At 36.0% G+C, this 72,089-nt stretch overlaps 4 protein-coding genes, 1 long non-coding RNA gene and 1 other non-coding gene across 8 annotated transcripts; 2 read left to right on the forward strand and 4 right to left on the reverse strand.

The window, feature by feature from the left end:
* Positions 1-588: 588 nt before the first annotated feature.
* On the reverse strand, positions 589-1,839 carry LOC106454923 (probable calcium-binding protein CML22). Its single transcript, XM_013897001.3, has 5 exons — positions 1,739-1,839; positions 1,446-1,646; positions 1,147-1,352; positions 880-1,063; positions 589-775 (listed from the first exon to the last, which is right to left on the reverse strand). The coding sequence occupies exons 1-5, from the start codon at positions 1,740-1,742 to the stop codon at positions 669-671; spliced, it is 702 nt and encodes a 233-aa protein (XP_013752455.1). The 5' UTR covers positions 1,743-1,839; the 3' UTR covers positions 589-668.
* A 151-nt stretch (positions 1,840-1,990) lies between these two features.
* LOC106451495 (protein PHR1-LIKE 2) lies at positions 1,991-5,034 on the reverse strand. 2 transcript variants are annotated; one of them, XM_013893427.3, is made up of 6 exons: positions 4,659-5,034; positions 4,171-4,247; positions 3,908-3,962; positions 3,294-3,372; positions 3,136-3,205; positions 1,991-2,574 (listed from the first exon to the last, which is right to left on the reverse strand). In XM_013893427.3, exons 1-6 carry the CDS (start codon positions 4,840-4,842, stop codon positions 2,161-2,163), a joined length of 879 nt encoding a protein of 292 aa, XP_013748881.1. In that variant the 5' UTR covers positions 4,843-5,034; the 3' UTR covers positions 1,991-2,160. The 2 variants fall into 2 exon arrangements, with proteins under 2 accessions (XP_013748881.1, XP_013748880.1); XM_013893426.3 differs by having other exon boundaries at positions 1,991-2,583; positions 4,659-5,033.
* An 11,567-nt stretch (positions 5,035-16,601) lies between these two features.
* On the reverse strand, positions 16,602-19,249 carry LOC106454922 (probable pectinesterase 29). The gene is made up of 4 exons (XM_013897000.3): positions 18,351-19,249; positions 18,097-18,256; positions 17,786-18,004; positions 16,602-17,610 (listed from the first exon to the last, which is right to left on the reverse strand). The coding sequence occupies exons 1-4, from the start codon at positions 18,566-18,568 to the stop codon at positions 17,197-17,199; spliced, it is 1,011 nt and encodes a 336-aa protein (XP_013752454.1). The 5' UTR covers positions 18,569-19,249; the 3' UTR covers positions 16,602-17,196.
* Positions 19,250-36,041: 16,792 nt separating this feature from the next.
* On the reverse strand, positions 36,042-36,147 carry LOC125581054. The gene has a single exon (XR_007318765.1). It is a non-coding gene; the product is annotated as a small nucleolar RNA R71 (small nucleolar RNA).
* A 13,959-nt stretch (positions 36,148-50,106) lies between these two features.
* Positions 50,107-51,287, forward strand: LOC106434987. 2 transcript variants are annotated; one of them, XM_013875845.3, is made up of 4 exons: positions 50,107-50,428; positions 50,601-50,716; positions 50,861-51,009; positions 51,089-51,287. In XM_013875845.3, exons 1-4 carry the CDS (start codon positions 50,277-50,279, stop codon positions 51,206-51,208), a joined length of 537 nt encoding a protein of 178 aa, XP_013731299.1. In that variant the 5' UTR covers positions 50,107-50,276; the 3' UTR covers positions 51,209-51,287. The 2 variants fall into 2 exon arrangements, with proteins under 2 accessions (XP_013731299.1, XP_013731300.1); XM_013875846.3 differs by having other exon boundaries at positions 50,113-50,428; positions 50,861-50,940.
* A 4,481-nt stretch (positions 51,288-55,768) lies between these two features.
* On the forward strand, positions 55,769-56,682 carry LOC106434986. Its single transcript, XR_001286872.3, has 3 exons — positions 55,769-56,064; positions 56,181-56,225; positions 56,315-56,682. It is a non-coding gene; the product is annotated as an uncharacterized LOC106434986 (long non-coding RNA).
* The last annotated feature ends 15,407 nt before the right edge of the window (positions 56,683-72,089 follow it).

Genomic DNA, 72,089 nt, shown 5'->3' on the forward strand with positions numbered 1-72,089 from the left:
GTAGAGATATCATCTCTTCATGTGTCCCTATGATTACACATTCTGGCCAGACATAAGCTCATGATTACTTGGCAACAATCTTTACTCCGGAGTTTGGACTGGTAATCAATACTATTGCACCGATTGCAGGTTAAACTACATCATGGTTCGTTTATGTTTTCAAGTAACATTTTACTATATGTGCAAGGAACGTAACGTAAGACGAAAAAACTAAAAAAAAATCCATCCAAAACAGAATTGTACGGGATCATACAAGCTAAAGGTACTCCTCGCCGATGGTTTGGGGTTCGCCAATCGTAGAGTAGCGGCTTCTGTGTCTATTCGCGTTCTTTGAAATTTGAAAATTACTATGTTTTTGCTCCATTTCTAGTTTGGTTTATAACTAGTAATAGAGCACTATTATTTATTTATTTCCCACATTTGTAGATCATTTTTTGCTAAATAAATTTTAATTTTCAACTAAAAACATAGCATGTATCATGTAAATACGTTATCAGCTAAACATAGTAGGTATGTTATGCAGCTGTGTGTTAAGATGTATATCTTTTGAAAACAAATTGTATCTTATTCATTATGTATGTATGTTAATTAAACAAGCTTAATGAATCATCTTGATCACAGATTGGTATACATAATACATATTAGTACACAGACATAAGTGTTGTTTCTTAGCTACTGATATAATCATCTGCATCATCAAGACCCACCCAACTCATGAAAGCAAATAGAAACTCTCTAAAACCCACTTTCCCTTTTCTTCCCCAATCCATTTCTTCTGCACCGCACAAACAAAACAAAAACCATAGGCGAGATATAATCCAAATGAGTAATCAACACATTTCATCTGAACAAAAGCATAGACAAGAGATTGTTACGTACCGAATCTCATGTTGGTGACATGTTTAGGAGATATCTCTAGCGGATAGTCTTCATTATTTAATCTCTTTATCACATCAGCCTTGTTCAGTTTCCCTTTACCATCTTTGTCCAAAAACAAGAACACTTCTACTATCGGATCAAATATAGATTCAACCAACTTCGGACCCATCTCACTCGATTCCTCCTAAGAAACAAAACAACAAAATTTAGTTACGCTCAATAGCTAAAACATTAAATCTATCAATCATCACATGTCTTGATTATTACCGAGCTAGATTGAGAGGAAGGTTTAGCTAGAAGATAAATGAGACAAAGAAGGACTATAAACTCATTGAACTGTATCCCTTTGCTTCCATCAACATCACACCATCCGTATAAACCTTTCACTTCTTCTTCCGACAAACTCATCAGCTCCAGTTCCACTAAGCATTTCTTCAGCTCTTCCATATCGATTGTCCCGTTTCCATCGCTATCTGTGGATACCCATGAACCAAAATGTTACAAAAAAAAAAAAAAAAAACTCCAAACCGGTGGAATCTTGAAAGGTAAACTCTAGAAAACGTTACCATAGGATTCGAAGACGGTTCTGATCTTTCTTAATCCTTCTCTTAGCTTAGGAAACTTCATGATCACCGAATCAATGGACTTTAAACTCCGATGTCCCGGATAATATCTCCGGCTCTCCACCATTTTCCGTGCGAGCTTAGCATCCAGCTCAGCATACTTCTTGTTGCTCCCCGAGCTAACGCAGCAGCAGAGCATGCTTCCTACGAGGTTTTTGTATTATAGAAGTACGTGTTAAACCAAATAAACATCGAAAAGTTGTTAGAAATTATGGAAAAGAAAAACAAGAACTCACTCATGTTAATTGTGATGTTCGATGCAAAAGTTGTAAGAGAGGGACAAGGCGTAGCAGATTAAGTAAAGCATAAAGAATCATGAGGAAAGGCATTACGTATAGAAGCAAAGTAAAAGACTCAACCAACCTTTGGTGACACTTTGATCATTTCAATGTGTTTTTTTAATGATTATCATTTTATCTTATTTGTTTCTTTATAGTTTTTGCCTCCAACCCCTTTCAATTGAAATTTTGATGACAAGGCTTCAACACTAAAGCTTCAACATCAAATATATACATAAGTAGGCTAAGCTGAAATGATGATGAAAAGTTTTGTATCCAATAATACAATCCCACCCACACCCCTCAAATCAAGTAAAGAAGGGTTAAATCTTATCTCTACCTTCCTCCCCAAGTTGATATCTTCGGTCCCTAAACTTTCTTTATCCAATGGTACTACTACTAGGCATAATCCACCCTGCTTCATAGCCTAGGCCTACATCGTCTCCGCGAAGCCGCTTCTTCATCGATGCAGCAGAAAGCGAGCTCCCATTGGTGTTGGAAGTCAGAGAGCTTTCAACTGAACAGTTGGTTGTGGTGTTGTTTTTGGTGTCTACTGCTACTGCAAGCTCGGACACAGATGGCATCATCATCATCTTTGTTGTATCGAAGAACGGGACTGCTGTTCCTTGAGAGCTATTGGACACTTTGATGGCTAGCTCTGAGAGCTCTTCCCTAGCTGCCTCGAGCCCAACAAAAGCAGCAGCTTGGTCGTCAAAGGCCTTGCAAGCTTTCTCAAGAATCGATTGTAGGTACTTTCCTTGTGCCTCTATCCTCAGCTGGAGTCTCCGCTGTACCTGCCCATGCTAAAATATCAATCAAAAGGTTTGAACTTTAACAACATTGCAAAAACGCCAACAAAAGTTATGTTTGGGTCTCAAGGTCATATTTGTTCAGTCTTATTGGGCTGGGCAAATAAACCGAATCCGAAAAATCCTAACCAAACCCGATAAAAATAACCCGAACAGATCCGAACCCAACCCGATAAAAATAATATCTGAAACTGAAACTATTTCGGGTTCAACCGGATCTTGGACAAATATCTAAACCCGAACCGAACCTGAACAAGCCCAACCCAAATTTTTATAATATTCGAATGGTGCTGAGATTCATTAACCCGAAAACGCCAAACCCAAATGAACCCGAACCGAACTCCAATTGCCCAGCCCTACTTATTAGGTAGAGCAGATGGAAACAGGGATCACTAACTGTTCATTTCTAAAGCCAAGAAAGAAAAGAAAATTGGTAATAACCACATCCTAATTTTGGATTGTACTCTGGTTAATGTGATTGCAGCACTCAGAGTAGAACATTTTTGTGGTTCAAAAAGTACGACAAGAGAAGTGAAGGAAACTAACCTCCAATTGCTCGTGCAGCCTTCTTTGGACTTCCATCTGAGCGCGCAGAGCTTCCGTGACTTGGTAACCCCTGGGCTCGCAAGCAAATAAAGAGGTTCATAAAATTGTAAGAGTAGCCAGCAGAAAACAGTAGGGATATATATCAAGTGTAACCGTACTCGTTCTGCTCCTGCGCTGCCATTCTCAGTGATGACGATGAAGATGAACCTGTGTCCTGACTCTCCCCAGCACAAGAAGCTGGAGCATCGAGTTCACAGAATCAGTGGAATTCACGAGATGTGGACATACAACTGAGATTTCAGCAAAACAAGTTTCCTAGCTAGATGTTACTCTTTGTTTTATCTTTTCAAAATCAATTTTTTTTTTTTTTTTGGTTTTACAATCAGTTTTGAGACCATGAGTAGTTTACTTATATACTTTTTTTTTTTTTTTTTTTTTTTGAATTATACGCATTTTCCCCAAAGGCTTCCCAGGTCCAAGGGACTAATCTGCGTCGCTGCGGCCCGAATGTTAAATTTCGCAGTGGCCGGGAATCGAATCCAGGTGGCGGTACTCACAGCTGTGAGCCCTTTACCACCAGAGTTAGATGTCCCGGTTGTTTACTTATATACTTTCTGACACCACCAGTGAGAAAACAACAGTATCCCTTGTGCCTTACACATGATATAGGTCTAACAAACGAGGATCCAAATGTGAAACAAAGAGCAAAGACAAAAAGAGATATATAGACCAAGAAGAAAAACAAAAAGGTCAACTGAAAAGATTACATTACCATCCTTGGAGTTGTCGGTTGAATCTTTGCAAGCTTGCCTCCCTAGCCGGAATTTCTGTCGGGCAAAACAGAACACATACAAAGGCGAGAAGCATAACACCATCAAACATGGGAAGCTATACTGTGAAAGCTGAACTTCATTCTACAACTCTTAAAAATTCTAGCAAATCTAAGGTGTTGTTGATGTATATCATTAACGAAATATCTCTGTGAGCAGTTTATTTGAAACCACAGAATCAAAGGGAAACGAAGAATAGAGAAACCTGGAGATGTGATTTGAGGTGGTAGAGGGTGAGGCCTTTCACTCCCATTGTTCTCATGATTGTTTTGGGCGTCGCTTCTATAAAAGATGAACAGGCATAGAGTCAGAAACGTCTCCATTAACAAGTGTCAAGAAAAAAGAAAAAAAAAACAAAAACTGGAGTAGGATCTTAACTACAGGATTCAGACAAAACCAAAATTTCAAAGTTTTGTTTATAAAACAAAATTTCAAAGTTGATACTGACACTGCTTAAATTACTATAATTCTAAAAAGGAAACAAATTTACAGACTGCAGCATATCTTCCTATTTGTAAAGATCTTGTAAGACACAGATTCAAGTCTTAAAAAACAATAATGAGCAAAGAGAGCACAGTAAAAAAAAAACAACCTTTCACTCAGCTCACATTTCATTAAGACAATATCCAAAAAAATTAAAAATAACAAAACTAGAGAGGGAAGACGGAACATAAACAGTAGAAAAGAACTCACTGTCGGGACCTCCGAGCTGCGTGACGGCGTCAACGAACCTCTCATGGAGCTCCGCGGTCCACCGGAGACGGGGTTTGGGGTCAGTGGTTAAGACCAAACAGGCGTCTCCGGGAAGATTAGTACCGTCAAGGGGTCCATGGTAGTCACCGCCGTCGAGAGGAAGCGAGCGAATCGCCGAGTACATTTTTCCCAGTTCCCCCTAAAGAAAGAAAGTTGAGAGAGAAGAGATTTGGGTGGTATGGAGATTGTGAGAAATCGGATCCGGGTCAGGCTCCGGGTTTTATGACAGCGAAGTGACGGGTGGATAAATTTGGACGTACACTCTCTCCCTCCGAGATGCGTGAACATAGAGGGAACATGTTGTTATTCTATTTTATAATGAGTTTGTCCCCAGAGCTACTTTCGTTCATATATTAATTTAATCATCATTTTTATATTGCTTACACCCTTTATTTCATTTAATTAATTAATAATCATCATTTTATATACCCACAATGGGTTTTGGTGAAAACCGGAGAGGCTGGATTCAGAAATGCATTAGATCAGTCGCATACTCAAGCCTTTGGTAACGAATGGAGACATCTGAGTGCGGATTTCAAGTGCGGAATTTCTGAAAACCGCAATCTGCCACCAATCAGTCAATTTTCTTACAAACTGCGTTTTTGTTAAGAAAAAAAATAAAAAGCCGTTTGCGGATTTTGAAAGGCATATATTTACTACAAAACCACAGTCCGTTGTCCAACACCACTTTACCAGCGTATTTTCATAATCCGCACTCAACACTGTAAAATATTATTTATTAAAAGTGTGGTGTTATTCACCAATTTCTCATTAATTATAAATAATAAAAAAGGAAATGCTTGGTGTGGAATTTAAAAACGGTAAAAACTAAAAGCATATCTGGCGTGAACTCAGTAACTTAAATTATTTAATATACTATTATCATATTCTTTTTCTGTTATCTATACTAATCATTTTTATTTAATTTCTTTTAATGATATTCATCAATTATTTGGTTTCATATATATAAATATATATATATCTCTTATTAACTCTATACTTATTTGATATTAATAACTCTATACTTATTTGATTTTAATCAAAACTGACAAAAAGTTATTGAATCAAATATCAAAAAAATAGTTCATATATATATATATATATATATATATATATATATATATATAATATTTCAACTAAACCAAAAATTTAATAGATACCAAATATCTAATATATAAATAATATAATAAATCCTTTATTTATATTATTTTAAGTAAAAATAATAAAAATATCTACACATTTCTTAAAAAATTTATTTCTATTTCAAAAGAATTTTATTAGTTACATTAATATTAACAAGAAATATATAAATTGAAATTTTTTTATTTAAAATTAATTTCAATATCTAATATTATAAAAAGAAAAAGAAAAATATTACATCATTAAGCAAAGAAATTTATTTTCTAAATGTATTAATATATTTATTTTACATTACTTTTTCCTATCAAAACCGCACTACTTTTTCATCAAAACCGCACTACTTTTTTTATCAAATCCACACTTATCCTGCAAACCACATGAATCGCAGTTGGACCGTACCACACTTTAATTCCGCATCGCTTATAATATCAAAACCGCGGTCACCATTCGGAGCCTTAAGACTGAATGGAGAGTCAAGAGAGACCATCTATCCCCAACGAGGTTTCAGACTAAATGATTTTATCTATCTCTATCTATATATCTAAAAAAGTATTTACACTAAAAGGTAGTTTTCATCTTCTTATTAACAAAATATGTCTAGGACACATGATTCTAATCTTCTACATGATTTTAAACTTAGTTTATTCGTAACCATACAACTGACTGACCAAACCAGAGTAATGGCATGAATTATCTTTAACTACGTACAGGGAGCAGATCTAGAAAATAATATAACATGTGGCACAGTAAATATATATATATATATATATATATAATTAAAATATTAAATAATTTAGTGAATTGGATTTTATTATCTTTCTTTAAAAAATTTACATTAGTCACTAAAATTTTAAATGAACATACAATGAAATATTGATTTTCATAATTTTAAATCTTCCTTTTAAGTAACGTTGTAAGTTATATACTGCATATAATAGTCAAAACCTTTATTCCTTTTCGTTTTATTAATCTAATTATTGAAAATTAAAAATAATAGAAATAATTGTTAGAGTGGAATTAGAATAAATTATAGTTCTTATTATGGAAACTTTAGTATTAAAAAAAGTTTTTGAAGAAAGAAATATTAGTTTTATGTAGTAAAAAAAAAAGAAACATATTGTATGAAATGGTAACAAAAGTGCGTAGAAATTTCGAGAAAACAAAAAAATAGTTTTAAGTAACAAAAAGAAGGGGAAAAAGTAATATGCTTTAATTTAAAAAGTAACTAAGAGTGTGAAGAAACAAAGAGCATAAACCGGTTTTATGGGAATCAAGCTTGGAATTAGGTTGGGGCATATGAAGCCACTTCAACCAAAAGAGCTAGACATCTTTTGTGCATGTATAGATCACAAGAAAATTATTTAATCACTATGTGGCACGTGCCACACCCCTTACTAAGGTGGTCCGAATTTTAATTCAAAATTAATTTTATGAAAATTTTGGGAGATTTTTTTTTTTAAGAAATATAAAATTTTATTTTTTTAAAGAAAAATAAAATTTTATTTTCAATTTTAATTTCAAAATTAATTTATAAAAAATTTCTTTATTTTTTCAATTTTTTGGAATTTAAAGCTCGTTTTAATTTTATAGAAAATTTTGGAAGAGCTTTTATTTTTTAAAAAGAAAAATAAAATTTATTTTTAATTTTAATTTCAAAATTGATTTTATAAAAAAATTCTTATTTTTCAATTTTTTGGAATTTTAAAGATCATTTTAAGTTTTTAGAGAATATTTTTATATTCAATCGGTACCAAATAAAAGTAAACATGTTAGTAAGTACATTGAAAGTTCTACTAGCCTAGTGGTAAAAGACCTTGTCATTTGATCAAACAACCTGGGTTCGAATCCAGGGGTCTACATATTTTTAATTTCAAATCATGTAAAACGACGTCAAATATTTCTGTTAAATTTGTTGACGGCGTGCTAAATTGGCAAGTCAGCGAAAACATTGTTAATTAATTCTAAAGTCAATGAAAGTTTGGTGTTTTTTGGTCAGCCCAAAAGTTCATGTTTCTTTTGGCAATTCGTGCAAAGTTAAGGTTTTTTTTGGCCGAATTCTCGTAGTTTTTTTCTTTAATTAAATTTGTTATAAATTTTAAAATCCCGAGTAAAAGGATATAAAATATTGAGTTCAAACTGGCTCGTTCCGTCAGACAATTCCAGAGATACAAATAGGAATAACTTTTAGTAACTTATAAAAATTATCTACAATTGTTCTATTCCAGAAAATCAATTGCGAAACCAGAACTGGATAAAGATCCATATCCCTGAAGGATAAATTATTTAGAAGTATAGATAAAAAGATCCTTTGGAACTTGTCCGATATGCAGAAAGAGAGTGAATGCTAGGTTTGGTTCCATGCAAATGAGACAAACTTGAAGTCCCGAAACTCCACAAGCATAACCTATTGAGGAATTACAAGTTTCAAGCTTGGGATAATATTTGTATGGTGGATGGCTTTGGAAAAATAGTATGGGAAGATCAAACTAATGGAAACGCAAAATCTAAGAAGCCGAGAAGATTTGTTGCACACAGAAATGAAAGCATTGAAATAGGCTATGGAAAGCATGCCACAACACTCGACGTGTCAGAATTTTGGAACAGATTACAAGGACCTGATTACAATAATAAAGAAACCACAAGCTTGACTAAGTTTATCAACAGAGCTAAAGGTGATTCAAACACTTTAGATATGTTTTTCGGATTTCAAAATTTTCTACGTTCCAAAAGCGCAAAACGGAATTGTTAATTCTTTAGCTAAGAATGCTGGTTTTTTTCACAAAGATATTTGTTACAGTAGTTGTTATTCCGGTATGGTTACATTAGTTGTAACACAATATATATACTATATAGTAATAATATGATGTGAAATATATAGCAAAACAAACAGCTAAATTATAGGTGGTTGAAAAGAACAATAAATGAATAGTATATTAGTATGGAATATTGAAATCGAAAACTATCTCAATCCACCAACCCTTTTTGAAAAAATAATTATTGTGAAACATGCGTCCATACTCTTTAGAGCACGTCCATCGGGCGGGCGTTTCTTACTGGAGTTAGTAAAGAAAAAATATATTAAAATAATGAAAAAAAAACAGTAAAGTAGCATTCTTAAATAAGCGCCGCGAAGACCGGTTCTAAAACTAAGCTGTCATATGTCAATTTCTAATTGGTATACTTTTCTTCACAGAAATAAATTTTGACCTCAACATTATACATGATTAAACTATTATTACTTTTTCAATTAGAACCTGTTTTTTAAGAGGTTTGCCGTTGAAGTTGCTCTTAGAGCATCTCCAAAAGAAACTCTATAACTCCAAATATAGAATTTTTTGTTTTCCAAAAAGGAACTTCAAAACTTTAAATTTGAAGTTTCATCTTTTTATTTGCAATTTAGTCTTTACAATTATACATCATATTTATATTTCTTAAATATTTTTTTGTTTAACTTTTTAATTCTTAAAACTTTTATATCTCATAAATATTTCAAATTTGTTTTATAAATTTAAGTTTTACACATGAAATTAAATAAAAATTTTAAAACAAGATTTATAATATTTTAAAACTAAAATTAAACAACAAGAATATGACAAAAAACCATAATAAAAACTTATTAAAAAGACACATGAAGATCAATGGCAGAAGCAACAGTTGAAATGACGGAAAATGAAGATATCCGATTTCAGCAATTTTTGGCTCGTAATCTACAAATAAAAAAATAAAGAGAATCATTTCTTACTTTGAAATGCACTAGTTGATCATATATGAGAGCATTATGAAAATAATTTTATGGAATAATATAATATTTGCTTGCAGTTTAATATTTAATTATGTACTTTTATTTATAATTTTATATTTTAATGTATGATTTTTTTAATTAATATTTCTGTAATATTTATATATATATATATATATATATATATATATATATATATATATATATTATATATGTACTAGTTATTTATAGAAGTTTTATGAATTTACATTAACTATGACAAATATAATGACTATAGTGTAAAATATAAATAATTTTGAAGTTAGGTTTGAAGTTTTACTTTTGGAGAAAAACAAATTGAAACTTCAAATATAGAGTTTTGGAAACTTCAAAATAGAGTTTCTTTTAGGAAATGCTTTTAAAGTTACATATTGCAAATAGTTATATATATATACGCAGTGGCCCTTGGACAAAGTCAAAGAAGCACCTGCTTCCAGCCGATAATTTTATGTATTAATTTCGGCCACATTTTGCCATAGGTTCTCATTAATCCAGTGGTATCTTTGGGTCCATGTTACAGTCAAACAACCCGGGTTCGAGGCTTATATTGACCATATCATCTTTTGTTTTTTTTTTCAATTTTACTTTCTAAAAAGTGGCCAATTTTTTTCATTTTTATTTTCTTGAAAAGTTTGAGCTTCTCCAGTTAGTAGAGTTTGGATTTTAAATCAACTGCTAAATATTAAAAAATATTTTATTTATTAGTAATTTTTATCATCATCAGTATTTGTGATAAATATTTTTTTATCACAGGTAGGTAATCTATGTGTGATCATATATCTTCTACAACTTTTTTATAGATACAATTTTTGGATTAAAACTAAATTTTGAATCTTACGGACCTAAAGGACTAAAACCAAAAATAACTTCGGGTTTTACGTTTTATATGCCCAAAAGTTAGAAGTTCAGGCAAGTTGACGGTTCATATTTTATATAAAGTGACAGTTGACGATTCATATTTTATATAAAGTGACAATGGTACTTAGGCTTCGAATGGGAAATACAAATATAGCGGTTTGAATTTAGTGAATCTAGTGGATTAAGTGGAAAAAAAATGAATCTAACAGTTTAAGTGCAGTTCGAACAGATTTAGTGTTCTAAATGTATATTTAAATGGCGAAAAAATAGTCTAAAGCGTTGTACAAAATTATAATAATATATAGATATATATATATTTAAAACTAAATCAATAGATAAAATAACACATAATTTATATATATATATATATAGTAAAGTGATATAGTTGAATTAAATAAAAAGCCAATTTTTAATAATATATAAATTATATATTATAAACTAGTTTTCTAAGACTATCCATAAATATATAAACTGTACTAGTAAATAAATGGAAAAAATATTATTAAATATATAAACTACAATACGCTGTATAAACAGATTTAATATCAACAGAAAATATAATAACTACATGATAAACTGATATATATATATATATATATATATTAATTTTTAAAGTAAGATAAGTATAGTAAAATAACACAAGCTGCGTAAAACATTTCAAATTGCTAGCACTTAGCAGTCGTTGGCTTATCTTTACAAAAAAAGAACAACAAGCCGTCTATTTTATTTTTATTATTAAAATTTTTTGAACATATAATTTTTTATATATTATTCGAGAAACATTACAACATTTGAAATATTACACGTGTTATAATTATGATGATCTTTATGTTTTTTAGAAAAATAAGTTGGTTCAAGATATAGTTATGAAAACTACCGCTGAAATTGACCAAAAACAACTGCTGAAATAGCTAAGAGTTAGAATATTTAGTTGATGAATTATCAAAAGCAAGGAGCTAAAAAGTGTTTGAAAATGTAATATTTATAATCAGGACTATTACTTTCAAGATTTTTTCAAATCCTAGCCATTGATCAATTCCTACCAAAACAAATAAAGTAATTATCTATAAGGAATTTAAATAGTGTATGAAAATAAGAACGAATATTATCGACTAGTAAATTTGAAACCAATAACAAGAAGAAATTTAATTTACCAACCTTCCTTTTTGTTTTGACATATTATGCATGTTTAATAACAAAAATAGAATAAAAAACATAGATTTTAGTATATAATTATTATAACAAGTTGGAGTCAACCACATGGCCCTGGAGATTATATTGATGTCTCTACCAACTTCGCCGATATTTGAGTAATTACAAGATTTTTTTTTGTTATAGTATATTGTTTAAGTTGTACGATTATAAGAAAACCAACACATGTCTGACGTCTACGACAAAGAAAAACAGGCATGTTTCATGCTTTAGTGTTTTATGCTTTAGTGTTTTATCAGTTCATAAATATATACGATTAAACAAAAATATGGCCATGTTCAGAGAAGATAAATAAATGGTTTACTGATCGCGCAAAAATTGTTATCGAAAATCGAATACGTATGGGCAAAATTAGGCGAACTGACTCGTTGTAAGAGAAATGGGTTTCTGATACTTTGGGTCGGGTCGATTCTAATACGAAGCCCAACAAATACAACACAAATCAGTGAGGACAAATACATCTGCTTCGAGGAAAAGACAATGAATAAAATCACCTGCTTCAAGAAAAAATGATTCTCTATTTTAACTTGAGTGCTTTTGTGGTTTTACAACTACGATTGTATTCTACACAAAATCTTTGATATATTAACAACTCACCATCTATTTTATTTAAGAGTGATTTGCAAGAAAAATAATAACTATAAAGGTCAGTATGTGATTTGATCAAAAAAAAAGTGTCAGTATTTGATTAATGTTAAGAATATCTTCTTTATGACGAACAACTAACTAAAAAAAATAGAATATCCATTAACATTTACTATAATCAAATTTAGAATATTCATCAAGAAATTAGATTTTGGGGCAACAAATAATTTGTATTTTAAGTCAACGTATAATCCAAAAACTTGACTAACCTATTAATTAAGAATCTCTATCAAACTATCAGTATCTACTCTATTAAAATATGAGTTTTTCTTCGGTTCTTCCTAGGAGTAAACCCGTGAGTTCACCATTAAAATGATAGTTAATAAAAATTTGTCAAGTCATATTTTGTTTATTAAAAAAAGTAAAAATTAATTAGAAATTATAGCCGAAAAAAAGAAAACAATTTTTTGATGTTGTTAACGCGGTCAGCAAAATCATAAACTTTAAACGCCGTCAGCAAAATTCTAAACTCTAGGATTTTGGATTTTGGGTTTAGGTTTTAGGATTTAGGGATTTGCTGACAGCATTAATAACTTCAATTTTTTTTTCTTTTTCTGGATAAATTAATACTATCTTCTAATTATTTTTACTCTTTTTTTCATAAACAAATATGAATTGGAAATTTTTTATTAACTATCATTTTGGTGGTGAATGCACAAATTTAAAGGTTAGACCATTAAGTAGTAATATAAAAAATTGAATTAATAATAACATCTTTCCTATAAAGAAGTGAGTGGATGATCATTTTGCATTTTAAAAAATCGTTCAAACTTTATCTAAAGCAATTAAATTATAACAATTTCCGCTATCAACCATATTTAATGGAAATGGTTTATTAATTGTTTATTTAGCTTGGTTCTCACATTGTATATTGGTTAGATTTGATAATTGATTTGTTATAAATATATACACGATTCATATGCTTATTCTATTACTACAATTTTTAAATTTTATCAAACTAGAATGTATAAAAGTGAAGTATCTTTAAGACTTTGTTTAGTCTCGTTAACTTGATATACTTTGTTCCGCTATGTTTATTTCATTGAAATTATATCTCAATATTAAATACTACAATGGTTAGTTTATATTTTTTTTTGTTAACGGTTAATTTATATATAATATCAACTAATAGCTACATATCACCAAACCATCGAAATATTTATATACATTTATGAAAATACAAATATAAAAACAAAAAAATGCTACAAAATAAATTTAAATATTAATTTTATTTGAGAAACACAAAACTTTTTAATTTTAATACAAATTTAATTTTATTACTAAATTGATACAACACCCGCACAAACGTGCAGGTCTAAATATAGTATTAAAATAAAAAGGAACAATTTTAATGATATAGATATGAGTGTATAACACATACTATAAAAATCGAAGTAAAAATTAATCTAATAGTCATTAACCTTGACATGGACACAAGAAAACACAATAACAGAAAAAATTAGTCAAATTTACTACAACTAATAGAGAAAACTTCTCAAGAAAACCTAGTTAAATTCACAAAAGATCAAACATTACATAAGTTCAAACATATAACAGCTTCATTAGAAGTCATCTGGAAAGTCTGGAAGTCTTCTAGAAGACTTTTCGGAATACCAAAATTTAAAGCGGGAAAAGTAAAATATAAACGGGAAATTTAAGCGGAAAATTAAAATTTAAGCGAAAAACTCAAATTTTAAATAAAAATTCAAATTCAAATTTCATGAAAATTAGAAAGTATATATTATGATCTAAGAAGACACATTAAACCATATGACTTACTTAACACTTTTGAAAGTTAAATATATATATTAAAGTTGAAAATACAATTAAGTTTTACAAAAACTTACCAAGAAGACTTCCTGGGAAGCTTTCTAGAATTAGCTAGATACATTAATAAACATGAATGTTGGTAACCTCATAATTAAAATCAATTAACTTATGAATTTCATTAAATAGCCCCAATATCGACTAATATACATAAATTAACAAAAAAAAATGTTTAAAAGTCTCTTTATAATTTTAGAGAAAATGAAAGTTTATTAAACATTTTTGTAGAAGACATCCACAGAAGTTTTCCCTTTAAATCATTTTTGCAATTGAAAATTTACAAAAGAAGACTTGCACGAAAGTCTATTCTACATCAGACTTCTTTGGAAGTCTACTCTACAACACACTTCTTTGGAAGTCTACTCTACAGCACACTTCTTTGGAAGTCTTCGTTTGTAAATATTGGCTTACTTTTCTTTTTAAAAAAATCTTGAAAATACCAGAGAAAATTTCCCTGTAAATCTTCTGGGATAAACATGTTAGTTTTGCAATTGATCGAGTTGTGTCAGAAATTTGACTTTTTCCAAATTTCCAAAACACTTACACGGAAGTCTTCCACCAGAAAAATAAAAATTAATATTTTATTTTTGCTAGAAGACTTCCATGTAAGTCGTCTCAGGTTACTCTTGCAACTGAAAAATAAAACTTAAATATTTAATTTTAACTAGAAGACTTACTCCGACAAAAGACTTACGCGGAAGTCTTCTGTGATAACCAAAGGTTTGACCAGAATCTCGAAATAAAATTCTGGAGAACTTCCGTGTAAGTCTTCTCCCGGAAGACTTAAATGAAAGTCTTCTAAATAAAATTTAAATAACTTGAGACGACTGCCAATGATAGTTAAAAGACTTCCACCGAAAGTTGAGAAGACTTCCTTTGAAGTCTTTTGGTGTAAGACTTCCAGGTAAGTCTTCTAGAAAGAGTCAAATTTCTGACACAATTTGGTCAATTGCAAAACTAATCTCCTTATCCAAGAAGACTTACGTGTAATTCTTCTCTGATATTTTCGATATTTTTTGTTAATAAAGAAAAATTGGAATACTTTCAGGGAAGTCGTCTCTACGAAACAGACATAAAAATCAACTGCAAAACTAACCTCTGCGTTGGCTAGAAGATTTCCATATACGTCTTAGACCATAAGACTTATACGGAAGTCTTCTAGTGAACAGATCTAGAAAAAAATTGATTTCATATAGAACTTACTTAACTTCTCTAAGCACACAGAAGTTCAACACGAAAGCGACCTACTTGTTAATGACCAAGAATCTTGAGCTTGAATGGCTCTATGAACCTTAAATCTTAGGTCTTTTGGATGAATAAAGAGAGAAAATGAAAGAGATGTGGTTTTAGTGCATAAGAAATGAGATATGAAAAGTGAAAATTGATTTTTAGATGCATTAAGAGCTTCAAATTGGTTGTTCATGATGGTTGGTTTATTGATGGCAATGACAATATTGTAAATACTTGAGTAAGATGAGGCTGGTAGAGTAAAATGCTTATTTCAGAAAAAATAAAAAAAAATACTGACATTTTCGTAAATAATCCAAACTTTTAGGGTGAATAGGCCAAATGAAAATTTCAAAAAAAGTCATGGATTATTTTTTGTATCTGATTTTGAGTTTTGAGTCAAATTTTTCCGACAAGCTCTTAATTCTTTGGAGCTATTCATCAAATTTTAAAACCCAAAATATTTACCCATCTATACAAAGACAATAAAAATCATGTATACAAAGATAAATACAAACACAAGAAAATCAACTAAATACTTAAACTAAATTTCCATAAAACACAATATTATTCAACGAAATAATCATGCGCTTTAGCGCGAATCAAACTATATTTTAGTTTTAAAGTAACATGAACCTAAATATCTAAAACTGAAAATTTAATTTGAATATTTTAATCTAAACGGATCCAAAATTATTCAAAAATGAATTACCCCAATTTTCTAAATATTTCATTTTACATATCTAATACTATGGGTGAGCGTACGGGTACCCGCTCGGGCTCAGTTCAGATCTATTTGGGTTTCGAATTTTTGGGGTTAAAGATTTCAGCCCCATTTGAGTATTTCTAAATTTCAATCCGGATTCGGTTCGGATCTTTGCGGGTTCGGTTCGGGTTTGGATAACTCATTTAAATTATTTTGAAAATTTTAAAATTCATTATATACTTTAAATTTCTCAAAATCTATAACAAAATAATATATTACATATAAATTTGAATAAAATATCTCAAAATACTTAAACTTAACATATAAATTGGGTTGGTTTGAATATAGGGATAGAGAATCAATAGATATTTTAAGTTTTTTTGGTGTTTTGAGTATACTTTAGCTATTTTATACATGTACTTTTGATTTTTTGTATATTTTTAAGTATTTTGGACAAATTAAAAGTATCTTATATATTTTGAAAGTTTTTTAATATACATCAAATCTAAAGATAATGGATATATTTAAGTATATAAATCTATTTCGGATACATTCGGGTACCCAAAATATTTCGATTCGGGTGGGGTTTGGTTTCGGTTTTTTTAATTCCAAAATTTTGAACCCGTTTGGATATTTAATTAATTTTGATTCGGGTTTGGTACTACTTTTTCGGGTCAGATTCGTTCGGTTCTTCGGATGTAGGTTTTAATTATATGAAAAGTTTAAGTTATCTTATCTTTTGTTAATTGTATTTGTAGGTTATTTTTTGTGATGCTTCCGGAGAAGCTGTAGGCACCGTCGGTGAGTATTTGAGGGCTTCTCTAGTTCTCTTGGTAACGCTGTGAAACTTAATACTGTATTGCACAAGTCTTACCAGTTACAAGCTAAAGGTGAAACTTGCATGAAGCAATTAATATGGGTATTCATATGCAAACCGAATCCTTATAACCGATAGTAAATTTTGCAGATCCTTTATTTACCTTTATGCATAACTTGATAAACGCAAATCCACGTAGTCAAACTAAAAACTTGGGAATAATAAATAAGAAAAAAAAAAAAAAGATAAACAGAAGCAATGAGATCAATCAAATACGAATGGGCAAATCTTGAACCCACCCACCATTGTTAATGAAGTTGAGACTACTCAAACTTTCAACCATGGGTCCATTCAGCTTCTTAACCCAGCTCACACGTCTCGTCGTACTAGATCCACTTCCAAAGCATCCAACTTCTGCATACGTCAGCTGTGATTCGTGGCCCACTAAGTTCCATGCGTCCCAACCTTCGGGAACAACCACGTTGGTCAAGTTAGTGTTGTAAAAGATCACTCGAGCGTAACTACGCCACGGTCTGCCCAAGTAAGCCATCCCGGTTCCGTGAACGAGGCTGTCCATGAACACGAACCCGTTCGCGTCGTACGGGTTTGTCCGTCCTTGAGCCGTTATGTATCCAGCTAGCCCCGGTTCTAGTGTCGCTCCTAGCACTTGAATTACACATTTCTAGAAAACGAGCAATCACATTAAACTCGGACCATAATTTGTTAGGGGATTATTATATCAAAATTCGTTTTCCACTCATTGTATTGGCATAGAGAAAATAAAGAGTTATTGAAGAAAACAGTTTGACTATTATTATCCTACATGTAATTATGTGAAGAGTCAGAATGTGACAAACCTTGTAAATAGATTGGCCGTTACCAAAGATGAAATCAACGGCGCCTTGGATAGTGCAACGGTGAAACAAGTGTCGACCATCCGAATCCCACAAGGTATCTTGAATTCCGGCAAACCCTACCGAGTAAAAAGCACACTTATCACCGTCGATCAACGCCGCCACCGCTGGAGTCCTAGGGTTCTTGTTCACTTTTCCATTATTCGGGAAATTATACGTATTCTAGACAAAAAGGAATAAAAACCCTTTTTCATGTTCTAATAAAAAATGAATCAAATCAACAGAAGAAAAAGACAGCAAAACCTCCACCGTACCACGAAAGTGAGGCTCTTAACGACGGTGCTATCTGCGATAGTAGCAAAAGTAGGACTTTGTGCAACTGAGTAATGGTCGTCCCATTCAACTCTAGTTTTCCTCTTTCCAGCCCCCACTATTACAATGAAGGGTTTATCATATGGTATCTTTATTTTCTCCCTAAGGCATAAGAGAAAAACGTTACTAATCATATTTCGCATATACTGTATATGAAAACCTTCATTTGAAGTCAGCTAAATGTAACTATACTGACTTGTAAAGGCCGGCTGCAACGTTGATGAAGAACCAATTACGATTGTTGGCTGGAACCGAATCGATCGCTTTTTGTATTTTCGTGAAATTTCCATTGCCAGATTGATCCACGAACACTTGTTGGCGGTACACTCCGTATCGTTTAGGTTCGATTAGATGAGGTAGACAGAAACAACAAAAAAGAGTGACAAAAGCGATGAAAAGTTGATGAGTTCCCATTAGAGGATATATCAAAACGTAAGAGATTAAGTGGGGGAAGACAAATGAGAGTAGTGGAGGAAATGGATTATTTAACCAGTCGGTAAGATTAATGCCTTTTAATTATTTTTATAAATATTTGTGCCAAGATTTATTTCTGTTTTCTTTTGATCACGTACGGAATCAAAGTAGAATTTAAACGAAACTGGCAAGTTCAGCTTTGTTTCCGGATTTGGTGGTCAGATTTGCTTTTGTGTGAGATGTCGCAAACCAAACATGGAAGTTGTGATCTTGGTGATTGTGGAAAGTGGGTAAAAATAAAGTTAGTCGTCGAGACTTTGGATTCATTTGGAAAGGATTGCAAATATTATGGAGATCTTTTTTTTCGTCAACAAATTATGGAAATTAATAGTGAATTTTCTTTAGTAGAAATTACATTGGATTGGCAGGAAATTAGGAAAGAGTCGTATATACAAACGAAAAAAATAAGTAGTAATCTTTGTAATTGTGGTAACTGTAAAGTTAGTGGTCCACACTATACATTCATTTCAAAGTTATTACAGAGAAAAAATTAATAGTGATAAATAGGATAGTAATTTGTATATGTTAAGGTTTCTACAACCGTAACATCCATAATTCCCCAAATCGTTTTATTACATTTTAAAGAACTTTAAGATTTTTTTAACATCGAACCGCTGATCTATTATTGAAGTTTGAGATCCCCTATATATTAATCCTAGAGCATTACAAAATGTTTTCGTAGCTACGTGTCATCACTCGAATGATTCTTAGAATTATTTTAAAAATAAGCTTGTCCATAAAAATATATATATTATATTTTTTCTTAAACTAACTATCAAATTGATTACCAGTATACAAAATAATATTTTCAATTCTTTCTTTAAATAAAAACTACAGAATTACCTAATATGGTTAACATATATATGACAAATAATGATTATGATTAATACATATTTGATAACAATTTGTGTATCATCTTTCCCTTTTTTTGTTTAATTTTATATTATTAATAGAAATTAAAAAATCACATTAAGCATATAATTAAAAAAAAATTAGATTTTTTTGTATATGTTATATTTTGAATTTTTTAAAACGACTATAAATTACTAAAAATGGTAAAAGTTCTACAGTAAAAATTTTGTGATCAACGGTTTAACATTTTTTTATTCAAACAAGACACCAATGATCATAAATCATATGCATATGAAATCTCATTAATAAATACTCATATTATATATATATATATATGAATATCATTTAAATTAAATTATATACTATACAAAAATATAAAAATATATTAATTTCAAAATTTGCATCAAAAAATAATTGAGATATTAATATTTTAATTTTGAAATTTGTACTGAAAAATATCACATTAAAAGTTTTTTGATTAATAATTTAAATTTTTGTTAAAATAAATATACAAATATTAATAAAATTATATGAACAGAAAGTGTCAATAATAAATATTTATATTAAAATATACTATATATATCTATGTCAATATCACTATAGTTTAATTATATACTATATAAAGTAAATAAAATAATTGTTTTGATTTATTTACGAAAAATATGAATGTAAATAAACAAAAAGTATTGATTTTGATTTATGTGCTTATTGTAATGTATATGCTTTTATGTATACAAATAGTTTTTTAAATAAGTGGTTTTTAATATGTTATTTGATCCTGACAATCCCATAAATACACTTCTTCAAATCGAAGTGATTTTTAATATTTGAAGCACTATATATATATATATATTCTTTCATTCATATTAAATAATTTAGTCTTGATTTTTATTCCTAAAAAGCTTTTGATGAAATATTATGACAAGATTCTAATCACCTCTTTTTGAATTTGTTCGAAGAATGAGAGATTTGATCATTCGTCTAATATTTGTTTCTCTTTAATATCATATCTAGCTAATATAATTGTAAGAATGAGAGATTTGAACTATTTATTATAATTTTTCTGGTTTATCATTTAATAAATCAAACAATTCTTAGTTTATATATAGTTTACATATACTAGAATGGTAAAGCATTATATATATATATATAATTTTTATCGGTATACTCTTGAGTAACTAAAACTCAAAAGTGTAGGTTAATAAAATAAGTATTTTGTTTTGTTCTAGATTTAGATGATTTTTAGACCGAACTGGTGAATATATACTAGACAGACATTTATATTTCGAGTCTGCATATTGTTCTAAGATTTTAATTTTCCGTAGTAGTATATTGCTCCATGGAGATAAGTGGAAGAAATATGTGTTTCTACAACTCTACCACCCAGTCAATTCTGTTCCACTTAATCCTTATTTCATGGCCACATATCTTTCCGGCTAAGTAATTAGAAACTTTTCTCCTGTTACATTACATGAATCCTATTTTCATTTCATCCTGAAAAATCCATATTTTTTTCAACTATGTCTTTGTCATTCGATCCAATAGTGTTCCGTTAGATAGGAACATATTTGATAAATACTGCAGTTTGATATATTAGATCTGAACACTAACATGTGAATAGAGTTTGCCGTTGATTATTTTCAAAAAATTGATTCTTAGCTATGTATCTGGAGTGGAACTAATTTTTACATATGTCAATCTTTTTAAATTGACACTTATTTAATTCACCGAATTTACACATGAAGTTAAAAAAAGAAACAAAACTCATATTAGTGAAATAGAAACGAGAACGAAAACACAATTTTATATAAATAGAAAATGAAATCACTTATGGAGAGTCAATAGTAAACAAATCGAGAGCAGAAAACCTATTCCCCTTTTCTCATTTTACAATCGATGTTGCCAATCTGGTTTTGGTGATTTGTGTCAACCGCAAAACTTAATTTCATTTTTGTGCATATGAAGTCTTGAAATAATTAAAATGAACTGTAATACGTTAGCTCTTCAATAATGATGATACTTTTAAGAGACCAATATTTGTATTCGTAATTTTACAATCGATAAAGATTGTTGTGTTGAGAAATGTTAAAACCATTTAATGAATAAACATTAGTATAAAAACTCAACTCGCGCATGCGCGCAGATTATCATCTAGTAGTATCGTAAACAAGACTAGAATATGATAACCAACTAGAGCTTAATAGTATATACATATGAAAGTTTTGACGACATAATATTTAATGGTTTCACAAACATGCATTTGTGTAGGTGTTTGTACGATCAGTTTTTAATTTCTATAATTTATTGATTAATCATATTGCAGTTAGATATAAAAGCAATCAAAATGATATATTATATTACATATTCATCAATTTTTTTTTTATTATTGTAAAATTTTTGATCTATTTATTTATAAATTAAAACACCAATTATTATGTTTACGTATATTAATAAATCTATCTTTTAAAGAAAAAAATAAATCTATCTTTCCAAAATAAAATGTATTTATGTTTTAATAAGGTAGATAGATATGTCTCTAAATTTTTTATATGCCAAATAAATTTCACTTCTATGTTTATTTTTGAGGAAAATATTAAACTGAAATTTATTTTTTGTATTCTTAAAATTCAAATATATATGTGTGAATTATATTAATCATCAAATTATTTAACATATATTTGAAAAGTAACTTTATATGTTTTAGTAAAACATTTATGGTTTATAGTTTGTATGTGCAATGAAATAATAATATACATGAATATATAATATTTAAAGTTTGAAGTCACATTTTAAATAAGTTTTTAATTTTATTGTAAAATTTGTTTAAATAATAAGCCTGTTAGAAATAATTGTAAATTTTGTAATTTAGTAAATTTGGTTAGGGAAGAATCTAACAAAATAAATGGTATGTGGTTAGTAGATTAAGTTTAGTAAGTTTTGCTAGAAAAGAATCTAATAAAAATGATTTGTGGTTAATTAATTAATAGTTGTTTATTCAGTGGCACAAGTTGTAGTTAAATGACGAAGTAAGTGTTATTTTCAAATGGTATTTCAATTGTGATAATAATATAGATCCCTATAACACGATTTTGTTATCTTAGCTTAATTAATCTGTTGTTTCTTTTTTTTTTAAACGATGAGAATGAATATGGAGAAATCTAGAAATCCACTCTTTAGTATTGATGTCTACTTTAATTATGTGGAAAAACTTGGTCACACTTGTGCATCTTCTAATATCAAAATCAAATCCTAGCAATCAGTACAAAATTGTTAGTGCGCCGACATTTGTAGCATACACTCCATAATCCAATAAAGGGTTTCAAGTTCCGCATGAATCGATTATTCTCTTTACTTTTGATTCTTGTCTCCCAAAAGTATTTTGAGTGGATGTTTCCAAGCCTATCCACAACCACTAAAAGTGAGTCATGTGTCCAAAATCCATCAACTATACATATCCCCTGATGGCGTATGGCCTGCGTAGTTGTTGGAATTTTTTCATCCCTTAGATGGTTTTGCTATTTTGATATTGGCATCAAACCATGATTGGCATTCTACATCCGTGTATAACGGTCTCTAAGGGATCTATGTTGATTCCTCTCAAAATTTTATCATTTCATACTTTTCAAATAAACCAGAAGATCCATAGCCGGTAAGGGTCTATATCCATTTCTAGATTTTATTTTTACGCCAATAGAAATAGTCAAAATTGGTATATACTCCTGAGAGAGGAAATATCAATGGAGAAGAACGTGGTGATAAAGTCTATGTTTGTAGTGCTGACGGGCATTTGAAAATAACGTGTATATATTATATTTGTGCTCTGCTCAACATGTAAGACAATAATTATCACATCTCATATGATAGCATGTTAAATTCTTAGTTTGGAGATAAGTGATGATTTTGGAACATTTTGAAGATATTTGGAGTAAGCACCCAAGATGACCATCGAGCTCGACCATCGGTCGATATTGAAGAGGAATAATCTTGATTGATGTTCATGTCTTGACATTGATCGACAGCGAAGCGCACAGAAAGCCAGTTTGGTCACAACCAACTTGAAGCCCAAGTCTTCACCAATTTACAAGATTACCCCTGATGAGTTTTAACCTAATTATATAAGTTTTGTCACCATGTTAGAGGCAAATTGTGCTTTTCTGTGTTTTCTTGTTTTATTATTTTCACAGCTAGGGTTTCTAGGATTTTGATAGATTGGAGAGAAGATCCAAAGTTATAATTTGTGATTGGAACTCCATTAATATCTATTTACTATTATGATGAAGTTTTCTTACCTAATTGCTGTTATGAATTGCTTAGCCATGTCTGAGTAGTTTCATTATTAGATTTTAGGGTTTAAATAGGTTATGAGGGATTAGCCCCAACTATAGATTTCTGAGTTGTGGTAATTGTCATTAGGACTGTTCAATAATGCTTGTTTCTAGATTAGCTACCTAGAACTTTCCCTAGGATTGATAGATAAAAGCGAGAGCTTCATTCTCATCCTGAAAACATTCTAACTGAGCTAAGTTTCTTGCTATGAGTAAGGCGAGAGCTGATCTAGTGAGCTTAGTAAGCTACCATTCAACCCGCGCATAAAACTTAACTAGAAGCGCGTCGATCGATATCATTATTGAATAATCGATCGACGGAGCGAAAGGTGAATCGATCGATATACCTATAGTATCATCGATTGACACTTTCTAATTGATCGACATACGATAGTTGAGATCATTAGATCTAGTTAATAGACAAGTCCAAACATGCGAAAGCTGATAGACTTGTTGTCTAAGTAGTTGAGCTTTACATTATCATGCATGCAACTCATTAGGCATCTGTAGGATTATAATCCCAAGTTTCCTGAATAAAAACCCTAAGTCTAGCTATTTCCTTTTAAGCACCAAAACCTCAATCAATCAATTGAGCAAACACCTTCTTGATTAAAAACTGCAATTTACATTTAAATCATTAAAACATCATGCTTAACAAATCATATTAGGTTTCTTAGGTTCCCTAGCTCTCTGTGAATTCGATCCCTAAGTACTACAACTCGACCTCTTATTTGAGAGAGTATAAATCACTCCTTAGGGTAATTTGAGTGGTATCAAATTTGGCGCCGTTGCCGGGGAGCTTTGATCGCCTATTCAATCTAATTTTTGTTAAGTTTCTGACACAAAATTTTTTTTCTTGGATATTCAGGTACATGCCCAGCAGTACTAGAAGCAACAAGGAAACTCAACTGCTATTCTCACCAGATCCTGCAAGTTTGGAGCGTTCAATCTGCAAAGAAGCGTGCTCTTCATCGATCGACAACAACACCTGTTCGTCGCTTGATTTCGTTCAACCACCGTCGACCCAGACACTAGTCCCATCGACCGACACTCGCTCACCACTGTCGAAGACACTCATCTTCTATCGACCGAGATCGTCCATCCGACATCGATCGATACTCCAGTCCGGACATCGACCGATACTGAGCCGCGAGACATGGTTGTGACTTTGATACTTGTTCGAGATGAGAGAGGAGACCTGCATGACCAGGATGGTCATCTGCGTAATGCAACAAGTCAAAGGATAGATGCTCAGGGGGCTGCAATCCCTGAGTCTGATGTTAATGCTACAGGAACTACTATACCTGTAGATGAGGCTGCGCAACCCAAAACGTTGGCTGACTACAACCGTCCAGATCAGTTCTACACCAACAGATCAGCCATTCGTCCTCCCACTATTCAGAGCGATTTCGAGTTGAAGGCGCAGTACAACACACTCGTGGGACAGATACCCTACTATGGATTATCTCACGAGCATCCTATGGACCATCTAGAGAGGTTCAAGGATCTGATATTTGCTATTAAAGTCAAGGGAGTCCCTGAGGATTATCTCCTATGCAAGCTCTTCAAGTTCTCTCTTGCAAGAGAAGCTTCGCATTGGCTTAAGCAGTTACCACCAGGATCTCTCACATCCTGAAGCGAAATTAAGAATGCATTCTTATGCAATTTCTTTGATGAAGCACGTGCTGAAGACTTGAGGAGCAAGATTGCTACATTCACTCAGGAGCCTGCAGAATCATTCAGAGGTTCTTGAATCAGATTCAAGTCTTATCAGAGAGACTGTCCACACCATGGATTCAATGAAGTACAGCTTCTTAGTACTTTTTACAGAGGTATCGCGGTGCAGTACCAGATGGCTTTTGATGCTTCCAGCAATGGGAACTTCAACACCAGAAATCCAAAGGAGGCAGTAAAGGTCATTGAAAACCTAGCATCTAGCAACAACACCAAGAACACTGATTTTGAAAGGAAAAAGTCTGCCACCATCCTTGAGACTGATCAGATGGATGAGGTGAAGGCAAAGCTGGATAGTGTTCACAAGCTTCTTAGGAAGCAGGTCTGCTTGGTTGAAGATGCAGAAGCTGTAGACACAGAGGGTAGAGCAGAGGAAGAAGAAGAAGTGAACTTCATTGGTGGAACTGGATTCCAAGGTTCTGGAAACCAGGGTGGAAACAAAAATTCCTATGGAAATAGGGGAAATTTCAAGCGGAGTTCGCAGTACCAGAAACCCTACAGCAACAACTACAGCAACAACATGAGTTATGGAAATTCCTACTAACAGAAGCCACCGCCGCCTGCTCAAGAGAGCAAGATTGAATAGATGCTTGATAGGGTTCTTGAGGCACAACAGCGCATGACAGTGGACTTTAATGGGAAGATTGATTCTGTCTACACCAACCTGAACACAAAGTTTAAAACTTTGAGCACCCATGTGAAGAATCTGGAGATGCAGGTTGTTCAGACAGGAGAAGTTGTTAAGAGGCAGGAAGCCTTGACAAGAGGGGTAGGAGATGATGTGATGAAACACCACGTGAAAGCCATCATTGGGGATGATTTCTAGCAAGTTGTGAAGGAAGAGAAGCTGCAAGAAGGAGATTTCGAAGTAGAAAGTCTGATGAGCTGCGGCGGATCGCACTGGTGTCGATCGACGCCAGACCATGAACATCGATCGACGGTCCCAGTCCAAATCGATCGATAGGATCTCCAGAGCATCGATCGATGACACCTACGGAGTCAACCACATCTTGCAATGCCGTGAGGATTCTGACTCACGAGGAGTTCGCAGCAAAACACCCACATCCACCCAATCCTGTTAACGTCAGAATCGCTCGATATGCTGCTACCCCCATCGATCGACAAACAGCTCTCGACATCGATCGAAAACCTCCAGTGCCCATTGATCGACGAGCACCTATTACGTACCGAGTGCAGATGCCAAAGATAGATGTTGCACGTCTTAACGCACTCAGGACCAAACCGAAACCTTCAGAAAACCCACCAGAGACCGTCAGGATACCTTCAGATGATGGAGAAGATTCGATGGAAGTCGATAGGGTTCCCATGGGAAGAACCCTAAGGAAAAGAAAGGAAAAAGTGGAGAAGCATCTAAAGAGGGGGGCCAATGATAAGGAAAAGGAAAGTTTCCGAAAAAAGAGTCTTCAGGATTCCTATATATAAGCCGTTCGAGGAGGCTTATTATACTCACAGATTATGGATGTTCTTCAGAGAGACAAGTGAGAAAGAAGAAGACACCAAGATAATGTTCAGCGAAGCTAGAGAAAAGATGAGGAAGATGGTTACATTGAAGAAGAAGAGTGATCCTGGGCAATTCGCAATACCATTCACGGTGAAGGGTATTGAGTTCCCACATGCCTTGTGCGACACAGGAGCATCAGTCAGCATCCTACCTAGGGTTATGGCAGACCATCTGGATCTGCAGGTGGAGCCTTCCAACGAATTTTTCACTTTTGTGGACTGTTCTCAAAGGAATTGTGAGAGACCTAGAGGTGCAGATTGGTAATGCCCTAGTTCCGGTTGATTTCCATGTCCAGGACATCAAGCTAAACTGGAACTCTTCTCTATTGCTTGGGAGAGCCTTCCTTTCAACAGTAGGAGCCATATGCAACCTGCAATCCAATCAGTTGTGCTTAACGCTCATAGATCCTAAAACCAACAACGAACTCATTCCAGTCAAGAAGCCACAGACGTCCTCCAAAAGAATCAAAGATCCATGAATCATTGCAGCTTGCCACTGTGGAGTGGAATACGAGACATAATACTCTGCGTCGATCGAAACTCACACTGCAACATCGATCGACAGTGACACTCAGATATCGACCGACAAAACCCAGGACGCATCGGTCGATAGTTGTCCAGATGATTGGGAGAACGACTACTACAACCCCACTATTGCCGCGTACACCAAACAAAACATGCATACATAAGAGTATGATGAAGACTATGAGGATGAACGAGCTACTGAGTACAAAGCCATCCTTGATGAGGAAGATACACTTCTACATCATTCCTCTTGAAAAAAGAATGCACCATCGATCGACATAACAGGCTCACCATCGTTCGATACTCAACCTCATCAGAGAAACCAGAAACGAGCATCGACCGACGTAGCCAACTACTCATCGATCGACGCAGAAGTCAACCGTATGCGAGAAGGAGACTACTCAATTGGCAGTTGGATAGATGATCACCATCACGAAAGCTATGCAGTAGAAACAATAATGTATGAGCCAGGTGCAGATGAACTACATGAAGGTTTCACATATGAGGAACTTCTCAACATGCAAAGACGCGATGAAACAGATCAACATCGATCAGAAGCTGCTTGGGGAAGAACATAATCCAGCCATCCGATCGATAGAGCAAGCCGCCCATCGATCAACATTAATCCTCCAACATCGATCGACGTTTCTCATACAACATCGATCGACATCCGTTCTAAACCAAAAACCACTGTAAGCGAAAAAAAAAATTTGATAACGAGTATCTAACTCTAGACGAATTTGGTATTTTCAGGGACCCAGATGGCTATGCAAGAGCAATAGACGGACGTATGATGAACGTATCTCGAAAATATATTGCAGACATCCTTCAGACAGCCAATGGAGCAGAAAATTTGTTCGTCCATCAACGCAACATTCCAGAATACCAACAGAAGGATACAAAAGAGTTCTATGACACAGCTGGTGGCATAGACAAAAGCTTCAATCAAAGGTCTCGCCATCTCACTCGACCATCGATCGACGTTGACGTCCCAACATCGGTCGACAGACGTCCAGAATTCAGCAGAAGGGCCTTTGATTCCCACGGTACCAGGAAATTCTACTAGTAAGAAAAAAATGAGTATGGAGTCTACAGTGATGAACATGGATACACCAGAGATCTAGAGGGACGCACCATTCGTGTTCACAACAGAGATTTCAGAAGACATCTGGAAAGAGCTTCGAGAGATGAGCCAAGCTACATATGTCTTCCTGAACATGCTAACTCATTCACACAGACCAAGCTGATACTAGAGATCTACACCGAGGACGAGATCAATGAGATGTTTTATGGAATCTGTGGAGCCTAAGAGAAGTATGAAGGTGATTTCCAAATGAAGCTTGATGGTGTCTACCATCCACTGAATGATAGCATCGGTTGGTTAACTACATGCATGGAAGAGATGACGCAAGACATAGCCAGAATTCAGCAAGCGACCTACGTTTCTCACCATACATCGATCTACAGAAGACAACATGCATCGATCGATAATCGCTTACCAACATCGATCGACCAACGCTCACCAGCATCGGTCGACAACAGTCCACCACACTCACATCTGATGAAGTCTCCACAAACATTTCACACCAGAGAAGAGATAGATCAGTTGGTAGAAGAGATCTATAGAGCTCTGGACATTACAGAAGAGAGGCTTGATGGGAGATGTGATGACATCTATTTCCCAATGAATCTTAGCATCAGTGCTTTGACTTCCAAGATTGAAGCTATGCAAGGGGAATTGGTGGAGATTCAGAGTTACATTGCCCATCGACCAGAAGCATCTGCATCGATCTACAGACACAACAACATATCGACCGACATTCGTAGACAGACATCGGTCGACGACGCTATAAACCGAGGCCTGCTAGGACCAAAGATGAAATCAGACATGTCTGACACACATCACCATGGAGAGGAGATCTCAGCTGACACTTACAGCACAGTTAGAAGACATCAGTTCAACCTTGAGAGTCTTGGAGATAGGTTGCAGAGAATGGAAAACACAATTGCAACAATGAAGGAAAAATGGCGCAGAGGGGATGAAGCAATGAGAGACTTCGCTGGTACATGGTTCAACAAGCGCAGAGAAGTGATGGATACTTGTTCAAGTTCCAGTTTTTAACACTACTAGCCCAATCACCTCCAAAAGTCAAGCTAAATGACTATAACAAAGCGCTGAGTGGGAGGCAACCCACTATTAGGTCATAAAAAAAAAGATCCGAGTAGACGATTGTCGTGAGTATCGACCGACGAGAAGCTGTCGACATCGATCGACATTGCCTTACCTGCCACGACCGATATCAACATCCTTACATCGGTCGACATCCATTCCGGTCTGGTATATCGTTTTAACGTGTTACATTGAGTCCTTATGATTTAGTTAACACCATAACTCCGACTGAATTTACACTGGGGACAGTGTAGTTTAAGTCTGGAGGGAGGTTTACTGATAATAATTTATTTATGAATCTTATTAAAACATTTTTCAAAAAGTTTTTATTGAGTCAAGAAGGGGATAATGAACTTTTAGATTTTTGCTTGTTATCTAACCACTCTTTAGCACCATTCTAGACTTACTGATTACAGATAGTATTAAAGATACTAAAGTGGATCAACCTGTCAACTATTCACACTTGCTGAGATTTTTTGAAGGAACCAAAGCTGACCTCCAACACAAAAATTGACACAACTGCTTGTCTTGGGGCTTGGTATACATGGGATCAGATTCTTCAAACAAGTCTGGAAGGTAAAGCCTTGTGTAGATAGATTTATCACCCTTTCTCTCTCTATTTTAGAATTTTAGATAGATAGATAGATAGATAGATAGATAAAAAATATATTTATAATATATATCTATTAGAGATTTATTAGGAAGGGATTCGAACAGGACTTGATGGCTACAACCATTAAGGCTTGCTTCATAAGAATTCTATAGATAAAGGATTAGAACATGATTTGGTGGCTACAACCATTAAGACTTGCTTCACAAATAATCCTAGGATATAGGTCAAAAAGAAGTGAACATGACTTGGTGGCAACCACCATTAAGGCTTGATTCATTGAAGCCTGTCCAATCTTGGTCGATGATCTTGCAAATATAAGCAGACTTTGACTAAGAGAGAAAATTAGTAGAGAGAGAGGATATGAACTAATGTTTACCTGCAGGTCCAGATACTTGTTTGAAAGTCCTTGCATCCTGTGATCGATACCCCCAAGGTAAAGCCTACACTTTTATTTATGCTAAGAAATGAGGTTGGTAGAGGGGAATGTCAGACAAGATTTGCTAAGTTGTTGGCTAGATGAATTTGTTGCTAAGCTAGGATATAGTATAATATGCTTTTGTGATTATGAATTTTTAGATGTGGATTGCAATATTGTAGAGGTGATGATTCTAAGTTTTAAATCATGTGAGTCCCTGCTATTTTCAAACCTCTTTCAGAGAGACTGTCTGTTTGTTTTGCTTGAGGACAAGTAAAATGGTAAGTCTGGGGGAGTTGATTGACCTTGGATTTGACCTACTTTTATCCATGGTTTATAAGTGTTTTAACTACTAATTATTATATTGTAGAGTCTATTTAGAATATTTATAGGATCAGGAGTGATTTGGAGATAAGTGATGATTTTGGAGCATTTTGGAGATATTTTGAGCAAGCACCCGAGATGACCATCGAGCTCGACCATCGGTCGATATTGAAGAGGAATAATCGATCGATGTTCATGTCTTGACATCGATCGACAGCGAAGCGCGCAGAAAGCCGTTTGGTCACAGCCAACTTGAAGCCCAAGTCTTCAGTAATTTACAAGATTACCCCTGACGAGTTTTAACCTAATTATATAAGCTTTGCCACCATGTTAGAGGTAAAGTGTGCTTTTCTGTGTTTTCTTGTTTTATTATTTTCACAGCAAGGTTTTCTAGGATTTTGATAGATTGGAGAAAAGATCCAAAGTTATAATTTGTGATTGGAACTCCATTAATATCTATTTACTATTCTAATGAAGTTTTCTTACCTAATTGCTGTTATGAATTGCTTAGCCATGTCTGAGTAGTTATATTGTTAGATTTTAGGGTTTAAATACGTTAGGAGGGATTAGCCCCAACTATAGATTACTGAGTTGTGGTAATTGTCATTAGGATTGTTCATTAATGCATGTTTCTAGATTAGCTACCTAGAACTTTCCCTAGGATTGATAGATAAAAGCGAGAGCTTCATTCTCATCCTGAAAACATTCTAACTGAGCTAAGTTTCTTGCCATGAGTAAGGCGAGAGCTAATCTAGTGAGCTTAGTAAGCTACCATTCAACCAGCGCATAAAGATTAACTAGAAGCACGTCGATCGATACCATTATTGAATAATCGATCGACGGAGCAAAAGGTGAATCGATCGATATACCTATAATATCATCGATCGACACTTTCTAATTGATCGACATACGATAGTTGAGATCATTAGATCTAGTTAATAGACAAGTCCAAACATGCGAAAGCTTATAGACTTGTTGACTAAGTAGTTGAGCTTTACATTATCATGCATGCAACTCATTAGGCATCTGTAGGATTATAATCTCAAGTTTCCTGAATAAAAACTCTAAGTCTAGCTATTTCCTTTTAAGCACCAAAACCTCGACCAATCAATTGAGAAAACATTCGCTTGATTAAAAACTGCAATTTACATTTAAATCATTAAAACATCCTGCTTAACAAATTATATTAGGTTTCTTAGGTTCTCTAGCTCCATGTGAATTTGATCCCTAAGTACTATACCTCGACCTCTTATTTGAGAGAGTATAAATCACTCCTTAGGGTAATTTGAATGGTATCAACCATGTGTGCTAATATGACTTGACATTGCTATATCTTTTGAGGATCATTCACTTTTCAAGCAAAGGTCTTGAGCTTTGTTATGTTAGGCTTTGAGAACATGACTTCAATGTCCTTATATTCCTAGCCACCCATTATCTAGATTTAACCGTATACAAGCTAATATTTGTATAACACAAGAAAAAGGAGTCACGATGTCTGCTTTTACTTATTGGTAAGGATTGAATCAAAGGATGTCCTCTTGTGTAACACCATGTCCCAGCTTCTCCATATTCCATCTTTTTGGAATAAAATCAGACAATGTGGTCATGGGATGGAAAACATGTACAATAGCTCGGGCAGGTCTTTCAGAGATCATAGGGATCCAAATATTTTCTCAAATTATGATCTCATAACCTGAATGAACATTTTGTCGTATACCCAGAGCTATTAGAGGCTTTGGTGTCATAATACTTGTCCAACCATATGATGGATTATCACATGGGTTTGATCAAAATGGCGAACTCCATCTATAATATCTGCCTCTGATCACTTTAGCTTGCAAAGAGTCCGTAAATTGAACAAGTCTACAAAGTTGTTTTTCCAATAACGCAAGATTGAATTCATGGATCATAAAAAATCCAATAGCTCTCTCATCTTTTGGTTTACACATTTTTCTCATTTAACCAATGTATACCATATCTCTTTTAGGCGGGTTTGAACTCCTCTAGAACTATGCAATGACACTAGCTAACTTTTCAAAAGTCTCCAGTGGTAGCAGAAAGGTCGACATAACATAAGTTAAAAGAACCAATGCGATAGACTTTATTAAAACTTCTTTTCCTCCCTTGGATAACCATCGTGCATTCCATCCATTTACTCAAATTTGTAATCTTTCTTTAAGGAAATAAGAGAGCTTGTGTTTAGAGCCACTAATATCTTCCACAATCCCCATGAAGAATCCATTCCGCCTTCATTGTTGATTCATGTAGAAGATTTAATCGACTCCTTCACATGTCCATACACCTATTTACCAAAGATTAAGGATGATTTGTCAAAATTAATGTACTGGCTAGAAGCTTTTCCAGATGTATGAAGAGAACTTTAAGGTTTTGAAAGTCATTTTCACAAAAAATATGTTCATATTTTGTAAAACATTCTCAAACTTAAAACTTTTATATTTTTTTCCTCTTCTAATTGTATTTGACTTTTTTGGTTTTTATTTAAATTTTATAAAAGTGTTTCTTAACTTAGAAGATTTTTATATTTTTATATATATTAAAAGAGAAGTCACCTAAGTGATTTTTGCTTGAGTGTCATAGGTGAATTCTTATGAAAATTGTTATAATATGAGTAGTTGATGATTTTAAATTTTAATTTAATTTAATAAAATCTAAAGAAAGTAATTCCAGAAGCAATTAGTATCAGCTGCCAAATAATATTATAAATAATAATTTATGGTAACTAATTATAGAAATATAGAAATGATATCTTGCATATTTCCATTGTTTTATCCATTCACCCATGTGCATTTTGATCATATAGACTAGGATTTAGACATATTTAGGTTGCATTGTGCATACATGAGTCTTTATCAGGTATTGGAGTACCACGTGGAGTTCTTGGAGACAATTGGGTGAATTTGGAGCTAAAAAGAGGTGATAAAGGTGATCATTGGACGAGCAGTGCATGGGAGCGACCGCACCGGAGCGACACCGTGAAGTCGCTGTGACACCCCTTCAGAGCGACTTGACCAGAGCGACACCCCGATGTCGCTCGCGTAGAAACAACGAAAACGCGCCCGGAGCGACCAGTCGCAGCGACCCCTCCGGGTCACTCCCGAAGCCTGGAGCGACCTTACCACAGCGACGCGGAGAAGTCGCTCGCGTCTTCATCCCCCGGAGCGACCAGTCGCAGCGACCTCTCCAGGTCGCTCCCGAAGAAACGACCCGGGAGCGACTTCTCGCAGCGACTACTGGAGGTCGCTCCCGACCTATTGTTTACCCGAATTCATTTCTACTCAAGGGCCTTTTGGTCATTTCATTATGCACGTTATACACTTTCTAAACCTATATTTAAGAATCCTATGTAAGCCATTGGGAGGCAGATTATCTGGATCTTAAGAAAAACAACCAAAAAAACCTCTTGGAAAGTTCATCTCTTTGGATTCAATCGATTTTCTGTTATTGCAATCCTGTTGTTTTCATATCGATTCTCTGTATTCCTCTACATGATTAATCTGAAATCCAATATAGGTTTAAGAGGAATCATGGAGATTAGTGAGTAATCACCTTTTGAATTCATGGGTTAGGGAGATTAAGGGTGATTAGGTTAGAACTAAGATGTTTTAGTGTAGATCATTCTTAATCCTTGCTAGTAGAGTATTCATAATGCTTCTTCTGAGTTAGCTACTCAAAAGTTGACCTTTAGGCATTTCCCACCCAAAAGGTGTTTGATGAAATGCCTAAGACAACTCTTCTAAGCTTTTAGCATATTTTACCGAAGACATTTGTTGTTAGAAGTGCTAAGATAGCCTTTAGACTTGCTAGTAATGATTACTTTCATATTGTTCAACCAAAGACATTTGTTGTTTGAAATGTGTTAGTAAATGAACATTCATCTAGACATAGAGTCTGTTTAGAATTGTGTCTAAGCTTAAGGTTGATAGTTTGATTGTTCGTTTTGGCATCCTTAGTTCGAAATTTGATCACCCGAGGTCTAATTCCTATGTCCATGAGTTCTCTTTTCCCTTAGTTAAGAAATTCGTTTCATTTATCGTTTTTATTATTCTGCAACTGCATTAGCATTAATCGTTAGTTTAGAAAACCTTTTTAATCATTGGTTGCACTTAGATTAAGCAAGTACTTGCACTCTCAGTGCTTGAAATCCCTTAGAATTGATTCGACAATCTTTTATACTACATCATTTGTTTTAGGAGCCTTGAAAACTCCTAACATCAAATTGGCGCCGTTGCCAAATTCTGAGTAGATTTGAACATTGAGATTTAGTCAGTTGCTTGAGACTAAGTCATTTTTATTTTCTTTTGTTACTGATTCTCCTTCTTCACCTCCCTTTAATTTACAGGTGTATGAACTTGAGGAGCAGGGGTCCATCAAACCTAGTTTCATGAGCTGCAGACATAAGAGCTTTAGAGAGAGAGTGTGCTAGAAAGAGAAGAGAAGAAGACCAGCAGGCTCACTTGCAGAGACTGGATACTGATATGGGAGACATACCTCAAAATGATGCGGACGTCAATGGAGCTAACAACGTTCCACAAAACCAACAGCGAGCAGCTCGACCCATTGGCGCTTATGACCGCCCAAACATTCATGGTCACATATTGGGAATCCGAGCACCAGCTGTAGCAGCCAACAACTTTGAGATCAAATCAGGACTCCTCAACGTAATCGAGAACAACAAGTATCATGGCTTGGCTCTAGAGGACCCATTTGATCACTTGGACAGGTTCGACAGCTACTGTGGGTTGTAAAAGACCAATGGTGTGTCCGAAGATGCCTTAAAGCTCAAGTTATTCCCTTTCTCTTTGGGGGATAAGGCACGTCAGTGGGAGAAGTCTCTACCCAGCGACTCTATAACCACCTGGGATGACTGCAAGAGAGCATTTTTGGAGAAGTTCTTCTCTACTTCAAGAACTGCTAAGCTGAGAAATGAGATTTCCAGCTTTCAACAGAAGAACTTGGAAGGATTCAGTGAAGCCTGGGAGAGATTCAAGGGCTACCAAGCTCATGCCCACACCATGGCTTCTCTAAGGAAAGCTTGCTGAGCACATTCTATCGGGGTGCTCTTCCTAAGTACAGGGTCATACTGGATACAGCTAGCAATGGGTTCTTCTTGGAGAGAACTGAGGAAGATGCAGAAGAGCTGGTTGACAACATGGTAAAGAGTGATGCAGTCTACAGTGGAGACCACAACAGAGGCAGTAGATCAGATGACAAGCAGACGAGGAAAGAGTTGAAAGCTCTACAGGATAAGATAGACATCCTCATTGCTGATAAAGCCACCCAAGAGCAGCTGCACTTTGTTGGTAACCCAAGCCAAGAGACACCACCTGATGTCCATGAGGTTGAGGGTTTGGAAGGTCAAGAAGAGCTGTGTTTTATCAACAACAATGGTAGCTGGTACAAAAAGGAGCCCAACTTTCAGTACAACAACTACCAACAAAAATTCTATTCCAACAACCAACAAAGTGGTTATCAGCCTCGGAACAACCAGCAAGGCAGCTATCAGCCTCAACAAAACCCTCCTCCTGGTTTCAACAACAAAGGACACCATTCTTCCCAACAACAAGCTAATCCTTCTACCTCTACTCCTCAAGTCAGCAGCACTGATGCCCTACTGAAACAAATCTTGGAGTCTCAGACAAGAAGTGAGAAGCATGTTGGCTATGAGTTGAAGAACCTTCACTTAAAGATTGATGGAAGCTACAATGAGCTCAACAACAAGTTCAGAACCTTGGAGAACCAGTTTGCTGCCATGAACACTCAACAAAATCGCCAACAAGGTTCTTTACCTGGAAAATCTGAGCAAAACCCCAAGGAGACCATGAAAGCTATCACCCTCAGGAGTGGTAAGGAGTTACCTCAGAAAGCTCTCACCAAGGATGCTGAGAAAAAAGGTGAGGGGGTTGCCATAAACATAGATGATGAAGTAGTGATTGTTGATGAGAAAATCAATGATGAAATCTTGGAGAAGATTGTGAAAGTAAAAAAGTAAAGGAAAGGTTGGGGAAGAGAAGAAAACAGTGAAAGATGGTGAAGTTGTTGCTCCAGCAAGTGAGAATTCTTTTGTTCCTCCTCCCTATGAACCCAAACTACCATTCCCTAGTAGATTCAAGAGGCAGCTGCTAGAGAAGTACAAAGCTCTATTTGAGAAGCAAATGAGTGAAGTTCAAGTCACAATGCCCATCATTGATGCTTTCATGTTGATTCCTCAATATAGCAAGTTCCTGAAAGATGTTGTAGCTGCAAGGAAGAAGGAGATGGAGGGCATGATGATTCTCACTCATGAGTGCAGTGCCATCATCCAGAGGCTTGTTGTTCCAAAGAAGCTAGAAGATCCAGGATGCTTCAAATTACCTTGTGCTCTTGGACCTATGGTATTTGATAGATGTCTCTGCGATTTGGGAGCTAGTGTCAGCTTGATGCCTTTATCTGTTGCTAAGAAGCTTGGTTTCACTTAGTACAAGAAGTGTAGACTGTCTCTGGTATTGGCTGATCGTACAGTGAAGTACCCTGTGGGTATCTTGGAGGACCTCCCCGTTATGGTTGGAAAATATGAGATCCCTACAGATTTTGTGGTGCTTGAGATGGGTGAGGAAGCTGCAGATCCTTTAATCCCTGGAAGGCCTTTCTTAGCTACAGCAGGAGCAATTATTAATGTGAAAGAGGGCAAGATTGATCTCCACTTGGGTAAAGAGCATGTTCTTCACTTTGACATCAAGGAGGTAATGAAGAAACCAATAGTTCAAGAGCAAGTTTTCTACATTGAAGAGGTGGACGCCCTTGCTGATGAGCTCCTTGAAGAGTTGTCACTAGAAGACCCTCTACAACATGCTTTGACGATAGAGAGAGAAGCTGAAGTGATTGAAAACCTGGAGAGTGCTGCCTATGGGATGATGATGGATTTACACAGAGGATTTGGTAGTAAGGATTTGTATGAGGAGCTACCACAAGTGGTTCATCAAGAAACCTCAGTCATTCAACAAGAGGATACCCAGCAAGACGACTGGAGCGAGCTTAAGGCGCCTAAAGTGGAGCTTAAACCTCTCCCCAATGGTGTAAGGTATGCGTTCCTTGGCCCTAAAGAAACTTACCCAGTCATTATGAGTAGTGAACTTACTGAAACTGAGCTATCTGAACTTTTGAAAACACTTAAAAGATTTAGAAAAGCAATAGGTTACTCTCTTGATGACATCAAAGGAATATCACCCTCTTTGTGTATGAATAGGATACATCTTGAGGATGAATCAATGACTTCTGTCGAGCATCAAAGAAGGTTAAATCCTACCTGAAGGATGTTGTAAAGAAAGAGATTCTTAAACTCTTAGATGCTGGTGTTATTTACCCTATTTCAGATTCTAAATCGGTATCTCCTGTGCATGTTGTACCAAAGAAGGGTGGTATAACTGTAATAAAAAATGACAAGGATGAATTGATACCAACAAGAACAATCACTGGTCATAGAATGTGTATTGATTACCGAAAACTGAACTCTGCATCGAGAAAAGATCATTTTCCACTTCCATTTATTGATCAGGTGCTTGAGAGACTTGCAAACCATCCATTCTATTGCTTTCTTGATGGATATTCAAGATTTTTCCAGATCCCCATACATCCCAATGATCAAGAGAAAACGACATTCACATGCCCTTATGGTACCTTCGCATATCGAAGAATGTCATTTGGTCTATGTAATGCTCCAGCCACCTTTCAAAGGTGCATGATGTCAATTTTCTCTGATCTAATTGAGGATGTTGTGGAGGTGTTTATGGATGATTTCTCTGTCTACGGTTCTTTGTTTTCTGCTTGTTTGTCAAACTTGTGCAGGGTCCTACAGAGATGTGAAGACACCAACCTTGTGCTGAATTGGGAGAAGTGTCACTTCATGGTTAAGGAAGGGATTGTGCTGGGACACAAGATTTCAGAGAAGGGGATTGAGGTGGATAAGGCCAAAATCGATGTTATGGTTGGTTTGCCCCCACCAAAGACAGTGAAAGACATCCGAAGTTTTCTTGGTTATGCTGGGTTCTACAGAAGATTCATCAAGGACTTCTCCATGATCACTAGACCATTGACCAGGCTGCTGTGCATGGAAGCCACTTTCAGCTTTGATGTGGAATGTCTACAAGCCTTCAAGAAGCTGAAAGGTGAACTCATCAGTGCTCCGATTGTCCAGCCACCTGAATGAGATCTCCCCTTTGAGATCATGTGTGATGCTAGTGACTATGCTGTGGGAGCTGTTTTGGGGCAGAAGAAAGATGGCAAGACCCATGTGATCTACTACGCGAGCCAAACCCCGAATGATGCTCAGATGAGATATGCCACAACAGAGAAGGAGATGTTAGCCATTGTCTTTGCCTTTGAAAAGTTCAGAAGCTACTTGGTGGGATCTAAAGTCATTGTGTACACAGATCATGCTGCGCTGAGACACCTTTTGGCAAAGAAAGATGCAAAACCCAGGCTCTTGAGATGGATTCTTTTGCTTCAAGAGTTTGATTTGGAGATCAAGGACAAGCCAGGAGTTGAGAATGGTGTAGCTGATCACTTGTCCAGGCTGAGAGTGGAGTGTGGCATTCCTATTGACGAAAGACTTCCTGAGGAACAGATCATGGCTATTGGAGCAGTGATGGCAGTTTGTGAGACTGGTGGGAAGCTTGAAGAAGTCAAGGCAACATACGAGAAAGAACCTTGGTATGCTGATTTGGTAAATTACCTAGCCACATGAAAAGAACCTTTGAATCTTGTGGGCTATGCCAAGAAGAAGTTCTACAGGGATGTGAAGAGATACTACTGGGATGAGCCCTACCTCTACATTCTCTGCAAGGATCAACTTTATAGGAGAGTGGTTGCTAATGAGGAGTTTGATGGGATCCTTACACAGTGTCATGGATCATCCTATGGAGGCCACTTTGCTACCTTCAAGACTGTTGCGAAGGTGCTACAAGCTGGATTCTGGTGGCCACATATGTTTAAGGATACACAGGACTTTGTTTCAAAGTGTGATTCATGCCAAAGGAGAGGGAACATCACAAAAAGGAATGAGATGCCTCAAAATCCAATCCTTAAAGTTGAAGTGTTTGATGTATGGGGTATAAACTTCATGGGGCCATTTCCATCATCTTTTGGTAACAATTACATCCTTGTAGCTGTTAACTATGTCTCCAAATGGGTGGAAGCTATTGCAAGTCCCACCAATGATGCTAGAGTTGTAACCAAGATGTTCAGGAGCACCATCTTTCCAAGGTTCGGGGTTCCAAGAGTTGTAATCAGTGATGGATGGTCTCATTTCATCAACAAACTGCTTGAGAGACTTCTCAAGAAGAACGGTGTTAAGCACAAGGTGGCAACTCCGTACCACCCTCAAACAAGTGGTCAAGTTGAGATTTCTAACAGAGAGATCAAGTCCATTTTGGAGAAGATTGTGGGGATTACAAGGAAGGATTGGTCAATTAAGCTTGATGATGCGCATTGGACTTATAGGACAGCTTACAAGAAACCACTGGGGACCACACCCTTCAACCTAGTGTACGGGAAAGCTTTCCATCTGCCAGTGGAGCTTGAGTACAAGGCACTATGGGCAGTAAAGTTGCTGAACTTTGACATCAAAAGTGCCAATGAGAAAAGACTTCTTCAGCTACATGAGCTTGATGAGAAAAGAATGGATGCTTTTGAAAACTCAAGGATCTACAAGGAGAAGACTAAAGCTTTCCATGACAAGAATATCATGAAGAGAGAGTTTAAAGAAGGAGATCAAGTTCTTCTCTACAACTCTAGGCTGAAGTTGTTTCCAGAAAATCTTAAGTCAAGGTGGTCCGGTCCTTTCAAGGTCAAAGAGGTTAGGCCATATGGGGCAATAGTTTTGTGGAGTACTGATGGGAGAGACTTCACAGTCAATGGACAAAGGGTTAAGCTTTACATGGCTACTGCACCAGAGGAAGATGGGGTTTCAACTCCACTTTCTGATCCTACCCCGGCCTAATCTAAAAGGAGGCAAAGTCAAGCTAGAGACTTAAAACAAGCTCACTTGGGAGGAAGTCCCATGTATATCCTCGTACATATTGCATTAGTATTTTCATTTTCATCATATTTTCTAAAAAAAAAAAAAAGGAGAATTGAAGTTGTGCGCAGGTGCTCGATTGATTCGGATTGATCAAAGAATCATGCGTGGGAGCGAGGACCTGGAGCGAGGATGAAAGGTCGCTCCATATGGGAGCGACGTCACCACAGCGACATCCCGAGGTCGCTCATGTTTTTGACGTTTGGGTGCGCGAAAACTAAACCGGGAGCGACGTCTTCGGAGCGACAAGGCCAAGTCGCTCGTGAATAAGACGACCCGAGAGCGACCTCTCGCAGCGACAAGGCCAAGTCGCTCGCGAATAAGACGACCCGAGAGCAACCTCTCGCAGCAACAAGGCCAAGTCGCTCGTGAATAAGACGACCCGGGAGCGACCTCCTAGAGCGAGCACATGAAGTCGCTCCAGCTGGGAGCGACGTCTTCAGAGCGACACCGCTAGGTCGCTCGCGAAGAAACGACCCGGGAGCGACGTCCCGCAGCGACACCCTCAAGTCGCTCCCGAGCCGGTCCAGGTAAATTTTCTTCGTTTTAAAACCGGTTTAATTAAAACAAACCAAACCCAAACGCCCCCAACCCTACCCAACACCCACGATTTCATCTTCCTCACCCTCTCCTCCTCTCATAAACTCTCATACTCTCTCAAACTCACTCACACCAAAAATAACCTAACTTTCTCAATCCTCAACCAAATCAACAAGTTCTTGTTGCTAAATCCAAACTTTCGCCCCTGTAGTCTATTCCTCACCATCCATTCACCATTTCCTTTCATCCAAAGCAAGGTATTGAGTTTTTAAATTCAAATTCGTAGGTTCATGAACCCTAGAATTTGAAAATCGAAATTTGGTCATTTTCTTGCTAGATTGTGGTAAAATAGACTAGGAAAAGCTTATCTATCAAGTTGGGTTGTTGAATCAATGGTGAAATTGAGTTTAATTTGAACTTTGGCAAAAATTAGGGTTCATGGATTTGGGGGTTTTCAAAATTGACCCAAATTGAGTGTACTAGTTGGTAAGTTAGTATGTTAAGGTGTTGAAAGGTTTGATTAAAGAATCCTCTCGTTCTAGAACCTCTTTGAATATTGAATTTTACTCTTGTCATTTTCTTTTGCAAAGTTCATCCACTTATCCATTTCCCAAGTTTGGAATTTTTCAGGTACCAATGGTTAAGAAAACTAAGGGAAAGTCGGATGCTGAGAAGCAAAAAGCGGAGAGACGAGAATCGGCATTGAGAGAGAAAGATTTATCCTCGGAACAGACAGGCTCGAGGACTTCTCGGCAGCAAATTTTGGCTGCAAAGAAGACAAAAGAGCAGGAGGGGAGGGCAGGAAAAAGTGTAGCAGTTGCCACAGACGAGGAGAGTGGCGATGAAAGTGCGGATGAGCAGGCTCCTACAAAGAGGGCAAAGATGTCAAAAGGGAAGGAGGTTGCCGTTGATAGAGACATGGCGAAAACTCCATCTGAGGAAGAGCTGTATCATCATTTGCTGAATGGGGTAACTTGGACTCCAACCAGATTCGCTGACCTTGATTTGTTGAAGGAGGTGGGTCTCGATTCTGATATTGAGGCAATGCTGGGGCACCTGAAGATGCCCAAACTCCTCACCATGGCCTACCCTGCCTACCGGGATGTCTCCTGTCAGTTCTTGTCTTCCCTTGAGGTCACTTACCATGACGCTCCGCACGTGAGGCAAGGATGGGGCAAAATAAAATTCAGGGTCAATGGGAGAGAGTACAACATGAACTTCAAAGACATTGGGAGAGTCATGGGTTTCCAAGACTTGGCAGACTACTCCCTTCCCAAGTGTGAAAACCTCCCCACTCAACTTTGGAAGTTAATCACTGGAAACAAGCACTCTACCGGGGCTGATAAGAACTCACATATCCGGCACCCGTCTGTACGCTACCTCCATAGGATGCTCGTCCATGCATTCTACCCACGGAAGCAAGCTGGTAATGTCACCGAGGAAGACATGCGACTGCTCTGCACGGCTATCCGCCCCTTCGCCCCACCTGGAACGTTACCCCTTCCAAGCAACGACATTTATGCTTCCTTCGGGATGGTCATCTTCTTCGTGAATCGTCTAGAGCACTACAGAGACTGGGTATGGTACACAACTGATTCGCAACCAAAGGTTGGGATAGGCGGGATGATCACACCACTGCTCCAATTTCTGAATGTTCCCTTGGGAAAGGACGCAGCAGGGCCTAAGTTCATCGATGGCACTTACTTTAGGATTGCCACCTATTTCAGTGGGATGTATGGGAAGGACTACGTCTACCACTACTACTTGCAGGGCAAGCCGGTCGAATTGGTTCTTCCAAACCAGAACCTGACGAGCTTAGAGAGACCTGGAGCTATCAGCTTCAACATATCCCAGGAAAACTATCTTGGAGAACACGGGTCTCTCGGTCCCATTGCTCCACCAAGGAAATGGAGTGTTCCGACGAGATATTACGAACCTCCTAGGGAAGCATCTGTACCCGTCTGTGGACCTCCGCACTACTACTTCAAGCCACATGATGGAGTTCTTCCTCCTGGTGCGCTTCGTGACGCTCATGAACATATTGGTCGACTTCAGAGATGGAACAAGGCACAAGACAGGACAATAGAAAAGCTGAAGGACAAGTGCAAGGCGCTGAGCAAGATGGTGAAGAAGCAACCAAAGACTTCAGCCAAGTTCATGAAGAAAGTGGCCGATGTCTTGACCAGAGGAGGCATAGCTGGATGTAGCTCAGCGGACTTCGCTTTCGCGAACACATCAGTACCCCAGCCCCCACCTCAGCCTACTGATCTTGGTTTCCCTCTCACTGATAGACAGCTCCAGCGAACATGGAGGAACCCACCCATTCAACCCTCCACCTCAGGCAACAAGTCTCCATCCCTAGCCTCTTCAGATAGTGAGACTGAGATTGACGAGGTTCAGAGCCAACAATGGTATGGAGACTACAACTCAGCACATGGGAGTTACTACACCACGTTCCCACCGGACGACGACGATGCTGGGGCCTCTGCCCCTACTCACTTTCCTTGAAGGTACTTCACTATTTCCCCTTGTATATACCATCTCATTTTTGCATATTTTCTTGTGGGTATCTCCCTCTACTTGACAACACAGAGACTGTGTAACTTAAGTTTGGGGGAGGTACCAAGTATTTGATCATGTTTGCTTTGATGAATTTTCATTGAGTCTTGCACACATACCTTTTTGCATTAAAAAAAAAATATAGATTGCATCACTTGCATTTTTAGGAGAGTCTAGAGCATATAGGTTGCATTCACTTGCATTGGGAGCAATGATTTAAGATGCCTTGTAAAGAACACTATCTCACACTCGAGTAGCTATTGCATCTCTCAAAAAGCCTTGTATGTTTCAAGCCTTGAAAACTCTTCCTGAATCTCATTAGTTGCTGAAACTCAATCTTTGAAGCCAACTACATCCTTATTTGAACTGAACGAACTTAATGCTTCTTGCTTATGGTCCCTTGTGTACTGAGTCATGGATATACACACTTGAGTTGTCACATCCTTTATGCCAATCTTTTTGACAAACTCGAGTGGTACATCACTCCCAAAACCCCTTCCTCCTTTTAAGCTTTCATTGTTTGATGAGTGAGGCCTTTTTCGGAAAGTCTTACATGTGCATAATGTTGAGAGTATCGGGAACGACAATGCTTGATCTTCATTCTTGCTAGATTAGGCACTCTATTGTCTAGCTATAGGTGGGGGTGAGTATTGTGATTATGATTTGGAAGCATGAAAAGTTTGAAGGAAAAGAATAGACTCTTTGTGTTTAAATGGATAATCTTATTGGAATTAGTAGATAAACATCTAGCTCGAGTTTATGAAAATTCTTGGCCCCCGAAAAAAAATAATAATAAAGAAAAAGAAAAAAAATATATATAGAAAAAGAAAAAAAAAGAGAGAGAAAAGGGGGCTAGTAAAGTTGTTAGGAGCTAAGATTGTTTTGAGGTTGAGGAAAATCCTTTATAGATTTCAAAGAAAAAGAGTTTTATGTGAAAGGTGTTCTTGGGTTCTTTTGGTGAGAGATGTGAGTTGGGTTTGACATTGGGAAGTGATTGTGTAACTTGAATGTTTGGGAAAAGGGTAGAACAATGGAGATTGAGCATTGTATGCATGAGTTGGTCCCTTTCTTAGATATATTATGTGCAATGTCAAGGCTACTTGTTTCGAGAGTAAACCACCTTAAAGATCATATATCTTGAACCTCTTGATTCACTTGAATAAAAAGCCTTCCCTTACCCAACCAAATGATTTGGACCAATTGACCATTTGCAAGAATTCACCTGATGTTTTATGCTTAATGAATGTGAGAGTTGGTTGATTTGAATGTGTGGATGCTTGATGATGAGTGTAAGGGCAAAATGAGTTGAGATAGGCCTAGAGAAGCTAGAGTGTAATGAGAGAGTGTGATCTTGTTGGGTTAGATGTTGAATTAAGTGCTAGTGGTGTTTCTTTTGGCTATGAGCTCCCACCTTCAACCCTCTCTCCCTATGAGTTCTAGAAAGTTCACTTGTGGACAAGTAAAAGAACAAGTTTGGGGGAGTTGATATCTTGCATATTTCCATTGTTTTATCCATTCACCCATGTGCATTTTGATCATATAGACTAGGATTTAGACATATTTAGGTTGCATTGTGCATACATGAGTCTTTATCAGGTATTGGAGTACCACGTGGAGTTCTTGGAGACAATTGAGTGCATTTGGAGCTAAAAGGAGGTGATAAAAGTGATCATTGGACGAGCAGTGCATGGGAGCGACCGCACCGGAGCGACACAGTGAAGTCGCTGTGACACCCCTTCAGAGCGACTTGACCAGAGCGACACCCCGATGTCGCTCGCGTAGAAACAACGAAAACGCGTCCGGAGCGACCAGTCGCAGTGACCCCTCTGGGTCGCTCCCGAAGCCTGGAGCGACCTTACCATAGCGACGCGGAGAAGTCGCTCGCGTCTTCATCCCCCGGAGCGACCAGTCGCAGCGACCTCTCCAGGTCGCTCCCGAAGAAACGACCCGGGAGCGACTTCTTGCAGCGACTACTGGAGGTCGCTCCCGACCTATTGTTTACCCGAATTCATTTCTACTCAAGGGCCTTTTGGTCATTTCATTATGCACGTTTTACACTTTCTAAACCTATGTTTAAGAATCCTTTGTAAGCCATTGGGAGGCAGATTATCTGGATCTTAAGAAAAACAACCAAAAAAACCTCTTGGAAAGTTCATCTCTTTGGATTCAATCGATTTTTTGTTATTGCAATCCTGTTGTTTTCATATCGATTCTCTGTATTCCTCTACATGATTAATCTGAAATCCAATATGAGTTTAAGAGGAATCATGGAGATTAGTGAGTAGTCACCTTTTGAATTCATGGGTTAGGGAGATTAAGGGTGATTAGGTTAGAACTAAGATGTTTTAGTGTAGATCATTCTTAATCCTTGCTAGTAGAGTATTCATAATGCTTCTTCTGAGTTAGCTACTCAAAAGTTGACCTTTAGGCATTTTCCACCCAAAAGGTGTTTGATGAAATGCCTGAGACAACTCTTCTAAGCTTTTAACATATTTTACCGAAGACATTTGTTGTTAGAAGTGCTAAGATAGCCTTTAGACTTGCTAGTAATGATTGCTTTCATATTGTTCAACCAAAGACATTTGTTGTTTGAAATGTGTTAGTAAATGAATATTCATCTAGATATAGAGTCTGTTTCGAATTGTGTCTAAGCTTAAGGTTGATAGTTTGATTGTTCGTTTTGCCATCCTTAGTTCAAAACTTGATCACCCGAGGTCTAATTCCTATGCCCATGAGTTCTCTTTTCCCTTAGTTAAGAAAGTCGTTTCATTTATCGTTTTTATTATTCTGCAACTGCATTAGCATTAATCGTTAGTTTAGAAAACCTTTTTAATCATCGGTTGCACTTAGATTAAGCAAGTACTTGCACTCTCAGTGCTTGAAATCCCTTAGAATTGGTTCGACAATCTTTTATACTACATCATTTGTTTTAAGAGCCTTGAAAACTCCTAAAATCAAGAAATAATATATAATGGTCATCCGTTTTTTTTCTTATCACTTATGTACTTATAAAATCAATATAATAGTTTATACTCTCATATATACAACATTGTATTCGTATATAAGGTATACATATTTAAAAATATAAAGCATTATATTCATATATAAAATATAAAGTTTAAAATATTTTAAAACATTCATAAAATAATTTATCCTGTCTTACAAAATCATTCGGTCAGTGTTTATAAATTATTTCTAAGCGTTTATAAATCATATATTTAAATTTTTTAAATTCATTTATAAAACATTATTCAAATTTATAAAATCATTTGTAAATTCTTATGAATCTTTTTGTGATTGTATATATGTACATTTATAAGGATTATAAATCATATAAAATGGTATTACACATCCTACTATATATTTAAAGAGAATTTAATTAGTGTATAAAGATTTAAAATATTTATAAAGGCTTGGAAAACATATATAAAATGTTCTATCCTGGCTTACAAAATCATTCTGTTGGCGTTTATAAATTATTTATAAGAATTTCTAAATCATTTTTAAAATTTTATACCTGTTTATAAAACTTATAAAATATTATAATTCATATGTAAATGCTTATGAATTTGCTTACAACTGTCAAAAAAATTATTTATAAGGGTTTTAAATCATATAAAATTGTATTACATATCCTACTATGTATTAAAAGAAAAGTAAAATAAGTGTTTTTTTTTTTCTTACATGTCATTCATAAAAGAAGTTTAAAACTAATTCTCTTACTTTTCTTGGTGGTCGGTATTATACTTTTATTTAATGATGAAGATCTAAATAGAAAACTGATCTAATTTGTGATAATTGCATATCACAATTTGCGATGATTGCGTATCTACATAAATATGTGATTATTGTAATATACACTAAAGAATATATATATATATATATATATATACTAGAGAGTGTCCGTGCTACGCGCAGAATTGTTGATAATTATTTTTCTTGAAAAAATATTTTTATTTTATTTTTATGTGTGACATTTTGCCATTTTAATGCTATTTTTACAATTAGGAATTGAATAAATTGGTCGTTTTGTAAAGCTGATATTATTAGATTTAAATCATATTTAAATAATAATATTTTTTAAAATAAGTCAAATGTAAATATAATTCAAACCGAAGAATGAATGGTTAATAATATAATATGATATATCAATATGGTTTTTTAGCCTATATTTTCTATTTTATGTCAATAAGTTTACTGAGTAAATTCACTATAGAATAAAATAAATATGTAATTTTTAAATAAAATAATAGAAAATAGTAAAAATAATAAAATAATAAAAATTTATGTTATCATTAGTTGTGAATAAATTAAATATTTAAAAAATAAATTTCTATTATTTTATGTATTTCTTTATTCATCTTGAATTTTAGTGAACAATAAAATAGATTATCAAACTTCGTATAAGAATATTTAGTGCGAAAAAATTAGATAGTCCACAATTATTTTATTTTATTGTTATTAAGAGTATGACTTTTTGGATAATGTAATTGTGTGGTCGTTTTTATTTGTTAAGAGCATTATTTAGTGTTTTAGCATGTTTTGTAATAGTAGGTGATATATTAATATATTTTGTGTTTTTTTTTCCAAGTAATGTGTTGTTGTGTGTATAGTACTTGTTAGTAGTGAATTAAGCATATAATGTTAAAGCATATTGAATTTCAATAACTTTGCATTTAGGCATTTGTCGATTTTAAGATTAATGGTTTCAACGTCAAAATTGTATTTTATTTTTTTTCATATTTTTGAACATTATAACTTTTAAGATGTTTTTTTCCTCTCCCCATATTTTGACCTTGAACCGTTACCATCTATGTTTTTTGTTTACCTTTCTAGTGTGCGGTGCTTCTCACCATCACCGGAAAAAGACTCACCTCCTGCTCTTGTTCTTCCTCGCCTTCTTCGTCGGTGAGATTATACGGAATTTGTTGTAAATCGACTTTAGGAGTTCACAGTTGTGTAGTTGTTTCTCACAATGTTGTAGGTTTTTTAGTCAATATTGGTTGCTCCTCTTCTTACTTAGATTTTACACTACAGAAAATATGGGTATTAATAGCAGAATATCATAGCGTTTTTTTCCAATTGTGCTATGGTTGACATACCTCATACTTTTAGATAGCGTTTGTGAAAATGCAAACGCTATGTTTCGTTGGTTCGATTTTAAGAGAAAATAATTGATTTTCCCTCTCACTCTTGATTCACTTTCTCTCTCACTTTATTTTATTTGCCTTTAAAAAATCCTAAATTTCCCCGTGCTCTAAACTTAAACCACAATCCCTAACTATAAAAAAAAACTTTAAACTCTAAAATTTTATCATCAAATCTTAAATATAAACTAAAAATTAATATTTTTAAAAGTTAATCTCAAATCTTAAATCAATATCCTAAACTTTTAACCCTCGTACTCAAACTTTTATTCTACGCTCCAAACTTAAAACTAATCTTAAATTAATCATATACTAAAAATATTAAAACTCTAATTTTTTATTGAACTTCAAATCTTAAATTTAATCACAAAGTCTTATCTTAAATCTAATCATAAAACACTATAATGTCAACCCTAAACTCACTAAATTTTACACCTTAAACTTAAAACTTCGTATTTAAACCACGCATCCAAAAATCTACTTAATATAAAAAATCTAAACTTTTAAACTTTATATCAAAATACAGTTTAATATAAAAATTATTAAAAGAAAACATTATATAACACTGAAAATAAATCAAAACAAAAATATCTCACTGGGTAATCATTTTCGTCCATTTTATCTGTCTTATTTTTCATTGGTTAGTATATTTTGGTGAGGATAAAAACTTTTAATCACCCACCGTTCATAAAATCTAATCCTACGGTGAGGATATCCAGATTTCTCTCTCAGTCTCAATCTCTCTCGAGCGGACGCTCTTCCAAAATCTCTAACTCTCCATCTCCATCTCCATCTCCATCTCCATCTCCATCTCTCTCAGTCTCCATCTCTCTTAATCGCCACCTCTCTCAATGTCAGTCTCACCGCGACCACAACCACCGAGAGAGGAAGAAGAAGAAATAGGCTGGTGGTGGTTTGTGGAACGTGACGGCGATTCGCGACGGTCTCAGTCGTCGCCTCGTTTCTGTCGTAACCTCGTCTCCGCCAGTTTCCTATCTCTGTCGTAATCTCTCTCTCTGTTTTGATACTGATTCATCGTTGATTGATTAGATGATATGGGTTTAGGGTTTGTGTCCTAAGTTATCCCCTTTTTCATTTTAAAGACTTTTTTTCTAACTCTCAAGAAATATAATAGAGTAAAGGTCTGAGATTCCTGAGCCTGCTCGTTGTATCAGTTTCGCTAGAGATGGTATGCAGAGGAAAGATTGGCTCTGTCTTGTTTCTGTCCATTGTGACTGTTGGTTGCTCACTGTTTCTTTCTGCTTTGGTGCTCGCCTTAACGTAACGAGAGGTATTCATTCTTATCTTTTACCATGGAAATGACCAAGTGGTTTGACACCAATGCAACTTACGTATCTTTCTTCATTATTTATTTTTATCCATTTAAATATCTGAAGCTTCACTCCCTTAAACTATCCATTGGTATCATGAACAGAGCATTACATATGCTTAATCGGCATCTTGAGCAAGACTTGTGATACATGGAAGATATGGAGATTAGTTGAAAAAGTGATGGTGAGCACTAACCATAACATTCCTCGTTCTATATGGGTGGCAGTGCTTCAAATAACAGAGTATCTGCTTGTGAGTGTTTCAATAGATAAGTCCTTTCACTTTTCGTTGTGTTCAAAGTTGATTCTTTTTTATTGTGTTGTTGTTGCAGGGAAGTGTGAAGACTGCACATCCTCAACTGTTATATGAGACCATGATATATAGGGGTTTGTTCAAGATGGAAGTATGCAAACATGTCCACGATATCTTATTATTATTATTTTTTTTTTGAGGCTTCTTTCTATATTTTGTAAATAAATATTGTGTCTTCACTGTATATAAAGAAAAATAAAATCTAACCTTTAATTTTATTCTGTAAATATCATTCTTTTATGATTGCTCAAATAAATTTGAAATTTCATAATAATAAAAAGATTATGTTTAGAGATTGAATGTGTGGTTTGAGGTTCAGATTTCATATTTGAGAATGTTGTCCAAAAAACTATTTAATATTTGAAACTAATTTTATAAAATATTAAACTTTGAATTTAAAATTAAGATTTAAAATTAAAATAATAAAATATTTTAGTTTTGAGGGTTGTGTTTAAAGTTTAGGGCTTCAACCCTAATCTCTAATCCTAAACTTTAAAACTTCAATTTTGTCATAATATAACTTTAATCTTAAATTTAATCATTTTAAAAATACAATCTAAACTATAAATTCTAAATCTCAAACACTAAATCGTAAATCTACACCCTAAATCTAATCCCTAAACCCTAAACCTAAATCTTGCATACAAAATTTTAAAACTCTAATCTTTTATTATTTAACTTTATATCTTAAATTTAATTTTAAAATCGGATATTAAATCTTAAATCTATACACATAACACTATATTCCAAACCTTAAATTTAATCTTTTCACAATTCACTCTCAAATCTTAAATTCCAAACTTCAAACACAATACTTGTAACACCCCCGAACCGTCCTAGGCATAGGTCAACCCACCGGCCAACAATCAAACAAGAACATGACCGACGGACGACCCACACCAAGGGTTGGAGATGAAAGGCTAACCGGCCAGCCAACAATCAAACAAGAACATGACTGACCGTCCAACCCAACACCATGGTCCGGAAGCGTTACGTGACGGGTTAGGGACGATCCGGCCAGAGTCACAAAATTTACTCCACGACCTCGACCAGTTCGTCCACTAACACGTCCGGCTGCGTCAAGGAACAAGGCTTTGCAACCTGTACCTAGAGTTAGCGTTTTCCGTTAGATCGAGGCCTAAGGCTTTTCAACCCGTACCATGACCTAATGTTGTGTTAGACCGGACTAGTCAAATATCAGAGTACTCATGTAGCGCATATAAAACAATTACTTTTATTGATTTAAGAAATATTCATACATTGAATAATTCAAGACTGGGCCCGGCCTAATGCCAAATCGAGTCAACATAACACAATTCACAATACCGTTTACAAAAGGCATGAAAATCTACACCGGCGGTCCTAACGTCCAGCACCATGCTATCCAATCATCCTTACCTAAAGCGACCTGCAAAAAGGACAACGGAGTTGGATGAGTAATCTAGTATTACTCAGTGAGCTGGTGGCCTCTACCCGCAACCTAGACTCTAACCCAGACAACCCAAAATAACAATCAATCTAGCCCTAGCATGCAATATAAGCTAAGGCTAAGCAAACCGTTACTAAGTTAGACTTGGCCTCCTGCCATAATCTAACTTCAAGTAACGGGAACCTGCATTTAAACAAGTCAACAACCAATCCCTAGTTAACCATATATACGCTTGAGTTCAGTACTCATGTAGTGTTAGACACTTAGACTATACAAGTATCATGAGCCGGTCGACCAACAATCAAACAAGAACATGATCGGCCAACCAATGATACCGCATAGCTTTAATATCCACCACCCTTCACAAGCAATCCCTCAAACACATACAGGCCAACGTCAGGCCTACACTAACAAATTACACACAAGCCTAATCCGGTACCTAAACCAGACTTAGGACTTAATGTCAGAACCTGCAAGCAAACAATCAACAACCAAACACAATCACAATAATAACAAGATAGTAACTACCAATGACTCGATCTTACTCGTAACACCGTATATCGGTGCTACATTAACTCGAGGGTTCCATAACCCTCTACGACACACTAACACAACACTCTAACCTGGGCCCTGGTGACTTCGTGTTCCTCCTCTCTATCGGCAATATCCTATCTCCCTACCACAAAGGCCAAAAGAAGGAACTTTCAACCGACCGCGGCCCACAGTCCTTCGGGTCACCGCGCGACAGCCCACAGTCCTTCGGGTCACTGCCACATTACACCGTCGTGTAATCACTCAGCCATAGGCCATGACCCCGTCTATCTGAGTCTTCCCGATCCAGCGAATAAGGGGTTTCCTTGAACCCGCTGAATACAAGGGCGAGGAAACACTAGTCCACCCTAAAACATGCCTAGCATGGGCGGGTTTCGCACCTGCTGTCGGCATAACACACACTCGACACAATTATCCCTATGAAAGACCTAAGGGACAAGACTCCAACCCAAAACTAAACAACTCAACCAGTTAGTCACTCCCTTACCAAGAGATGACTAACCTCAATCAACAAGATTAATTAAACGAGCAAGCATTTAATTAAATCTACTCAATCAAACCGTTACCCAGATAGTTCGGCCTCCTGCTACAACACTATCTTTAAAGATAACGGGAACCTGCACTCAATCATATCAACACGCAAGAATAGAAAACATGATGCATCCTAGTCCTAGTCAGGTTATTATCTCAGTCTTAATTCCATTTCATCTCAGCTAGCCCGTGCTAAACTGAGTCCGGTTTAATAAATAACCCCAAGGACTCTACCATGCAAGAATGTGAGCATTCTACTCTATATGAATACTCGATCTTCCCTAAGTTCCAAGTGGAACTCAAACAAAACCAACTCACAGTGTTCTAGGCGAGAGGTAGCTGGTTGATCGGAGAGGACTTGGCCAAAACCCAAGGGACGACTTGAATGGAGTGGACTGGACTGATCTCGACTTGGACTGATCTTGACTTGGAAAGAACCTCGGCTTCACCATGAAGAAACTGACAGGCCTCGACAAACTGATCTTGACTCGGACATAACCTCCTTTAGCTTCTGGACAGTTCTTCGGACTTCCCGGCGGAGTATCGAGCAGAACTTCGACTGATATGAACCCGTAGAACTGAACTAACTCCGGACAGCATCTCCACTTGATCATAAAAGGAACTGAGTGGCCTGGACGAATTCAGTTGGACAGAACCGTCCCTCTGCGCTGACTCGAAATCAGTAGAGAACTGACCTCGAAAACTCTCTAAAATTCTCGAAATAGCTCGGAATCACTTCCTTTCTTTTTCTACTTCTCTCTCACGTTTTTAACTTGGTTTGGACAGGTCTGGATGTGAAGAAATGAGCTGGGGTCGTGGGGTATTTATAGGAGACACCAGCCAATCAGCTTCAGGTTGGTGGCAGCCCGTGTGTCGCTTCGCATGGCTCCGGACGCATGCGCGGCGGCACCTCGTGCTCCACATGTCAGGCTGCATGTCCAGGACACATGCAGGACGCCACCACTCCTCCCACATGTCAGGATGCATGCCTGGAGTGCATGCAAGAAGCCACACCAGTACACACATGTCGATCAGCATGCTTCGGTTGCATGCGCGGAGACACCTCGTGCTTGGTCGATCCACCTCGTGCTTCTACATGTCAGGCTGCATGTACAGCTTCCATGCACGGCGACACCTCGAGCTTCTGGAGACACTCAGCTTGTTAGATGCTTGACACCACGTTCTGAACCCATGCATCGAGCCACCTCGGGCTTCTCGGTCGGTTTACGCGATTTTTTACCCTTCCGGCAAATTTCTGACCCGTGATCAATCCCGAATATTTTTCCGCTCCCGTTCTGATGCTCTAAATATTTTTAATAGACTCCAGATGAATTCTGATATCCTGTAAAAATATTTCCCGAGCCTCCGGCTTCCTCGAAGAATTCCATAATACCGAAATTAGGGTTTTCGCCCAATTTCAGGTTTTCCCGTCGTGCTTCGATCCCGTCGTGCTTAATTCCCGTCCTACTTCCAACTTATGATGTCTCCAGAATAATATTTTACTGATATGAAGATTTTCCGAGAAAACTTCGTGATGAAGAAACGTCGGTCTTCAAAAACGTCGAGCTTCTAAACCGTCGTGCTTCCAAAATTGTTATGCTTCCAAAACGTCCGTCTGATCAATCTAAGACATCTTCTAACTATGGTCGAGCAACTTATTCGACTCATAGTTCACCCATGATCACTTCTTCGACCACCTCGTTCTTCGAAATTTCCCGATCGATCTTTACCGCCCACGATTCGACCACCACAAAGACACTCGACCATTCTCTCTTTTTTTTTTTTTTTTTTTTTTTTAACGGGTTTCTACAATACTCCAAACTTAAACTTTATACCTCAAACCATAAAACCTAAACTTCAAAGCTTATATCTAATCTAAAACTATTTACTTAATTCAAATGTTCAAAACCATAATTCTATACCCTAAACTCTATTTTGTAAATCATAGTTCCAATTCATATACTCTAAACATTAATAACCGGATTTATATTTTTAAAATTTATATTCAAATCTAAAATTAATTTTTCAAATTTTAAATTGTGAAATCCAAATCTCTGAATTTTGTCTCAAAATAATTTATGTACATTACAATATACTTTGGGTATTAAAACAAAAATAGAATAAGAAAGTAGTTACAAAAATTTGATTGGTCAAAACACACTGACCAATAATGTACAAGGGTGAAGATTAGACCTTTTCAACTACAACAGTTGATTAACCTTAAATCTAATGGACAAGGGTGTTTCTTTCTCTCCCCTCTTACCTTGTCGTATTTTCTGTTCTTCTCGTTCAATTTCTTTTCCAGATCTCGTCTCTCTAATCTCTTTCTTCATCACCACTAAACCTTATCACCACCAGACCTTGTCTTCGTCTCCACCAAATCTCGTCGTCGTTACAACCACAGCTCGCGTCGTCACCACCGTAGCTTCGTCCATCGAGGCGAAGATGAAGAAGATCGTTTGACCTCCTCACCACCACGACATGTAAACTCTCTTCCCCTTCCTTTATCTGTTCACTCTTTCTTTTCCCTTCCTTTATCTGTTCTCTCTTTCTTTTCATCTTCCTATATACTTGTATTTGATTTTTGTTTTGTTTACAGATCTAAGAAGGAGCAGGGAAGGAGAAGAAGTGGTGTTACAGAACGGTATCTCCGGCTTCGTCTCTCTCTCTCTCTCCCTCCCTCTCTCTCTCTCTCTCTGTGGTCTGAATCCGGTTTTGTTTTTCTGTTCTTAGTTAAAAAAAGGCGGAGGCGGCTAAAGAAGGTTGATGGTGGTGGTCTCGGCGTCAACAGTTGTGGTCTCGGCGTCAACAGTTGTGGTCTCGGCGTCAACAGTGGTGGTCTCGACGTCGTCAATGGTAGCTTAGCGCGGTGGAGGAGGCTGAATAACCTTTACGGTGGTGTTCTTGGCTGGTGGTCTCCGCCTCAAAGATGAAGAAACCGAAGGAGCTGAAGTTGACGGCAAAAAGTTTAGATGTAGGGTTAATTTTTTTTAATTAGGTTAAGCTTTTTAGGTTTACATTTCTAAACCGGGTTTTGTAAACCAGAATTTATTTGTAAACCAGAATTAAATTAGTAAATAAAATTTGATTTTAATTATAAACTATTTGGTCTATTTAATTTAATTATTAACTAATTTTTGATTTAATTATATTTAACCGATAAAGAAATTTTAAATATATAAATCAATTTAATAACATTTGTATCATGTTATTATAAATATTAACAATTGCATAGAAAAATCGCTATCGTTATTTATTTAACTATAGCATTCGAAAGATCCGCTATAAAAAATGTCCGACCTACGATAACGGGTGCTGTCAGAGCGTTTTAAGAAACGCTATTAAAACGAATTAATAGCGTTTAACGCCAGCTATTAATATCCACATTTCCTGTAGTGTCGGCTGACGTTAGGAACTGCATCTCCTTGGGTTGGGTCAAATTTTAGTCGTCTTTGATGTTGTCTTCTTCGTCATTGGCTTACCGTCAATAGTCCTTGCTCGTCTTGGTTTTCAAGATCTAGTTTTTGGGGATCTGACTTCTATGCTCTCTTTCATAGCTCGAGGACAGCTCCACAGTTTGTTGATTTTGTTTTGTCTCCCTTTCCCTCTCTGCTTTCTCATCTCGTTCCAGCTTTCATCGCTGCTCGCATCTCTTGTAGCTCTCCCTTTCACCATGCTTACCACTCCAGGTTTGGATAATGTTTTCGTTCGTGTGTATGATGTGTGGGCTTTGAAGATTATTTCTGGTCTCGAGCTTATTCTCTGATTTCGCGGTGGTTGGTTTCTATTATCCCTCCATCGGGTTTTTTCTCTTCTTCCCATGTTTCCTTTGGTATAGGTGTGCGGAGTTAGTTTCTTGGAGCTTTGGTCTCTTCTATCCATAGCTTTGTATTTGTTCACTTGCATGGGTGCCTTGTATGTTCTTGTTTAGTTTGTGAGGTGTTTCTTACATTTTTGCTAGTGGTTGTTCTTCTAGTACTTTAGGCATGTATCTTCATGCTTGTTGGTGACTTTGGCATTCCGATTATTATTATCCCTCTGGTCCGCTTTCTTGGTTCTTTGCGTTGATGCTTGATCGCGCTTATTTTTGTTTGGGAGATTCCTTTGTTTCAGATTTTATCTTTCTATCCTTTTTTATTTATACTTGTTATGGCCAAGACACTTTATGGTACAATGAGGTAAGTTAGTCTTCGTTCTTAATCTCCTTTCAGCTCTAGACCTCTATTGAATTAGTGTTACTATAGCATTTTGTTTTCCCAGTGATAATGGAGGTTTTAGGTTTAAATTTTGTGTTGTGCTATAGTTTCTTATTTTTAGTTTGGTTATTTTCTAACTTTAATAGTAAAATAAATATATAATTTGTAAAAGAAATAATAAAAAATAGTAAAAATAATAAAATGATGAAAGTTTATGCTATTTTTAGTTGTGAATAAATTAAATATTTAAAATATATTTATATTATTTTACTTATTTTTTTAATTTTAATGACCAATAAAATAGATTCTCAAACTATAATGATACTTAATGATCTAAAATACAAAAAAAAAACATGTGTACACATGTCAAAAAACCACTTTTCCACATGTCATATGAAGAGAAAAAAATCTACTTTACATATATAGATATAGATGTTAGTCGTTGACCTGAAGATTTTATTGGTGGTCAATACATTATTTTTTATATATTTAATTAAGATCTAGAAAGAAAACTAATCTAATTTGTGGTGGTTACATACCGACATAAATATGAGATTACTGGAATATACAAAAACAATATATATGTTAGTTTGTTGAATATACAAGCCCTGAAGATTTGATTGGTGGTCTGTATTTTATTTTTTGTTTAATTAATTAAGATCTAAAAGGAAAACTAATCTAATTTTTGATAATTAAATATCAACATAAATATGAGATTATTATAATATACAGCAAATAATATATATGTTAGTCGTTAAATAAATAAACCCCCGAAGATTTGATTGATTCTAGAAATGAGAGAACTTTGAAATTATAAAGGCTCCGACTGGTAACCTTTCTGAGAACAAGATGAACGGATAGGAAAATAACGTATATTAATAAAATAGCGGAATTAAAAGGAACAGTTGTTCCTTCTCAAATTTAACAAAGAATAATTTTGTTCTTTATTTCTCTATAAAAAAAGAATGAGAAGAAAAAAATATTTCTTGTGAACGGTGATTTTCTTTAGGAATGATAAGGAATTGAATATTCTTCATCGATTCTTGGTCACCATTCAAAGTCAGTGTTCTTCGTTTAAGTCAAATTTGCTGTAATATGGTAAATAAGATAATACGTTGACTCAAAAGATTTTTAAGATGGATTTTATGGTTTATTTATTGTGAGGTTTTTGTTACTATGTAGAAAGATATAAAGATATTTGAAAAAAATAAATAAAGATATTTGACAAAAATAAATGTAAGAAAAATTGAAAGGCATTAGTGATTCATGTAAAAAGTGATAAGAAAGAAAGAAAGGACGATGAGAAGAAAGAAGATGCCCTAGAGAATTACTAATACGGAGAAGATGAAAAATAAGTGCTGGAAAATCTAATGTGATAATATCGTATGAAACTCAAGTGGCACTTGTTATTATTTAAATAGTTATCAATTATACATATGCTGACCGTAGAATATATTAGCTTGGAATTCCAAAAAGAATTGTTGGAACTTTGCAATTGAAGATTGTTTTGAATGTAAATCAAATGGATCAATGTTTGATAAGATAATGCAATGACTTGAAAGAGTTTCAATGTTAATTGTGTACATTTGTTGAAATGCCCTACTTTCTAAAACAAAAGGAAGAATGGTACCATTCCAAAGGAAAATTGTTAAATGAGTTCACCCGTTTGTGAAATTACCATTTAATCATTTTCTAACTATTATTGGTTTTACAAAAAAAAAAATAAAATAAAAGATAACACTTTACCTTCATCTCTTCAACGGCTATCTCCCACATCATATCTCCCATAGTTGTTTATATCTTCAAGCCTCATCACTACTTTCTCTACTATCAAATCTCCTTATTGGTGGAAGGCCAACAGATTTTATGCGATTTGATTGACAGAAACTTCGAAACCAGATCTGAGACACCAGGTATGAAACCAGATCTGAGACACCTGATTATATGCGATTTGATTGAACAAAGGCGAAGTCTTTTTTTTTATGGTTGCCTTAACAATGATGTTCTCTTGCCGCTACGATTCACTATACCTTTGTTGTCTTTCTAAAAAAAAAGTTAAGCAATGTGTCTTCGGATCTACTGACGCAAGTTTTATTATGCAGAAAATGTTGCACTTAATTACTGTTTTTGGACAATGGAAGATGGATAATGTTGGTTGGGAGTTCGTTCTTGATCCATTAAGAAGGAGAATGCTTTGTTTGTTGAAGACGATACGAAATATGAAGATTTTCTCCGCATGGTTTGTGAAGATTAGATGGAAGCGGCCGAGTTTGCTTATATGTTGCCTAAACGTAAATTGGAGCAAATGCCTAGCAACACTCCTCCGATTTCTTTAGTAACGACATACAACGTGCAAGCTTTATCACATTGTTCAAGACAAACATAATGTGTATTTATGTCTCATTGACTGCAAACAAAGGTCGTCATGATGTGAACAAAAATCAAGAGCGTGTTGTCAGAGAGAATGCTGCTGCGGATTTTGGTAGTTTTGGAAATTTCCAGTACGAGACAATGAAGCCATCGCAGGAGACTATGAATCAGCAACCACAGGATAGTATGAATCAGCAACCACATGAGCCTATGAAGCCATCACTTGAGACTATGAAGCCATCACAGCTGCAGAAGAGTTAAACCATTAAGTCTGGTGACATATTCAGTGGCAAGAAGGAACTAATAATGAAATTACGCAAGCTTTCAGTGATCGAAAGGTTTGATTTCATCATCAAAAAGTCTTGGAAGCATTTATTTTACGCAAAGTGCTTTGTTCCTGGATGTTCCTGGAAGATACGTGCTGCAACTATGTCGAAATCATCTCCAGAATTCCTCGTTCGTAAATATACTGATCTTCATATATGCTCTGCGGCCAATAGGTATTCTCGCCACCGACAGGCAAATGCAAAATGTATTGGTAAGATCTATGTTGAGGGATTTAGTGGTGGCAGTGATTTTAAAGGAATCCGGCCTAAGCATATAATGGACTGTACAAGGGCTGTTTATCAAATTGACATCTGTTATTGGAAGGCTCATAGTGCATTAGCATATGCACGAGAGATGGTTAGAGGCACTCATGCCAGTGGCTATAAGGACTTGCCTTCGTATCTATACAAATTAGCGCATGCCAATCCAGGTACAATAACAGAGGTTGAACTTGATGCTGAGAAAAGGTTTAAGTATTTGTTCATTGCTTTTGGCGCATGTATCAAAGGCTTTCCGTTCATGAGGAGGGTTATTGTTATAGATGGAGCACATCTAAGTGGTAAGTATAGAGGTGTTATGTTAGTGGCTGCATGTCAGGATGGAAATAGGGGTATATATCCTATAGATTTTGGGCTTGTAAATGCCGAGGATGCAGCTGCATGAGAATGGTTTTTTACTCAGCTGTGAGGTGTGGTAGGTGATGGTAAAAATATGGCTTTTATCTCTGACCGATGCTCAGCAATAGCCAAGGCTCTTACGAATGTTTTCTCTGAAGCTGATAGGGGCATATGTTTATATCACCTTGGACAAAACATGACAGGTTTCAAAAAGCCAATGGTAGATTTGGCGAAAAAGGCTGCTCGAGTATATCGACAGATGGAATTTGACGGAATTTTTGAAGTCATTCGAGTTAAGACAGCAAACTACACCACTATTTGGAAACTGCAGATATTAGAATGTGGGCTCGTTCACATTTTCCAGGAGATGGATATGATATCATGACAAGCAATTTTGTAGAATGCATTATAATGGCGTGCTTAAGGAGGACATAACGTTTCCTATTGCATATTTTGTGGATTCTATTAGAAAGATGCTTTCACGATGGTTTGCGGAAAGGAGAGAGGAAGCTGCCTCGTTGAAAACAAACCTCACAGAAGAAGCTGAACTCACACTGCATCTGAGACACGCCAACATGGGTACATTAACTGTACAACATATTGATTCAAACCGTAGCTATGTTACCGGTGGAGATTTTAACTGTATGGTTGATCTAGAAAAGGTATGAAAGCATAGAGTTTCACTTCTGCCCATTTCTCATTTGTCTCCGTTTTGATTCATATACTTCCTTTTTTTGCAGAGGAGTTGTACATGTAAGCAATATGATCTCGATAAGATACCCTGTGAACACGCAATTAAGTGGCTAAATGTCGGAAAATTGTTGAAGCTACCCTGGTGGATCCTCTTTACACAAAGGGCTACTTGGTTGAAGCACATATCCTATAAACCCTACAGATGAAGATTTGATCCCGCCGATGTACTTAGTCAAGTGTGTCTGCCACCCGCAATTGGAAAACAACGCGGGAGACCGAAGATGAAGAGATACTTATCTGCAATTGAAAAAGCCAAGCGATTCAAGCGTAAACTATTAAAAAAGAAGAACCAGACAATCACTACGAGCAATCCACCTCCAGCGACAAAGGAAGGTAATCAGTCTTCACGTATTACATCAACAAAGAAACGTGTTCGTAATCAAGCCCCCTGTAATCCAATAAGACAGAAGCAAACCAATCTACCGCGGAGAATGCCATCAACTAATCCATCATCAAGAAAGAAACCAAAATACTCGGCAAAGATTACTGTTCCCATCACTCCATCCCCAGGGTGACAAAAAGACTTTTCCAGAGTAGCCCAGCATCAAAGAAGCCAACTCAGGGTGCTAAGAAAACAAAATCAAAGAAGCCAACTCAGGGTGCTAAAAAAACAAAATCAAAGAAGGCAACATTTTCCCAGCGAAGTCAATCAACAATTAAGGAGAAAATGTCGTATGTGTGTACCAAATGCAACAAAGGCGGACATAATAGATCTACGTGCAAAGTTGTGACATTGTTGTTTTGGTGATATAAATGGAAGACTCCGTGATCATTCAAGACATCATTATTCAACTAATTAGTCACTCATTCAGGGGTAGTGTAGGTCAGTTTAGCGTTTGTTTGTTGTAGTGTTGTTGTTTTCCGTCAGACTCAATACGGTTATTATGGTTTTTGTTTGGTCTGTAGTCGCTAATACTTTGATCTTTAGATTTGATGGATTTCATATTTACGATGAATGTTCTTGTTAATCAAGATTGGAAATTCTTGTTTTCCAAGTCGAAAATGAGATGACAGATGAAGACAAAAAGGGTTCAAGACTTGGGCAACAAGATACAACTTGTGGACTTGGATCACAATTGCAAGCCAATATTGTGTTTTGCAAAGCAAAAGCCGGTTAAAGGCAAGGGAACCGCAACCATGGCCAGTAATGTGTTTCTGAAAGAACCGGGTTGGTAATGAATTTAAATCACAAATATGTTTTAAAGTATTAGAATAAGACATGTAAACTATTCCTATTGTCTTTGTAGCTCTAGGAATTATCCACAATATAATACCCATAGAAATGTCTGATTTGCAATTGCATCTGGTTGCATTCCTTTTATCTTCTTTGTAATGTTACATTTTTATAAATAAAATAGTTGTTAAAAAAAAACCTGGTTGCATTCCTTTTATCTTCTTTGTAATGTTACATTTTTATAAATAAAATATTTGTTAAAAAAACATGACAACTGTGTTGGCCACGCTAGAGAAGGAAGGTTTTAAGCAGTTCACGAGACGGTTGAGTGTCAAGTATAAAGTCATGACGGGACGTATGAGTGTCTCTCTCGCTCTCTTTTTCTCATTTGTCGTCTAGTAGCTCTCTCCCTCTCTCTCAAAATCTCATGGCGAACTATCAATTTCTCGATCTCGCCGCTCCCATTCCCTATCTCTCTTTTGAGAATCGTCTTCAAACGAATCATGCCTTCTTCGTCAGGGGTCGTTTCCCTGTTGGAGCTCCGACGAGACGTCATGAAATTGATATCGCTCGTCTCAAATACAAAGATAAGTGTCTGCGTCGATTTGTGGTTCAAGGTACTCTCTGTCCTTATGAAGCTGATGTACGTGAAGCCCGTAGAATCATAGATAGGGTAGAGTGGTCTTACACCGTTCTGCATGTGCGTCCTTTTTTCCCTCGAGTTGTTCGAGAACTTATCTCGAATCTGTGCCATACGGCTGATGGTGTGTTAATCCGGGGAACTCACTTCGGATTTGATCCTGATGTGATCAACACTATGATGCTGACTCCCCTCATTGAGAAATCATACGATTGGGAGAGTGTTGATCTCAAATCGGCCATTTATGTTCTCACGGGTTATAGGTGCTTCGGGTGGACTGGATTCACCCTCACTGCCCTCGGTGCTCCTTATCAAATCCTCTACAGGGTGTGCGAGCGCAACTGGCTTCCGGGACCTGACACTGACACTACAAGATGTACCGGGTAATAAATAGATGGCACATGTACGATGTACCGGGTGATAAATAGATGGCACATGTACGATGTATATGGTGGCGACATCATAGTCAGATTTCTAAATTGATTTTAGTTATAGGGAGAGTCCGTAATTAATAAACATAATTTTTTTTCCACAACCTATTATCAGCCGCTAGATAAGACAAAATCAATGGACCAGAGTTCTTGTCTTTCTTCATCTTTCGTGATTGGCTGCTACATTTATCACGCGGATCACAAGCTATTAGATTTGAAAAAATCAACGGACCGGATCTTTTGGTTTTCTTCCGAACACTCCCTTCCTTCTATTCTCCAAATTGTCTATGTATTCATTCTTTCAATCCCAAACCCTAAAACTATATCCTATACCCGAAACATTTTTTCATAAATAATAATTGTTAAATAAACAAATAAGAATTTTAATTAGTTGTAAAAAAAAAGAATTTTAATTATGTAAATTTACTTAAACGGTCAAAACTTTAAAAAACATTTTATAATACTATCTCTATCAAAACTTCCATCTCGTAATTAATATCATAATATAATTGTTCATATGTAAAATCATCATGAAGGGTTATAGAGATAATATAATTTATCTCTACCAAAACTTTCATCTAGTAATTTATGTCATAATCATGTATTTCATAATTAACTAAAAATTGATTTTGGAGGGATCCCTAAAAGTAAATGAACTTCACTCTCGAGACCTCTTTGATTCATTACTCCCTCTCTCTCTCTCTCCCTCTCTCTATCTCTATCTCTCTCTATCTCTCTCTTTCTCTCTCTCTCTCTCTCTGTCTCTCTCTCTCTCTCTCTCTCTCTCTCTCTCTCTCTCTCTCTCTCTCTCTCTCTCTCTCTCTCTCTCTCTCTCTCTCTCTCTCTCTCTCTCTCTCTCTCTCTCTCTCTCTCTCTCTCTCTCTCTCTCTCTCTCTCTCACCATCTCTCTCTAGTCAGAAATGACGGATCCTTGCTACAGCGAGATGAAGCAACACAAAAGGGAATGTGATTGGCTCTATGCATTTGCGGACGCAAACCATGGCATACCAAACAAGTGTGCTTGTGGTCAATCTATCGTAGTGGAGACAAGCGAGCAAGGAAGGTGGTACTATGTATGCAAAGTGTTTGAGGTTAGAATGATGTGCGGTATACGAATATATGTTTGTTTCTCTTGTTAATTTGTTGACTTTCAAAATTACCCTTGAACCTTCAGGATGATGGCTCGCACTTTCGCATTTGCTGTCTTCAAGCACTCGAAGATGAGGTGAATGATTTGAAGAAAGACGCTCGTGACAAGGTCCAGACCCACTTGAAGCTGCAATTAAAGATTCAACAAATGAGTAAGGAGATCGAAGAGCTCAAGAAATTAGTCAAGGGTTTTTCTTAATTTCGTGTGTTAGATTCCCGAAATATCTTATGAACTTGGTGGTGCTCTCGTATTTATCTCTTGTGTTCTAAACTTATATATTGCTATGTTTTTTTGTTCGCTAGGTTGTTATGTTTTACCAGTACTACACCTTCAGATAATAAACATCAAAGTTAGTTATACATCAACCAACATAAGCTTAAACATAAAAAACAACGAGATATAGCAGTAGTTAAGACTTTTTCCACCATATTTTCAACAACCAACAAAACCAAGTTTATAGCCAGGTACAAAGATCTCATTTTTCCTTCTCAGACCTACTCATTGTCTTGTTCAGGTTGTCATCCAGTGTGTGCACCGACCATTTAACCCCCTTTCCTTTTTTCTCCCTCTCTTTCACATCCTCATGTGAGTCCTCAGGTGAGTCATCACCTACTTCCTCAACATAAGCTTCCAATGAAGCCAACAAGATGTCTAACGCCTCCATCTTGTTCTTCACATCTACAATCTTGTTCTTCTCATCTACAGCTTTTTCTTCCAGTGCAGTGACTCTCATGTCTAACGCTATCAACTCTCCCATTTCTTCTTCCCTAGCATTATCTAGTTCTCCCAATTCAATTAAATCCTGCAACAGTCATACAGTGGAGAGAAGGATACAAATCATACTAGTTTTAGTACAATTACTCACTAAACATCAATCACTACCATTTATTCCAATTAGAAAACGAAATAGTCATCCTAATTATACCAATTTATTTCTCAAACTAACAGAGTGACATAGAATCACTCACCCTCGTGTCAACATAGTTCTCGTCTTATTCTTCTTCTTCTTCAACCGAATCCATCGGGTTTATGTTCTCACTTGTTGCGGCCAAGTTTGTATCTCTATCCTCTTCCTCAGTAGTAGGAGTTTTCTCTCCCTTTAGTTTCCTTGTGTTAACCATTTTTCAAAACCTGCAAATCAAGGACATCAACAAACCAACCAGACAAAGTTCTTCATCAAATAAAATCCAAATTACCTATTATTACGAGAGAACCGTGGGAGACAGTCGAGAGGAGGCGATGTCTGAAAAGCTTCTTCTTTTTACGACTTTCTTTCAAAACGCTAGGGCGGTTAAAATTAGGGATTTCATCGCGGATATACGCGATAGAGAGATTCACGATGATTTCTCGCTTTCTTTTTATTGTTTACATTTGCCATCCAAACAATCAGTTGACATGAGCCCATTAAGGGGACTGAGCCCATTTATCATAGTATTGGGATGGATACACGCGAGATTTTTATTCGCCGTTTACTTTTACCATTTAAACGTTTAATCATGTGACAAGTGCCAATTATAGATAGGATTGAGCCCATTTGATGAAATGAAGACATTATCTCTCTATCTATCTCTAATAACCCATGAGGACACCATTGTAGCTCAAATCATCTTTGTTTAAATCTTTCTTTTTTATCTTTCTGTCTCCAATAACCCATAGGATTTTTTAATCTCAGACAATAGTTTTTCTATTTTTTTATGCGCCTACTCACAAATACACACAACAGGTGACTATGAAGATAAAACGGTTTGCACACGACATAGAAAAGGATAAAGAGCAACAAAATGATTAAATATTTTGCACACCACATAGAAAAGGTTACAGAGCAACAAAGTGAATAAATTCCTTGTTATTAAACGAAAGATGATTGCCATTAGCTTGCCATTTCTCTCATTTGAAGCCGTGCCGTTAACCTGCCATTTCGTTTCATTGCCATTAGCTTGCCAGTTTGAAGGGTAGCGCTGGTATTTTGAAATAATGGGACTACTCACACTAATTTTCTTTCCAGGGGTACTGATTCCACAATGTCCCTTCAAAGTGAGGCATAACAGCGAAATAACTCTTAATCGAATATAAGTTTTGTATTAAACATTGAATCAAAACTATGCGAGAGATAATATTTTGGAGATTGACAAAAAAAACTAGGAGAACTTTACAAGCAAGAATTATTTTGTGTCAAAGTTAAAAGAGGGGGAAGTTAAAATTATGATGTTTAGAAAGCTTTTTAAATTATATTTTTAGTTCATTGATCATGAGTTGGTTAATCATTTGATCAAAATTATTTACAAGAATTTTTATTAGTAATTTAGATTAATGCTATTGACATACCACTGGATCTCACAACTCTTCTAAAAATATAAAACTGAGATATTTGATTTTCAAACTATTTGAAACTAAAAGTTGATTTTTAATATTGTAATGCTCATAGCGCATATATATATATATAGTATATATAAATATGTTAATTTATCATTCTGATTCTTGCATCTTGATGATTCCTATGCAATTGACATACCCACTAGATGTTTTGAGACTGAGATTGGCAGTCGAACATTGGTACTGGACAATGTCTCTGGTAAAACGGTTTTTTTTTTCATTTTATCATTCATGTCTTAAATATACAGGAGGGTTTCTTCATGCAATATTTATACCCGTACATCCATGCGGGCTAACCACATAGTTATTAATATTTCATCTTCAATAAACATGACTTTGGTAAGAGGAATATACCAAAGTTAAAGAGGATTTCCACTAATATAGAGTCTTACTTCCTAAACTATAAAATAAGAGCACAGCTCCTGAAGCTCACAGCCTTGATTTTATTACGGGTAAGCAAATGCATATTGTTGATCAATGCTTTCTCTTTGCGTAAGCAGAAATTAGAGCGTCGGCTCCTGCCTCTTGCATGGGATGAACAACTACTAAGGTTGTAGGATTCATATCCTTTGCATATCAATGGTTTTGGATTTGTACAACATGCTCTTATCCAGGAGTGAGCTGTTGCAATTTGATCGAATCATATATCCCTTTGGAATAAGCAGTAGTAAAATTGCCAAAGCTCGCTTCCTTGTAAATTGAGCAGCCATGAAGTTGATTAAGCTTTCTTCCTCGCAAAATGAGCAGCCATGGAGTTGTTGGAACTTTTTTTCTCGTAAGGTGAACAGCCATAGACCCTTGTTAATTGTTTCTCTTTGTTGCAACTTTGGCTTTCTTTCTGCTTATAACTGATTGTAGTCTTTAACTCTTTTGCATGAATAGCCGGAGATAGCCTTAGTTTACTGCTATAAGATCAAAATCTTTCCTTTTGGTGTGACTAATAGTAGGAACATGTGTTCTCATGGTATGTTTTTCTCTCAGTGGAGTGAAGGAATTAATGGCCAGCACATCTTGATGTAGATTTAATATTTTGTCCAACTCCTTAGGTGAGAAAAAATGCTTATGGCAAGATCCAAATCAGTAGTTGCAACTCACAAGGTGTTTGGGCAGTGCTCTCCTGTTTTTTGTTAGTTCTTGTCTTTTTGTTAAGAACTCGTTTAGGAAACTTTTCTTCAATAATTCATTAACTCCCATATCCAATGAGATGTACTTATTTGTTCAATGATCGTCGTTATTGCGGAACTTGAACAATTTTGATGGGATTCATTGAGTACTTGAGAAGTGTTCAATTCACCCAGATTTTAAGCTGATTTTAGATTGAACTACTGTCTACATGCTATAAACCATGAAGAAATTGATGTGGTTTTCCGTTACCTTGTAGTGGTGGTTTGGTATGCCTATAGTATTCCCAAAAATCCTTCCTCTGGCTCCCCTTGCTTTCGGAACTCGTCAAAATTTATATCATAAAGAAATGTGTTGTCTTCTGCTTAAGGACCTTACATCTTTTTTCCTGTGAGACGAAGTTGTCCACCTGGATGAATTGGTGGCATCTAGGGTCAGCCAAATTGTCGGAAATGGATTAACAATTGATATTGGTAGTGACTGCTCCTAGTTGGAGCCATGAATCCAAAGAATTTAGAGGTATGATTCGTATTTGAGAGCCGAAACCAGTAGGAATTCGTAACCAGTTGCGGCGTTGACTCTTCCTACTGTTTTTAGCACAGTGTTATCCTTCGTTGGAGAAGTGTTATGGGTTTCCAGCTATGTGAGATTATGGATCTAGTCTTTGCCCCCAAGTGGTTTGGATTACGAGTGTTTGCGAAAAACATGTAATGTCTCTTCTGCCTATCACATTGTCATATAGTTAAAACTGCATCTTTTTCTAGCGCCAAACTGTTAGGGATAATTTTTGTACAAGCAATTCGTGCTAAGCTCTACGGAATGATAGGAAGAAAGAGAACTTGTCATAATATATATTTTCTCCTACTCTAATCCCTTATATATTAATTGAGAAACATTACAACATTGTTTTGTAGCCACGTGTCACCGTGAGGATGAAATTTAGAATTTTTAGAGAAATAGGTTGGTCCATCTTAACCTATACTTTTTAGGGCTTTTTGCAAAAGTGACTCAAAACTTGGAGTCAAACAGAAAACTAACCTTTTCTTTTGACTCTTTTTTTTTTGAGATTTTAACCCCACACCTGCATTTTATCTACGAAAATGCCATTAACATTTTTTTTTTTTTTTTCGAAAATGGCTTCTTTACTGTCTCAACCTCATCTTCTTCAAGTATTTACAATATTGCCACTGCAATGAATAGTGGCAACAACCTTGTACGAACTGTTTGGAGCTTTTAATGCCCTTTAATGCACGTAAATCTCTTTACACTCTCTCTGTTTCAATTGTTATGAACTAAAAACAACATTTCTTTCACTTTCTCTCTATATTCATCCAAAAAACTCAAGCTTTTGATTCAAAATATGGGCTATGGTTGACAGAGCCATATTTCTTTCGTTTTGACTTACGGTTGCTTTCGTTTGAGGTTCTGGGTGGTTGGAGAAGACCCTGTGTGCAAACGAAGTCATCTCACCTAGTTTAAGGTACGAATTTGAATTTTTTTTCAAGATCTGTTCGCGTAGAAGACTTACTAGTAAGTCATCTGTATGTAGAAGACTTACTGATGAGTCTTCTGGTCAAACGGACGACTTAAATTAAGTCGTCCAGCTTTGTTTGTTAAAAAAAAACACTCCAGACGACTTATATATAAGTCGTCTACGAGAAACGGGCTAGTTTTGCATTTGACCGAATCGTGTCAGATCTTTGACTATTTCTGGACGACTTATAATTCAGTCGTCTCTGGGAAAGTTAAAATTTCAATATTTTATGAAAACTTGACGACTTACGTGTAAGTCGTCCTAGGTTAGTTTTGTAATTGAAAAATAAAACTTCATAATTTAACTTTAACCAGACGACTTAATATAAAGTCGTCCCTCCAGAAGACTTAATTTAAAGTCGTCCGGGGAAAGCAAAGTCGTCCAGAATTTTTCCCAATTTTCTGGTCAAACCTTGCTTATCCCGGACGACCTTAAATTAAGTCGTTTAGCTGGACGACTTTCATCTAAGTCGTCTGGAGAAAGTTAAATTTCAAGTTTTATTTTTCAATTACAAAACTAACCTAGGACGACTTACACGTAAGTCGTCAAGTTTTCATAAAATATTGAAATTTTAACTTTCCCAGAGACGACTGAATTATAAGTCGTCCAGAAATAGTCAAAGATCTGACACGATTCGGTCAAATGCAAAACTAGCCCGTTTCTCGTAGACGACTTATATATAAGTCGTCTGAAGTTTTTTTTTTAACAAACAAAGCCGGACGACTTAGAATTAAGTCGTCCCTTTTAATTTTCAATTGCAAAAGTGACCTCTTTAGACGACTTACCTTTAAGTCTTCTGGACGACTTAATGCTAAGTCGTCTGCGGCAATGTTTATTGAACTTCTTCATTTTCTCTATGTTTACTAATGTGTTTTATTTTGAATATTTGCAGATGATTTTTCAGTTACATGCAGTGTATGGAGAATGGTTGTTGAGAGATTTCCGTTGGGATTTTGTGGTTGATGATCTCAAAGGAGCAAGATTGTTTTTATTGAATGAAGATTCAACACATGCTGAACTTGTTGCAATGGCTCAAGAAGATTATAACCTGGACATGAGAACAGTGAGTGTGGAGATTAGCTACTCATTACCAGCAGAAATGATGATGGCTCCAGGCAGTCTTCCCATTCATGTTACAAGTGATAGACAAGTTCGAAACTTGCTGGAGATACTCAAAACCCATAGAGTATGTCTTTGTGTATCAAGCCGCAGCAAGGTCGAAACGGTTTCAGAGAAAAGGGATATTGATGAAGCTGGTGAATGGGAAAAAGATGTTGGTGATAATGATGAAGCTGGTGAATGGGAAGAAGATGTTGGTGATGATGATGAAGCTGGTGAATGGGAAGAAGATGTTGGTGATGATGATGAAGCTGATGAATGTTTTGAAGATGTTGGTGATAATGAGTTTGTTGAAGATGAAAATCAAGATGGGGAGGAGGAAAATGGGGAGGAGGATGCTGATAATTCTATTGTTGGTGAAACGGATCAGAATGGTGGGGATTACAGTCTTTATGGAAAGGTTCCAGATGAGGACGAGGAAGATGATGATAATATTTGTTTTGAAGAAATCCAAAAGACATATGCTAAGACAAATGCTATTGAAGGAGGAAAATCGAATGGTACCAGTATCTATGTCAACCAGAGTTTTGTTAGCAAGGGTGCACTGCTTTCAGAGCTGCGGTTGGCAGCAGTGAGGGGTAAGTTTTCTTTCAGATTATACAAATCAACGAAAACTCTCGTTGTGGCAACATGTCGGGTTAGCTATTGTGGATGGAAGGTCAGAGCGAGTGTCAAACATGGGACAAACACGTTTTGGGTAAC

The sequence above is a fragment of the Brassica napus genome, chromosome C1 (genome assembly GCF_020379485.1).
Source record: "Brassica napus cultivar Da-Ae chromosome C1, Da-Ae, whole genome shotgun sequence".
NCBI classification, from domain to species: domain Eukaryota; kingdom Viridiplantae; phylum Streptophyta; class Magnoliopsida; order Brassicales; family Brassicaceae; genus Brassica; species Brassica napus.

Coding starts and splice junctions, on each gene's coding strand:
- LOC106454922 (XM_013897000.3), bottom strand. CDS start 18,568: ATGGGAACTCATCAACTTTTCATCGCTTTTGTCACTCTTTTTTGTTGT. Junction 18,257..18,350: donor GTTGCAGCCGGCCTTTACAA/GTCAGTATAGTT, acceptor CTTATGCCTTAG/GGAGAAAATAAAGATACCAT. Junction 17,611..17,785: donor ACGGCCAATCTATTTACAAG/GTTTGTCACATT, acceptor CTCGTTTTCTAG/AAATGTGTAATTCAAGTGCT.
- LOC106451495 (XM_013893426.3), bottom strand. CDS start 4,842: ATGTACTCGGCGATTCGCTCGCTTCCTCTCGACGGCGGTGACTACCAT. Junction 4,248..4,658: donor GCAGCTCGGAGGTCCCGACA/GTGAGTTCTTTT, acceptor CATCTTTTATAG/AAGCGACGCCCAAAACAATC. Junction 3,373..3,907: donor AACCGACAACTCCAAGGATG/GTAATGTAATCT, acceptor TCGATGCTCCAG/CTTCTTGTGCTGGGGAGAGT.
- LOC106434987 (XM_013875845.3), top strand. CDS start 50,277: ATGTCAGTCTCACCGCGACCACAACCACCGAGAGAGGAAGAAGAAGAA. Junction 50,429..50,600: donor GCCAGTTTCCTATCTCTGTC/GTAATCTCTCTC, acceptor TCGTTGTATCAG/TTTCGCTAGAGATGGTATGC. Junction 51,010..51,088: donor AAATAACAGAGTATCTGCTT/GTGAGTGTTTCA, acceptor TTGTTGTTGCAG/GGAAGTGTGAAGACTGCACA.
- LOC106454923 (XM_013897001.3), bottom strand. Junction 1,064..1,146: donor CTTCCTCTCAATCTAGCTCG/GTAATAATCAAG, acceptor TTTGTTTCTTAG/GAGGAATCGAGTGAGATGGG. Junction 776..879: donor TGTCACCAACATGAGATTCG/GTACGTAACAAT, acceptor TGTGCGGTGCAG/AAGAAATGGATTGGGGAAGA.